The following is a 72,089-nucleotide window of genomic DNA, read 5'->3' as shown; positions in this document are numbered from 1 at the left end:
GTATTTTGATGGTGAGTACTTAAAACTAGGAGCCAGAGAAATTCAAGTCCCTGACTTGAACAAGAAATAGAGAAATCCCCAGGAGAAAAGTTTGGGAAGGAGAGAAGCTGGGAGTCACAACCAAGGTGATACTGCAGTTTTCTGGAACTCCCCAAAGGATTCAGACCCAATGGCCTAATTCCTGGAGAGTGGGAGGACTGTGGTTGACAGCAAAGTGCGATTGGCAGACTCTTGTAAGTGCAAAACACCTCATGAACACGTGCCTTTGTTTGAGGACTGCTTGTACTTTAACCAGATACTCCAATTTTACAGCAGAACTTGCCCTGTTACAGGAAGCATGACTGTTTTCTGAGAGTGGAACAGGCACCAGTCTTGGGACTTGGCCCTGGACTTGCTCCTGTAGGAAGGGGGTGGGAGAGTGTGACTCAGCTAACAACAGAAATGCAGCCAGAAGAGCAGAGGACAAGGTCCCCGGGGGGAGGCCACCAGTGTTAGAGAGGGCTCTTGCTTGATGTTGACCTCTACTCACCAAAAAGCCTGGGTTTCTGGGACAGGTTCTCAGTCCCCACAGAGTGAATAGGCAAATGTGAGGCAAAGTTCTCATACCAGTTCTTGTATCCAGTATTGGTAGATGGCATGGAACTGTACTGGGTGGCACTTGTCTTGATATAAATATCTTCCCCTTTCATCTTCAACCAGGTCCTGCTTAGGACAATAAATCATGTCATTTTTGGCATGGAACACTTGGAAGGATACCAGACAAACAACTTTTGTAACAGGAACCAAGGCAAAGGCCAGCTTTATAAACTGGGGCAAGAGGGGATCAAGGTGAGAACAATGGCCCAGGACACTGGATGGGATAAGCCTGCTACCCTTGTAGTTACTGGAAATCTCGAAGACAGTTCTAACCATATCCCACGAATAGAAACAGGAGTTTATCTTTATTCACAATGACCCTTGCAACCCTCTGAAATAGAGAGGGTTATGGTCTTCTTAAATGGGTATTTCTTTTTTTTTTCTCTCTACTTTCTTTTTTTGTATTGGAGATTGAACCCAGGGGTGCTTAACCACTGAACCACATCACATTCACAACCCTTTTATTAGTATTTTATTTTGAGACATGTTCTCATCAAGTTGCTTAGGATCTCGATAAATTGCTGAGGCTGGCTTTGAACTTGCGATTCTCCTGCCTTAGCCTCCCGGGAGCTGCTGGGATTACAGGCATGTACCGCCACACCTGGCCTTTTTTTTTTTTTTTTTTTTTTTTAATATTGCTAATTGAACCCAAGGGCGCTACATCTCCCTGGGTTCCTCTCAGTACCACTGAGCTACATCTCTAGTTCTTATTTTTTTATTTTGAAGCAGGATCTCACTAAGTTGCCTAGGTTGGCCTTAAACTTGCCATGCTCCTTCCTCCGCCTCCTGAGCAGCTGGGATTACAGACTGCACAACCATGCCTGGTTTACAACTATTTTTGTATTTGCAGCGTTGTAGTTGAGAGTGACTGTGATTTACCTAACAGTTAACATAGTATTAAGTATCCTTGAAGAAGACAAAGGCTTTCATGGCGTATTCTTTTCAAATGTATGAACACTGTGCCACATAATGCATAGGTTATAAATTATTTCTAATCTAATTGGAAAGCTAAATAGTTACAAAAATTTTTAACAGTCCAAGACTCCAACAGAAGAAATATCAAAAATTGGTGTCTGGCTAGGCGCAGAGGTACATGCCTATCATTAGGAGGTTGAGGCAGGAGGACTGCAAGTTCAAGACCAGAACTTAATAAGACCTTGACTCAAAATTACATCCCTACCCCCCTTTTGATTTTGACACAGGGTCTCACTAAGTTGCTCAGGGCCTCCTTAAATTGTTAAGACTGGCTTTAACTGGAGATTCTCTACCTCAACCTCCTGAATAACTGCTATTACAGTTAGTGCCTCCTGGCTAATTGTAATATTTATGGGAGTTTAAAGGGGAAGAATAACCACTTTAGGTTGGGAAGATTAAAGAAATCTCATGTAGAAAATGGGACTTTAGGTCTTGAAGGATTCCCCATTTATTAAGTACTTATTACTTGTGAGGCATTTTCACATGTGGATTCTTTTATTTTTTAACTTTTTTTTTTTTAGTTGTAGATGGACACAATATCTTTATTTATTTATTTTTATGTGGTACTAAGGATTGAACCCAGTGCCTCACATGTGCAAGGCAGGCGCTCTACCACTGAGTTATGAAACTAGTATTCATTTCCATAGTCTTCAAAGAAGGAAAACAAGGCTGAGAGAGTTTAAACAATCTGTCCTCTATCACTCAGCCAGTAAACAGCAGAGAGGGCTAAGACCCATATGTATCTTCCAAGTTTCTATTTTTTCTAAGGGGGAAAAAAATTCACACACACACATACACACACAAAAAAAAAAATCAGTGGTCTTCAGAAAGACAGAAGAGTGAGAACAAATGCAGGAAGGTCTCTTAATGGAAGGTGTGTTTAGAGTTCCCTGGCAGTCCTATTTAACAAGAGTAGAGGTTTCAGGAAAATGAAAAAGTGGAATTCCACCTAAAATATTAAGTAGGGAAAAGTTTGTGAAAGGCTGGAAATAGCTTGGTGCAGTGGTGCACATCTGTAATCCCGGTGACTCTGGAGGCTGAGGCAGGAGGATCACAGTTTGAGACCAGCCTGAGCAAGTTAGCTAAACTCTGTCTCAAAATAGAGGGATGTAGCTTAGTGGTAGAGTGCCCTTGGGTGCAATCTTCAGTACCAAAAAAGAAAAAGAATGAAGTGTTGAAAGTCTTGAAATAACAGTGCCAAGAGCAGTGGGGTGACTGTTACTGTTTGGGCCTGGACCATGAATGCCTGGTGCCCAGAATGGACTGCACCTCTGGGTCCTGGGTTGTGCCCACTCAGGTTGCAAGGGCAAGTATTTGGAGGAAGGAGCTGGGTGAGGCAAGGAGGGAGAGGAAGGAGAGGAGGAAGAGATGGAGGAAGAGGAGGAGTTGGAAAGGAAAAAACTTAACCAAGATTTGACAGATAAATCACAAACTAGAAAAGAAAACAAGAGATGTTGGAGTCATGTAGCACATGCATGAAAAGCTTTATAATTAGTTGAGTTTAAATGTTGGCCTTCCCATCTATTATGTGTGAACTTGGACTGGTCACTTAACGTCTCCTTATTCATGAAATATGTCGACTTTATGGTGCAGTTTGCATTGACCCCCCCAAATCTTTATACCTCCACTGATCCAGCAAAGCTAATCGTGGGAATCCCATTCTCTTCTGCTAATGATTGGCTTGGGGATGGCTAATGACATATGCTATGGACTGAACTGTGATTCTACAAAACTCGTATGTTGATGGTAATTTGGAAATAAGACCTTTTGGAGTTAATTAGGTTTAGGTGGGTTCATGGAGCTGGGCCTTCTTGCCAGGATTAACGCTCTTATGAGAACAGATATAAAGAATTTGTTCTCTGTCCTCTCCCCCTCCTTTTTTCTGCCCCCCCCCCATACAGTAAACAGTGTTATTTTAATACCAAGGAGAGAGTCCTCACTAGAACTCTACTGTGGTGGCACCTGCTCTTGGACATCCAGGTTCCAGAACAGTGAGAAAATAAATATCTGTTGTTGAAGCCACCCAATCTATGGTATTTTGTTATGGAGCTTCAGCTTAGTAATAGAAAGAGCTTAATGGAGGCTTTGGAAAGTTTTTCCTTGTCCTACCAAAGGAGAATCACAAAGTTTTATTCTTTTATCTCTTTCTTTTTTTCTTTTGTGGCATGGGAGATTGAACCCAGAGGTGCTCTACCATTGAGTTATAATCCCTATTTTTTTAAAATATATTTTTGTTTTGAAACAGGATCTTGGTATGTTTCCATGTTTGGCCTCAAACTCCTCCTGCCTCAGCATCCCAAGTCACTGGGATTGGAGGCATATACCATCATGCTGCAATTAGAAGTTTCTTAGTCATACTTCAAAAAATATATAAATAGTCCCAACTGTCACCAGAACCCATTCCATACCACCAAAGAAATCAGCTTCAGAAGAAGAGTGACATATAGCACTAAAATCACAGGGAAATGGAGAGAGAATCCTGAGCAAACCAAGCCTGAAATTAATATACTATTGTACTTCCTGTTCGATGAGTCAATACAGTCTCCTTTAAAAAAAAAAAAAAAGGGCAAGCTTGGATCAAGTTTCTTTTACTTTCAGATTATGGCAAATTAGTGTTATTGTAAAGATAAAATCAAGTAACTGAAGACTTGGTCCAGTGCATGGTATACACAAACGGTCACTATTATTATTTTAGGCAGGTGGCTATTTTTGGTGTGTGGGGGGGTGGTCCTGGGGATAAAACCCAGGGCCTCACACTTAGCTCAGGCTAATCAAAAACTGTCCTTACTGAGCCCAGCTGTCTAATTTGTAAGTCAATCCCGGTAGTAATTGTGACTGGGAGACCTATCTATTAGAAACTTCAGGGCTGAGAATATAGCTCAGTGGCAGAGTGCTTACCTAGCCGGTATGTGGCCCTGGGTTCCATCTCCAGCACCACAAAAAGGAGAAAGAGAAGGAGAAATTTCCAGCTAGCCCAGGGGGATGCACCTGTGTAGTCTCTGGTGGACAGGGAGAAGACCAGCAGAGGAAACCAAGCAGAACTGACATAAATGTCAATGACTGTAGAACAGAATATACACTGGACTCTCTCTTCTTATTCCCAGTTTGCATCTAGGTGTTTTCCTATCATCCTAATGAGTCAAACAGTCAGCTATGCTTTAGGAACTTCCTTAAGTTCTTTCTTTGCTCTTGTTAGAGCTCCCATTACTAGTTTCTCTGGAATGTACTCTTACATAAACTCTACTTCTATTTAAATATCTGGACTATATAAATAGGTGAAAAGTAGTAAAATTGAAGTAGCTTATTTAGTTCTTATTTAATTGTACTCTTAAAAAATAAAAATGGCTTAATTACATATCTAAAGCAAAACAACAAAAATTTCTGAAAATTGTCCCCAAACCACATTGTTTACTTAATGTTGAGCAGCTCCTAAACAAAACCAATGTAGCCAGGAAGATGGTTGCTCTAGGCCCTTGCTCGGCTCTTCCTTGAATTGTTGTAGCTGGTAATTAAGCTAGTATTCATAATATGATTGTTAATGTTTTCTATTTTTATCAAGTTGCTTTTCTAAATTCTGAAAACTATTTAGTCCTTGAATACTTATGAAATCATTTCCTTGTTATTAAGAAGTATGTAAAATAGATTAAATTAGCAATTATGACCCCAAAGCAAATATCAAGGAAATGTGCAAGGTTTGCCTACAAGGATATTCCTTGCAGTATCATTCATAATAACAACAAAGAAAAATAACCAAATATTCAATAATAGGAAATTGGTGAAGTCAATGATGATTATTGCATACAATGTCATTTAATATATATGATAGGGCGGGGCTGTACCTCAGTGGCAAAGCGCTTGCCTAGCATGCGTGAGGCACTGGGTTCAATCCTCAGCACCATATAAAAATTAACAAATAAAATAAAGTCATTCTGTCCAACTACAACTACTACAAAAAAAATCTTTAAAAATATAAAATTCTACAGATTCTGACATGTTAAAATAATTAATAATATGAGCTAACAGATATTTAATTATATATATTTGTTCATATACATTATATTTTGGAATCTGGTATTGAATCTAGGGGTACTTAATCACTGAGCCATATCCCCAGCCCTATTTATTTATTTATTTTTGGACTGGGAATTGAACTTAGGGGCACTCACCACTGAGCCACATCCCCAGCCCTATTTTGTATTTTATTTAGCAACATGGTCTCATTGAGTTACTAAATGCCTCATTGAGTTGCTTAGTGCCTCACTGAGTTGCTTAGTGCCTCTCTAAGTTGCTAAAGCTGATTTTGAACTCAAGATCCTCTTGTCTCAGCCTCCGGAGCCTCTGGGATTATAGGTGTGCACCAATGCTTTATTTTTTATTTTGAGACAGTCTCTCTAAATTTCTTGGTCTCCCTCAGTTGCAGAGGCTGACCTTGAACTTGTGATCCTCCTGCCTCAGCCTCTGGGATCATAGGGATTACAGTTACGTTCCACCATGCCTGGAGTCTATAATCATATTTATTAATATGGAAAGAATATCTTGTCAGTGACTAACAGAGACAGTAATGACTATCAAAACTGTAGATAACAGCATCATGAAGACAACCCCATGTTAGAAAACCAAGGGAGCTCTGTAAAGTTATACTAGAGCACCCAGAAAAGTATAGAGTTACTGTGCCTCAATACTGGTGCCCAGTGAGAAGAAATTCTTACAACCATATATGGGATGCCTCATGATAACCCCCAGTAATACTGTGGTTAAACTGGAGATGGGTAGAAGAGATCTTGCATCAGTGTTTGAGGAGCTGCGAATCAGTGAAATTTAAATGATGATTATTGATATGTTTGTGTGTATATACACTTTTTTTTGGGGGGGGGGCTACTGGGGATTGAACCCAGGGGCACTTTAATCACTGAGCTATGTTCCTTCAGTACTTTTTATTCGGAGACAGGGTCTTGCTAAATTTCTGAGACTGGCCTCAAATTTGGAATGCTCCTGCCACAGCCTCTGAGTTTTGCTGGGATTAGAAGAGGTTGCCACCTGCCTGGCTCAGCTTGGGCTTCTTGAGTTAAAGTCTGAAATTTTCCAAATTCATTCATATTTTATATTTATTCCCTATAAAACCAATTGATCTAGTTGAATTACTAATGGAGCAATGTATGATTTGTTCTCCCATGTCCATTACTTCATTTACCATTGGTTTAGTCAAATGGTTGAGAAACGATTAACAGCTATGGGGTATCCCCCAGCACAATAGACCCATTCCATCCCCAGTGATTACTTTAGGATCTCAGGCCTAAGCTATCTGGATCATTCTAATTTCCAGAGTGGATATGACCCATTTAGGCCGATAAGGGAAGTTTGTGGAGGATCTTTCTTTCTTTCTTTTTCTGGTACTGGGGATCAAACCTAGGCACTTGACCATAGAGCTATATTCTCCACCCCCTACTGAGGATTCTATAAAATGTATTCTCTGCTTAGTGTTATGGTGCACAGCTATAATCCCAGCAAGTAGGGAAACTGAAGCAGGAAGATTGCAGTTTTGAGGCCAGCCTCAGCAACTTAGCGAATCTCAAAATAAAAAATAAGAACTGCTAATGTAGCTCGATGGTAAAGTACTTTGAATTCAATCCCCTGTACTGTCCCCCAAAACCCCCGCAAAAAAAAAATTTGAGAAGGAGAAGAAGGGGGAAGAGGATAGGGAGGAATAGGAAGAAAAATAAGAGGAGGGAGGGAGGGAGGGAGGGAGGGAGGGAGGGAGGGAGGGAGGGAGGAAAGAAGGAAGGAAGGAAAGAAGAAAGCTATGCATTGGATATCTTGTGACCATTCAATCCCTAGATGATCCTCATGACCTAGAAAGTCTAGCGTCAGGAAATGGACTGCTTAATAGATACACACAACCCTTAGGAGAGGACTGTATGCTGATGCTCACCCCAGATATGGCCAAGGAGAACATAGGGTAAAGGAGATCCTCCATGAAAACAGAACCAGGGCTTTCTGAGGAGATCAGAAAGGACAATCCTCAATGAGAATTGCATGGAAGAGGGAAGGAGACCCTCTTTGTTATACAGAATACAGGTATGAAGATGTGAGGGGGGAAAAATAGAGAGAAGTGGGTCACATTAGATTGGGTAGAGAGAAGCGATGGGAGGGGAGGGGAAGCAGGGAATGGAAGGACAGCAGAAAAAAATAGACATTATTATTGCTGTGGGTATATACATGACTGCATGACCAATGTAATTCTGCAACCTGTGCACTCAGAAAAATAAGAATTTATATCCCATCTTATTAAAATGTATGATATGTCAAGATCATTGTACTGTCATGTGTAACTAATTAAAACAAATTAAAAAAAATATTAAAAAAAAGAAAGGACAATCCTCAGCTGGCCCATGGGTGCATGCCTATAATCCCAGTAACAAGTGGGGAGCTGAGACAGGAGGATTACAAATTCAAGGCCAGTCTCAGCAATTTAGCAAGACCCTAAGCCTGCAAGACCCTGTCTCAAAAAATTAAAAGGGCTGGGCATGGTGTCACATGCCTGTAATCCCAGCAGGTCGGAGGCTGAAACAGAAGGATTATGAGTTCAAAACCAGCCTCAGCAACAGTGAGCAACTAAGCAACTCAGTGAGACCCTGTCTCTAAATAAAATACAAAATAGGGCTGGGAATGTGGCTCAGTGGTCAAGTGCCCCTGAGTTCAATCCCTGGTACTCTTCCCCCACAAAAAAGAGATTGGTCCAGGAGCTTGGGACTCACTTAGCATGTGCCTGTCCCCTGCCACTGGTATTGCAACAAGGATTAGAGCCAGTGTAAATTTGCTGGGGGAACATTACAGAAGTGTCCTTGCTTTGGATATGGCACTGATCTTACCACTTGCCTACGGAGGAAGTTGAAGGAAGTTGACCCGGAGGCAGCAAGGAAGTGAAGAGAAAGCAGGACCTTGTGCTGGGGCCTCTGGAGCATGTACCCAGAAGCCTGTACTGCCTCTGGACTGGTAGCCACCTGAGCCAGTAATTTTCATGGTCTATGTGAGTTGGATTGTCTTCGCTTTAAGCTGAGGGCTGGAGCAGCTCCAGGTGTCACTTAAACCATCTCCCCCTCCAGACCTATCCACGTTTTCATGAGACCAACAATTGGGAATACCGAGGGCTTTTATTTCTTCAAGTATGAATTTGGAATCTAGTGGTTGCAAGTAACAAGCGCTAATGTTAGTAATCGTAAGCAAAGGAAAAAAAATACTGTTTTGGAAAATTGGGACATTTCACAGAATCCAAGCACAGAATCACAGCTTGGCCTCAGAATAAGCCAAAGCCTGAAACTTTGTGGGGGATCTCAGGATCCTCACTCTCCATCCTTCTCCAGGCCTCCTGCCTTTTTCTCACTGCCAGAATAGAGTCTTTTATTCAGTTCACAATGGACATTAAGTGCACAAAGCTTTTGAATTCTACATGTTACAGCTAATGTGGAGAGAAGCTCATTTATTTTTCCCTCCCTCCCACTTTCCCTCACTTCTTCTCTGTCTTATGAAATCCATCTTCCTGAATTTCAAAATTCCTACAAAATAGCCTTAGGCCAGCAGGGGTCAGGTAGCCACCCTGAGCCAGTAAACAGAGCTGGTGGCTGGGGGAGGGAAGCTGGTTGGGTTCAAGGCCATTTCTAGGCAAGTGATTACTCTTACTGAACCCAAAGGATAGAGTGGGTGAGGGGAACAATAAACAGAAAAGAAGTTCCCAGCAACATGCATATGAACAACAATGAAAGGGAATATGAGAAAAATGAAAGCATTTATCAAAGCTATGAGTTTATGAAGTTATGCTTTAAATTTTGTACTTTAGAACAGAAAATATAGTACAACACTTACAAACTGAAATTTTGTTGTTAACAGACCCCTGTCTGCATTCTACACTGTTTACAAGCTGCAGGGCTTCATACTGCTTATAACTTCAAATGGAGAAAATAATACCTCCAAGAGTTTAGAATGAAATGAGTTAACCTATGTAATATACTTAGCATTATATTGGTACATAATAAGTGCCTTATGAGAAATAGTTGATAATCTTTATGAATTTTCCTTAATTGACTGAAACACCATTTAGAAATTGAAAAATAAAAGTTCTTAGCATGCATAAGATCCTGGGTTCAATTCTCAGCATCTCCCCACCCCCTAAAATTAAAATACCACTTTAACAACAAATAAAAATTGGAAAATAAGTACATTTCTGCTGCTTTGTCTGAAACAAGGCGTAAACCATTGGACTGTGACAGTCTTTACTCAGGATTGTGCGGTAAGACTGGGTCAGGTGATTTGCTATGACAGAGGTCTGTGGTCCCTGAGATACAAAATCTGAAAAGCAGCATTGCTATATTGATTAACTGTGAAGGAAGGTTCTTCACAGGAGATTTGACAATAGCAGAAGCATTAGCAGCGTCTCCTTGAGAGCCATCTAGCATTGATTTTTCCACTAAACTTCCTGAGGGAGGATGTGCAGGGCCTCAGAGTAAAGAAAACAATGATTCTCCTCTTACTTCTGCAACTGCTGACTTAGAAGAAACTGTTGTATCTATATTCACTTTGAAAACACAGAGATAAGCTAAAAATAAATAAATAAATAAATAAATAAGGGCGGTGGGGGGGCAACCCATGGGCATCTCATGACAATATACTCTTTACTTTACTTTTCTATTCTATTCTATTTGTGGTGCTAGGAATCAAACCCAGATCCCTGTGCATGTTAGGCAAGTGCTCTATCATTGAGCTATATCCCAGTCCCAAACATTTTAACTTTTCTTCCCCAATACTGGGGATTGAACACTGGGCCTCACATATACTAGACACGTACTCTATCACTGAGCTACATTCCTAGCCCCTTTTATATACTCTTCAATATTGTGCTTTTAATACATTTTAATTACTAGTGATGAAATATTTTGTACATTGCACTAAAGAAGAGAAAGGCTGCACTTTGCTTTTGATAGTTCCAGTTGAAGCTTAACTTCAGTCCCCTTTGATCTACAGCTCTTCCTTCAACATCTGCTGTCAATTGCAAAGGGGCAGGGAATGACCACACATCCAGCTATCATGCCACCTAACCTGGCAAAGCACCAGTGGTCAGATGGCTGTGTGTAACTAGCATGGTATCTAGAGAATTGCCACAGCCTGTCTTCATCCTCTGTGTCCCAAGAGCATGTACCTACTTTTATTCGTGGCCCACAATCTCCAAGTAGACTGTGTCTCTCCACTTCCTCCTTTCTGTCCCACTTTTCCTATTGCTTATACAAAGAACCAAAAGATTGAATGTTAACAGGAGGGGAAAAAAAACAAAACAAAACACAAACAAGCAATAAAAGAGGAATAGAAGCACTCCATAAAATGTACTTTCTCTATCACTGTCATATAGGCAATTCTTGTTTAACATCTGAGAATAAACAGCTCTTTCACATGGTGGATTTTTTTTTCCTGTTGGATGGGGCAGGGGGAGCGGGGGACAGGGCTGGGATTGAACCCAGAGTATTATGCACGCTAGGTAAGCTCTCTACCATTGAGCTACATCCCTAGTTCTATTATTTGAAAATTTGATATATCAAACAATGGATATCCAGAACTCTTAAAACTAAGCTATTTTTAAGAGAAGTTGTTCTTTTTGAGGCACAGCAGAATGGCCCTTACCATTAGTCTTCCCAGAAATTTTTCTATAAAATCCATACATTGGTTGCTGTCACCATTTTTAGATCATTAAAATTTACCTGCTACCACAATTTCTATATATTATTTTTTTTATCACCTTTTTCATTTCAAGTTATAGGGGCATAGGTTAGAAATAAAAGGTGTGTTAGGACTATTCATATACTTAAGTTTTCCATTTGTGACATAGAAATAGTAAAGCTTATATCTGCTTTTATTCTAGGGACATCTATAATACCATGAGTTATTTTTTTGTTGTTGTTGTTGTTTTGTTTTTCCAGTGCTGGAGATTAAATACAGCAAGTTATACATGCTAAGTGTGCGCTGTACCATTGAACTACACCCCAAGCCTTGCTATATTTTAACTTACATATATAGTGCCTTAAAAAAATAAAAACTTCCACTGGCATGGTGGTAGAAGCCTATAATCCCAGATACTCCCAGATACTCAGGAGGCTGAGGCAGGATGATTGAAAGTTTAAGACTGACCTGGGCACCTTAGCAAGATCTTGTCTAAAAATAGAATAAAAAAGGCTAAGGAATGTAGCTCAGTGACAAAGTGCTCACTAGACCTTAGGTTCAATCCCCGTACTGCTAAGTAAATAAATAAATACTTCCTGTTTTCCCCATATTCTATATTATTTTCTGAATTTGAGAATTCAGAGAGCTAAACTTTTTTTTTTTTTGTACCAGGGATTGAACTGAGGAGTGCCTAACCACTGAACCACATCCCCAGATCTTTTTTACTTTTTATTTTGAAACAGGGTCTTTTTTTTTTTTTTTTTTTTTTTTGTACCGGGGTTTGAACTCAGGGATACTCAACCACTGAGCCACTTTTCAGCCCTATTTTGTATTTTATTTAGAGACAGGATTTCACTGAGTTGCTTAGCGCCTTGCTTTTGCTGAGGCTGTCTTTGAACTCGCAATCCTCCTGTCTCAGCCTCCCCAGCCACTGGGATTACAGGCATACGACACCTGTCCAGCCAGACAGGGTCTTTTTAAGTTGCTCAGGGCCTTGCTAAATTGCTGAGGCTACTTTTGAACTTCTGATCTTTCTGCCTCAGCCTCCTGAGATTATAGGTGTGTGTCATGGTGCCCAGCTCAAAAACACTAAGCTTTTGATTCATTAAAGGAAACAAGCCACATAAACAGAATAGAGTCAGTCCTAACTTTATATTTGATGATATAATGGGGAAAATAATACTAGGACCTATATGTTTGCGTAAGTGTCAGAAATATAGACTTAAGAGCCTGAAACATATGTTACAGACTCTGCTCTAGGTTTCGGGATGTAGAACAGTAGAAAAGTGCATGCTTAGTATGTGTGAGGCCCTGAATTCAATATCTAGCTTGTGTGTGAGCACACACACAGAACAGAACAAAACAAAACCCTTCTATTACAAGGGGATTGCATGGGCAAATTATTTAAACTTTCTGAGCCTCAATTTTGAAAAAGAAGTAAAAAAGAAATAGGTGTTTTCAATATAAACTATACATATATATGTATATACATAATATAATTGTGCATGTAGGTATGTGTGTGAATATATATATATACACACAATGCTTTACTTGTTATAACACTAACATATATATGCACATACATATATACACATAATGTAATGCAAGCATTACATTAACATTGCACATGGCCCAATAATAATCATGTACTATTTTGTATTTTTATTTTATTTTTTAAAAATTTTTCTTAGTTATACATGGGCACAATATCTTTATTTTGTTTATTTGTTTTTATATGGTACTGAGGATAGAATCCAGTGCCTCACATGTTTGCTCTGCCACTGAGCCACAACCCCAGCTCAATTTTTATTGTTATCTGTTACTTAAACCTTCCAAAATGGGAGCATATTAAATACACTTATATGTACCAACAAAATATATTTTAATTTACCTAGGCAAAAGATAGAATTTATCTAGGTTGTTCATTTGTTTCTTTGCAGAACTGTAATTTATTTATTTGAACCAGGGGTGCTCTACCTCTGAGCTACATCCCCAGCCCTTTTTAATTTTATCTTTTTAAACTTTGAGACAAAGTCTCCCTAAGTTGCTGATACTGGCCTCAAATTTGCAAACTTGCCTCAGCCTCCCAAGTAGCTGGGACTATAGGTATGTGCCACCAAGCCCAGCTTCTAATTTATAGATAATGCGAGCACAGGAAACAATAGCATTTTTATTTTTATTAATATTTTTATCCTTTGTGATCTTGCTTCCCCAAATATTTATATCTCTTAAAAATAGAACACTACTTGGACTATTGATATGTACCTCAGTGGTAGTACTTGTCTAGCATACATATAGCCCTGGATTCAGTACCCCCACACCACACACACACACACACACACACACAAACAGGCTAGTATTTTTCAAGTGATACTTAATAACTTAATTTTTATTTCAAATAAATTAATCTGAAATGTTGAAGAATGTGATGGGAATGTTTTTGCCTCATTGGAAATCAGTTTATCTGTAAAATGACAGAATTAGGTTAAAAGAACATTCTTCCCATGCTGACATGTCATGTTTCCATGCTTATTGACTTGGAATACCCAAATGGACAGTCCATTCAAATGTTACCCAGTGACGGATACTGAGATATTCACTGAGTTATTCCTGGAGTAAAACAGTATGCTTGGAAGATAGGCTGTAATGTATTGACTATCTATAGTTGAAGTAAACTGCAATGCTCAGAAAGTAATGGGGATGACTGCCTCCATCTTGCTATTTGTCAAACCTCGCCACAGGGAGCAATAAGACTGGCTAGCAGAAAAACTCTGGGCAATATTCAAAATTGAAAAAAAATGTTATGCTGAAATCAAGGCAGAAGATCCAGGTCCTTAGATGGCTTATCTGGATAAATTCTTAAGCCCTTCACTTCATTTGTGATAGTGTCCTTCTTGCTTTAAGAAGCAAGGTGTACTGGCTCAGTGGTAGAGCACTTACTTGCCCAGCACGTGTGAGGCACTGGGTTCAATCATCAGCACCACATAAAAAATAAACAAATAAAATAAAGGTATTGTATCCATTTATTAAAAGGAGGAGGAGGAGGAGGAAGAGGAAGGGGAGGAGGAGGAGGAGGAGAGGTGGGGAATGGTGACTGGGCACAGTGGTGCACACCTGTAATCCCAGTGTTTGGGAGGCCGAGATAGGAGGATAGTGAGTTCAAAGCCAGCCTCAGCAACTTAGCAAGGCCCTAAGCAAATCAGTGAAATCCTGTCTCTAAATAAAAAGAGCTGAGGATGTGGTTAAGTTCAATCCTCGGTACCAAAAAAGAGAGAGAGAGAGAGAGACAGACAGAGAGTGAAGGAGAGTGAAGATAATGGTCTCTCATTTTTGTCTTCAAATAGTGCTTCAGATAGTGGAGCTGTGCTAAATAATATTCAGGATTCCATCTCGTATGTTTGTATTTCTGTGGAATACTAAAAATCTTTATTACCATCAATACACGAATAGATAAAAAAATTTAAATTATCTTTGTCATTCAGAAATGTCTATGTGTCAGTGTCAAGTTATTTGACCAGTGTAATGTCATTCCATAGTGAGGATGAAATCATGGATAGATTATGACACAATCAAAATAAGGGATTCTCTCCTGGCACTTGACATCTCTGCTGTTGTCAAAGCAACTTGAAAAGCCTGTTGCTGCCCATAACATAGAACTGTATTTCTCATAAAATGGTCCTTTGACACCTGCATCAGAACTAGCTGGGGGACAGTTAAAAATGCAGCTTTCATAGTTCACCCCAGCTATTACATTGAAATATCTCAGAATGGGGTCATTTTAATAAGCTCTTCAGGTGACTCTGATGAAAGATAGGGTTTGAGAACCCTTGACACAGAGAGAGTATGACTTGTCAAAATTGCACTTATGGCCATGTCACCCTCCTATCTGTACTCATAATTGGCTCCTCAAAACAGAGAGCAATTGAAAATGTCCAACCTGTCAAATGCCATCTTCCTGGCCTTGTTTCTGGCTGGGTCTCTAGTTTTTTTTTTTTTCCCTCTCCCTACTGATCACTGTGTGCTGAAAATTCCAGCTACAAGGATTGTTTACAAATTGTCCAACTAGAGCAAGGTGTTTCCAGGCTAAGTTAGCACCATTGCTCTTTCTTTATGTAGATTCCTATCACTGATCCTATCATATTGAATTATAAATGTGTTCTTTTCCTATTCATCTTATTAACTAGACCATGAAAGCCTGAAGACAAGGTAAGTGTGTCGGTTTGGTTGTAGACAATAGAACTCAAATCTAAATAAATTATGCAAGAAACAAGGTGTTCTATAGCTCAAAGATAAAACAAAAGTTTAAACTGGGCCTGGTGACACATGCTTGTAATCCAATAGACTTGGGAGGCTGATCCTAGAGAATCACAAGTTTGAGGTCAGCCTGGAAAACTCAGGAAGACCCTGTCTCAAAATAAAAAAAAATTAAAGGGGCTGAGGATGTGGTTCAGTGGTAGAGCACTGCTGGACTCAAACTCTAGTATTAAAAAAGAAGAAGAAGAACAAGGCGAAAAAGATTTAGCAACTATACTTCAGAGGGGCAGATTTCAGATTTCAGTGACAAGAACTTCTATGTATGAAAGGAAAGGGCCTTGAGAATAAAAAGTTGAGACTATAGGTGACAGTCCCATCAAAGTCATTGTTATAACAGTAAAACATATACACATACATAAATATACAATTGCATTTAATATTATGCATGATTCATAGTAATCAATCAACTTAGTTAAATTCTGGGACAATTCCTCCAACAGAAGTGTATGTGTAGTTACAGAAGAACAAGATGAAGAGATAGTTGCTCAGCAGCGTAAAAATAAAGTAAAATAAATAGATGGCCATTCAGCTGGTCATTTGGGGCCTTGCTCCTGATTGTGCCCCTAACATCTATTGAGGTACTTAACACAAAGTAGGTTCTTATTGAATGCTTGCAGAGTGAATGAAGTCAGAGAGAGAACAAATGCTTATTTAATACCACCTGCCAGGCAATAAGTCAAGGGTTTCATTGTTCTTGCATTTAACCTCAGACAATAATTCTGCAGGTAAACATTATCTGTTGTTTTTCATATGAAGAAACTAATGACCAAGAAGAAAACTGCCAAGGTCATTCAGGTTGCAAGAAAAGGAGTTGTGACTTTGAACATGTCCACACTAGTTTCCCCCATTAGTAAATATATAATGCTTTTTGCCCATAAAATATATATCTTATATTGATTTTTTTATTCTTTGGTAACATCCCTTTTTATTTATTTATTTTTTTTAGTGTCTTTGAAACACTTCCATGCTAACCCAAATGAAGGAAAGCCAATATTTCATAGTGGTTAAGCACACTGATAAGAAGAGCCAGATTTCACGAGCTCAACTTCCAGCTTTACTTTTTTTTTTTTTTAATATTTTTTAGTTGTCAATGGACCTTTATTTTATTTATTTATATGTGGTGCTGAGAATCAAACATGCTGGGCAAGGGTTCTACCACTGAGCCACAACTCCAGCCCGCTTCCAGCTTTACTTTTTACCATAAATGTGATCTTAGTCAAATTTGAACCTGTCTTCACCTCTATTTTCTGGAAATCAGTATGATAATGTTAATTTCCTATCTCATAGGGTTATTATGAAGATTAAATGAGTTAACATCCCCATCCCTTTTATTTTATTTTTATTTAAGACAGTGTCTTGCTAAGTTGCTAAGGGTCTTGCTAAATTACTAAGGCTGACCTTGAATTGGTGATCCTCCTGTCTCAGCCTCCCAAGTCACTGGGAATACAGGCACAGGCCATAATGCCTATATACTTCTAAAATTTTATGAAATACTGCCAAATGGACCTATAAATGATAAGCCGCTATTTTTAACATTACTTTATCTATTTGTTGAGTCAATTTATCACACTTTACCAAACTTATCAAACTTTACATTTTCCTATGATAGACATTCAGCTTCCTCTGATTTTGCTAATAAAAATAAGCTCCAATGAATCTAGAAATGTCTTTCTCGTTCCCTCAATGCTTCTTTTTTTTTTTTTTTAAAGAGAGAGTGAGAGAGATAGAGGTAGAGAGAGAGAGAATTTTTTAATATTTATTTTTTAGTATTTGGCGGACACAACATCTTTGTTTGTATGTGGTGCTGAGGATCGAACCCGGGCCGCACGCATGCCAGGCGAGCGCGCTACCGCTTGAGCCACATCCCAGCCTCCCTCAATGCTTCTTGAAGTTACAAATTCACTTCATCTTTTCTGCAAAGAAATAAGTCTACTTGAGTTAGCTACATGAAAGCCACCAGTGACATTGATGATGGAACCATTTGGGGACATATAGAGGTAGAGAGGTCCTTACAGAACCCAGACTGGACAGGACAAAGAGGGGAAAATTAAGAAATGGAGACATAAAAGTAGAAAATTAGCTCTAGAGATTTGATTTTGAAAAGATTTAGGGGACAAGCTGAGGGACAAGTAGAATCAGGAAGGGTTTTTTTTTCTTTTCTTTTAGAGATAAGAGTAACTCTTTATTTTTCATCTACCAATCTTCCTCTGCTGGTCCAGCTCCACACATCTTCTCTGGTCTTTGTTCCTATCCCACTCACAGTTCCCAGTGCTTTTCCAGTGCTTCTCTAAATTTGTGAATGGCTGACTCCTTTTTATTATTCATGACTGCTCAATTGTTACTTAATTCAAAAAGTTTTCTCTTTCTTATTCTTCCTTTTTTTTTTTTTTTTTTTTGCCATGATAAAGGTTAAACCCAGGGCCTCACACAGGCACTCTATCCCTGAGCTACATCCCTAGTCCTTTTCTTATTTTATGTGAGACAATAAGTTGCTCATTGCTGGTCTGAAACTTACGATTTTACTGCCTTGCCCTCAGGAGTAGCTGGGATTATAGGTGTGTACCATCATGCCTGACCTTATTTTTTTCCCCATCCTTATTCTTTGTGTTTATCTTCTTTATTTTTGTTGTTGTAGTTTTTTGTTTGTTTGTTTGTTTGTTTGATACTAGGGATTGAACCCACAGGCTTTTTACCACTGACTTATACCTCTAGTCTATGTATTTTTTATTTTGAGACAGAGTCTCACTAAAATGCTTAGGGCCTACCTAAATTTCTGAGGCTGGCCCAAAACTCGTGATCCTCCTGCCTCAGCCTCCAGAGTTGCTGGGATCACAGGCCCAGGCCACAATGCCCTATTTCTTGCTGGTTCTTGTTTGAGATGATTTATTCATTTATGTGATCATCACTTATATTTTCTTGGGGAAACAAGATGAAGCTTAAGGGATCATTATGTATTAGAGGTATGATATACCTTATATGTGTGTTTTGAATGTTGTTCTGTAAAACTACATGAGAATTTAAAACTTGCTCAAGATTTTTGTCTTTTTAAACTAAATTATGTGATTCTGTGAGATTTGACTTTTTGTTTGTTGAAAACTTATCACAGATAGTGTCTGGCATGCAGTAAGCACTAAATACCTTTTTTTGAAAATGCATTAAGTCAGTGAGTGATATCCAGTCTTGGTCATGTTAAAAAATGATAGGTGGGGTGGGGAGAGTATACAAACAGTAGAAAGAAATCCTTAGTTGAGGAAACCAGAATCCCTGTCCTAGAACCAAGATTTGAATTCAGATCTCTTTCAAAACCCCATCCCACTTCTCCATTTATGGAGCACTGAGTAGATGACTAATCTACTAGTGATCATCTGTGATAGTCTGTGTCTTAAGAGACACTCAACCTTGAGGGTTTATATTTTTGTTTTTGGTACTGGAGATTAATCTCAGGAGTACTTAATCACAGAGTCATATCCCCAGGCCTTTTTAGTTTTTATTTTGAGACTAGGTCTTTGCCAAATTGCTTGAGGGTCTTACTAAATTGCTGAGGCTGGTTTCGAGTTTGTGATCCTAGGGTCTCAGCCTCCTGAGACCCTGGAATTACTAGCCTAAGCCACCACAACCAGCTGTTTTAGGTCATCTTTGCAGTTTATTATGATTTCAATGTGGAGGACTGATAGGATCATCATCTCTCAGGTAGGTGTTTTCTAATTACCATAAAGCATGACCAGGATATCACTCTCCTTAATTTGTGACCAGAGAGAAGAAGGCGTGTGCCTTAGCCTGGCAGGTTCACTGTCTGCCCAAGTCTTCTCTGCGAAAGAGGTTTCAGGTTTCAATTCTCCCAGGACCTCAAGACATCGCAGCTTGTGAGGTGCGGCTGTCGACTCCGCCTCTGCACCCCAATCAAGGCAGCTAGCGAAAGACAATTTCAAACCCAGGGCTGCGCACTTCGCCTGCCCTCGACCGAGGTTGAACGCGGCGGCGGAGACGGCTTCCAGGCTGTGCTAGCTGGGCGAGCTAGGAGGCGGCGATCACAGCTGGGCTGGGACTTCCTTCCTCCACCGCAGGACAACAAAACAACCAAGAGCCGGCACTGAGCTCTTGGCAGCTGTCTGAGCGAGACGCGCAGCGATGGGCTCCCTGCTGAGCAGCGACAGCAGCAAATCCTCGCCAGCCTCTGCCACCCCACGGGCCGTGGAGCGCAAGGGGGACCCCGAACTGCCCGTTACGTCCTTCGACTGCTCCGTGTGCCTTGAGGTGTTGCACCAACCCGTCCGGACCCGCTGTGGACACGTGTAAGTGTCTGGGGAGCTCGGCTTGCACGCCTACCCTCTGGGGAGGACGATGTTGGGGAAGCCGAAGGCATGGTATGTGTGTGTGTGTGTGTGTGTGTGTGTGTGTGTGTGTGTGTATGTGTGTGAGTGTGTGTTTTAAAAGAAGCCAGCGCGTTAGAAAACTGCTGCAAGGATAAACCTCAAACCGCTGGGGGCGGGCCACGGGGAAAATGCCTCATCGGAGGGTTGCACAGAATTTCGGTAGGGGAAAACAAACAATCGGGCTACGCAGCACCCTAAAGCTGCCTCCCCCTGAAACCCAGGTGCCTGCTCCAGAGATAGGGATCCAGGCGCTGGCCAGCGGAGAGCCAGGGCTTGCCAGCTGGTGAAGAACCAGCGCACGTCCTGGCACAGAAAGGAAACAAGCGCTGGCCACAAGGCTCCCACAAAGCAGTTTTCCCGCTGGACTTGGTTGAACCGGCTGTAGCTTCTCTCTCCCCACGAGAACTCGAGTGATTTTGTTTTGCTCTATGTGTGCACGTGCTGCAGAACCCTCACGGAAGCTGGGTGTCTTGAGCAATCGGGGGTCTGTGAAAACTGCCCTTCCATCCCAATCCCGCGTCCGTTTACACACACACACACACACACACACACACACCCCTCAAAGATCTTCAAGTCCAGCTGGAGCATCTGAGTGACTTTTCTGAAGTCGTTGGACAACAACGTGGGGCATGAGACTTGAAGTTAGAACCAAACCAATGATTGTAAGCCATTTAAAACCCAGCCACAAAGTGACAGGAGGCTGCAGATTACCTGCTTTATGCTCGCCTCTCCAAACTGAAAGTATGATTAAAATAACTTTCTTAAAAGCCACGGTACTATTTACTTAAAACTCAGTTGGTGCAAAGCACAGTAGTTTTTAAGAAGGGTTTAAAAGTTCCTATATAAAATCTGCGGGTCTTTAGCGAGAGCTTGAGTAGTAATGTGGTGGAAATTGGATCTGTAATTCGTGTTCACTGTTCACTTAGGAGAACTGCCCCCTTATATGGGTGTGAGTGTGGTTGTTGTTGTTGTTGTGTGTACATGATGCACAGATCAGGAGTGAAGCCACTTAATGTCACCTGGTAGATGAAGCACAGGAGCAAAACCTCAGTTGCTTAAATGGGCTTTTGGCTTACCAAGAAAGAAGAAAAGGCATATTAAAAATGCAAACGTACAAAGTGCTTTTGAAAGGATTTAAGTGGTCCTTGAGAAGCAGTTTGCACCATTGCTCATCAGTGAGCCAGGGAGAAAAGTGTGCTGCCCACACATATTTAAGTAGAGGGCTCTGGGCATTATTTTGTGACTGTATTTTCAGGGCCTTTTTTTTTTTTTTTTTTTTTTTAGCTTTGTACTTTAAACTCATGGCTTAAATTTACCCCCTTTCTACTTATTGATGTTTCCCAGTCATCCAGACATAGCTCATTGACACAATATCCAAAGGCCAGTATGAAAGCAAAAAATGCTGTTGTGTAACAGGATAAAGTATGTTGATGAGTTCAGGATAATAATAACCTGAAGATAACTACATTAAATTTAATCTTTATTAGCATTAAGACTAAAGTTGTGCCAAAGATGAACAGTGAGTCTTTAGTTCCTTCTGTAAAACTGGAATGGGCATCTGGAGGTTGTTTTTTGAGTTTGGAATTTGGACACTATAATTTATTGTTTACAGTGTTCTGGCTTCTACTAAAGGGTAATATAAATTTGCAAAATGTCAAATTTTTAGTTTAATCTTTTTCTTTGTTAAAGTGAACAGGAAGCCAGGGACTGGAAAAATAGTCATAAAATAGCATAACAAAGGCTGGACAAACTGTCTTCCCTAACTTTACTGTTCTTTGTTTGGACAAATCTATGTCCATTGTTCTGGCTGTGGGCAGAATTTCCATATTCCTCCTTTTGGCAAATTTACTTGGGCTCCTTCCACTTTATAAATGTTAACCAGAGTCCCTTTTACACTGGAGACTGTGTGTTAACACCATTTGTGCACACTAAATGAATTAATATTTTCCAATGAATATAGAAAATAAAGAAATGCAAACGGAATCTCTATTTTATTATTCCATATTGAAATTAGATTTCCAAACTTATTGAACTAAGTCTTTTTATTCTGGTTTCTGTTTACAAACCTATTTCAAGTCAAACAAGTATAATAATGAAATGATACTCTGAATATGTATAGAGTACTTTATAAATTGTATTGTAACAGTAGAAACTGGGCATTACAGAGCACTAGACTTAATTCAACTCTGCCACTAGCCAGCTATGCAACCATTAAACTGTTGAATCTTTTTGAATCTGTTTCTTTTCTTTTTCTTGTACCAGGGATTGAAATCAGAGGTGCTCAATCACTGAATCACATCCCTAGTCCATTATTGTATTTGGAGACATGGTCTCATTAAGTTGCTTAGGGCCTCACTAAGTTGCTGAGACTGGCTTTGAATTTATAATCCTCCTGCCTCAGCCTCCCAAGCTTCTGGGATTACAGGTGTGCACCACCATACCCTGCTCTCAGTTGTTTTTTATTTGTAAAGTGAGGTGAACAGTGCAATTTTGTAAACATTTAGAATATAAAGAAATTCCATATTAAAGTTTAAGGGCTGGGGCTATAGCTCTGTGGTAGAGCACCAGCTTCTTTTGCACGAGGCCCTAGATTTGATTTCCAGCACAGAAAAAAGAAAGTTCAAAATATGGTTTCTATTTCCTTCAGTCATTCAATGAGCAAAACACCCATGAACAGTTATTGTTTGTTATTTCTGAATTTTTTTGTTTTTTGGAAGCAAACTGGGCCGCAAAACATAAATCTATAACATTTCCAAGATGTCTCAGATAGTCTTACTTTTAGCTTTTTTCTTTTTCCTGTAGCAGACTTGAAGAAGCTTTTTTTTTATATATTTTTAAATTGGCTTTGTTCATATTACTATATTAGTCATAAAAACATTTGGGGGAAAGGGCTTCTTAACTCTGAATCTTCTATTATCAGAGCTGGGAAAAGAGGATAGATAAATTGAAGTTGTATGAATTGAGCTCAAAAGGAATTTGATTTACAGATAAAAGAAATATTCAAAATATTCAATTGCTGTCAGATTGGATATACAGAGAAATATATCAAAGACAACTCCCAGATTTTAAGCCCAGTGATAAAGAGAGGAGGAGAGTTTGATTCAGGAGGAAGTTAATGAACTTCCAAATGGGCCTGTTGAAGATAGAGTAGTCCCATATGAAAATATCTAAGTGGAAATAGTCCAAAGATCCTGGGAGAGTAGGATTAGAGAAAGAACTGGAGGGAGTTATCTGAGTAGAATATAGAGATTGAGAATGAGCCCAAGACGGCTGAGCACTAACTGGGCATATGGTAAGGTTGAAAGAGCCACATCTCCAGTGAACTCAATGGATATGACTGGTCTGTGTCACAGAAGGTGACTAATTTTGCTTCAGTGAAACTGTCAAGGATAATTCTGAAGTGCTTTCAGGTATGTGGATTAAAACATTCCATTTGTGGTCAAGTATGAGCAGAAAATCCTGCCCCAAATTGCTGGTTCTCTAAGTAGAGTCTGAGTGTCTTCCTGGTGAGTTCTAGACTGATCTAGAAATATACATCAGTGCTTTCATTCCATTTCATTTCTTTTTTTTTTTTTTTTTTTTTTTGCAGTGCTAGGGATCAAACCCAGGACCCCAAGCATGCTAGGCAAGTGCTCTACCAACCCCACCCAGTGCTTTCATTCTTACAGGAGATATTAATCCCAAAGACTTCTTGTTTAATCTGAGATTAAAGATTTTATCCTATTATTTATTATAGATTTTTTAAAATCTACTTATGTAGTACCTGTTAGTGGAGTTTCTCTAGAGAAACAGCCAATAAGGGTGTACATGTTAATTTCCTGGCAGTATCATTGAATCTGTTGGAAAAAAGTGACAGTAAATTAACAGGAGAAAAGGCACACAGTTCATTAAAGATCCAAAGGTGCTGGGCACTGTGGAGCACACCTATAATCCCAGAGGCTGAGGCAGAGGGATGGCAAATTCACAGCCAGCCTCAACAATTTAGTGAGGCCCTAAGTAACTCAGCGAGACCATGTCTCTAAATAAAATATTTGAAAGGGCTGGGGATGAGGCTCAGTGGTTAAGCGTCCCTGGATTCAATCCCTAGTACCAAAAATAATAAATAAATAAATAAAGGCCCAGAGACATCACAGAGTGAACACCCAACAACCCAGTGAGATTCAGAAACTTACACACTTTCTTCATAGGGGAGAGAGAAGGGAGACCTGTAAGCATATCTGGAAGGCTATAAAATATTTTTAGAGGAGATGAATGAGCTTAAAGAACAAAGTTTTTCTCATTTCTGGGTATGGTGTCAACTCTAGGTTTCCTTTTTTTTGTGTGTGGGGGGACGGGTAACAGCGATTGAACTCAGGGGCATTCAACCATTGAGCAACATCCCCAGCCCTATTTTTTATTTTATTTAGAGACAGGGTCCCAGTGAGTTGCTTAGCACCTCGCTTTTGCTGAGGCTGGCTTTGAACCCTCCTGTCTCAGCCTCCCCAGCCACTGGGATTACAGGTGTGTGCCACCACCCAGCCAACTCTAGGTTTCTTTCTAATGAGTTAATCTAGAGGATCTGGCCTTTAGGTAGATAAGAGGACTTCAGAGAAAGTCCCTCTCTGTTTCAGAAGGAAAAGAAGAGTGGGGAGTCAGACTAGTTTTCAGACTGCTTCTTCAGTTCAAAGAACTCAGTATATCAAAGAATTATACTTTGGGGCATACAGATATTTTTATTCAAATATATATTTTTATAGTTATATGTATTTGTATTTATATATTTCATATGTAGTTGAAGCTCAAACTAAAAAATATTTACATATTCTATATTATTACATATATTCATTTATATATAGAGAAAAATATATATAAATATGTAAGTATAAATAGACACTGATTCCTTAAAATCTTATATATACGTGGGAGAAGGAAAGGAAGGATATTTTTAAGGAACTGATATATATTATCAAGGGTAATCTCTTACAGTCAACTGATTATAGATGTTAAGCCACATCTACAAAATACCTTTAGAGCAACATCCAGGTAAATGTTTGACTAAACAGAGTACTATTATGAAGTTAACATATACGATTGACCATCACATTTATTAAATGAGTTGTGTGTGTGCGCGCACACATGATTATGGTACTGGGGAATTGAACCCAGGGGTATCTACCACTGAGCCATGTCCCCAGCCCTTTTTAAATTTATTTATTTATTGGTACTAGAGATTGAACCCAGAAGTGCTCTACATCACCAGTCCCTTTTATTTTTTATTTTGAGACAGGATCTCTCTGAGTTACTGAGGGTCTTGCTAAGTTGCTGAGCCTGGCCTCAAACTTGAAATACTCCTGCCTCAGCCTCACTAGTAGCTGGAATTACAGATGTGCACCACTTTGTCCAGGTATTAAGTTTTCCAGGGTTAGTAAAATCTGGTTACTAAAAACAAAAATTAGATCATTATTGGTCTTTACCTGAGTACATTTCAGCATGCTACCAGGCAACTTGGCTGTCTGTTAACAATGCACAGCAATGCACATAACCCTGTGTGGCTGGTAGGAACTTACACACTGTTCTTTTTTTTTTTTTTTTTTTTTTTAATATTTATTTTTTAGTTCTTGGCGGACACAACATCTTTGTTTGTATGTGGTGCTGAGGATCGAACCCAGGCCGCACGCATGCCAGGCGAGCGGGCTACCGCTTGAGCCACATCCCCAGCCCCCTTACACACTGTTCTTTAAATTTAAAAATCTTTGTTTATAGCTGGTGAGTGGTGGTGCACACCTGTAATCCCAGCACTCTGGAGACTGAGACAGGAACATCTGGAGCTGAACAGTTGCACATCAGTCTTAGCAACATAGTGAGATCCCATCTCAAAAAATAAGTGTTCATCAGCCGGGTACTATGGCACATGCCTGTAATCTTGGTGGCTTGGGAGGCCGAGGCAGGAGAATTACTAGTTCAAAGTCAGCCTCAGCAAAAAGTGAAACCCTGTCTGTAAATAAAATACAAAAAAATAGGCCTGGGGATGTGGCTCAGTTGTCAATTGCCCCTGAGTTCAATCCCTGGTACCCTCCAAAAAATAATAATAAGGGTTCATCGAGTTTTATCATTATCACTTTGGTTTGCCATGGGTTATTTAGTTAGATCTGTAATTGTATGGAGTAGATTAATTTATTGATCCAGTAGATGTTCTTCCAGGGAAAATGGACAACAAATAAGATAATAGTGTTAAGCATGCAGTACACAGTTGGCCCTCCTTATCCACAGATTTTGCATCCTGGGTTTCAAAACAACTGTTATTTCTGAAAATGCTGAGAGCCATAGCCGAATTGGAATGACGCATGGCATTTTTGCCAGAAGTAGTGGTTGAGAGGTGACGCCAGCGAGCCATTAATATGATGACTTTTGAGTTCTCGCGGAGTTCCCATTGAGTTCCGGTTGAGCTCTCGCGGGGATTCCTGGAGACTTCACGTTGGTTGGTGAAGTTCCGGTGAAGGGAGTTCCGGTTGGTGTGTGGTGTGTTCCTGGAGGAGCCGCATGGCGAACATGTGTGGAGTGTGCTGTTGGAGTTCAGGCAATAAAATTTCCTGTTTGTAGATACAAGTGCTTTGTGGCGGCTCGGTGATTTGTGCCCAGCCAGACTGCGGCATGAAAATATTCAGAAAAAATTGTTTGTACTGAATACATATGGGCTTTTTTTTCCCTTGTCCTCATTCTCTAAACAATATATTATTTGTGTGTAGCATTTTATTGTATTAGGTATTATAATTCATCAAGAGATGATTTCTTTCTTTCTTTTTGGTGGTGCTGGGGATTGAACCCAGGGCCTTGTGCCTGTGAGGCAAGAACTCTACCAACTGAGCTATATCCCCAGCCCCAGTGATGATTTCTTTATTTTGAGATAGGGTCTCACTATGTTGTCCCTCCTAGCCTCAAAATCATGGTCTTCCTGCCTCATCCTGGAATTTAGTGCTGGAATTATAGGGGTGTGTACCACCACACCTAGTTTAGAGATGATTTAACATATACAACAGGATGGGCCTAGGTTATAGGCAAATACCACATACCATTTTATTTATTTATTTTTTGCAGTGCTGGGAATCTAACACAGGGCCTCATGCATGTTGAGACTACCACTATACCACTGAGCCACATCCCCAACCTGATGTGAATTTTGTTCCCCAATAGATACGAAGAGATGACTGTATATTGATGGATGTTAAGGGTTGGGGAGGAAAAAAAGAAGGAGAGAGAGAAGGCAAAGAAACAAAATGGAAAGTACAGGGAGAGTTGCAATTTTAGGATATAAAGAAGTGTTTCTCAAATTGTTTACTGTAAAGACTAGGAGCGAGTGGTTCAATTCCCAGCACACACACATACACACAAAGTGTTTTTTTTTTGTTGTTGTTGTTAATTTCCAGCCCATCACTAATTTTGTAAAATAAATACAAGTCTTATAGGAAAGTGAAAATCTAAGCCAGGTGTGATGGTGCATCTATACTCCCAGATACTCACTAGGTTGAGACAAAGGATCATTTGAGTCCAGCAGTTTGAGGCCAGCTGGGGCAACATATCAAGATTCTGTCTAAAAAAAAAGTTAAATAAATAAAAAAAAGAAAGAAAAAGAAAAATTAAATCTTAAAACACGAATTGTGTGTGTGTGTGTGTGTGTATTTTATATATATATATATATATATATATATATATATATATATATATATATATATAAAATACAAGCGCTCATTTTAAAAATTGTTAGGTTCTGGCTCAGGACTGAAATCTCAGAAACTCAAGAGGCAGAGGCAGGATGACCACAAATTTGAGGTCAGCCTCAGCAACTTAGACCCTTTCTCAAAAGTAAAAGAGGATTGGGGATGTTGCTCAGTGCCGCTGGGTTCCATCTCCAATACTAAAAAAAAGTTTTTAATCAAAAAAACTTTAATAATCTTTAGATTCAACACAAGTAAAATTATCAGATTGCCAGATGAGTTTTTAAGTACCTCTCTTAATTTCCATACTTAATTAAACATGAACTATTTAAAAAATGGGGCCTCATTTTGTACAGGCGTGGTCTAGAGGAAGGAAGGAGGTGAGGAAGCTAGTTTGGCTGCAGCTAAGTGAATGAGGGGAGCGGTAGGGTGGAGTGGGGTTGGGGGCATTTATAAAAAGCTGGCCTTTTTCTCTGAATATTTTTTTTTCCTTGACCAAACCACTCGAGTCTGTAATTTTAATGTACAGCATGAAGTCTGCAATTTCTCAAAATTCTCATCTGGCAATTAGAGCTGAATCTGCACTTTCAGTCTTTATCATTAGGGAAGGGACCTCATTCATCCTCTGTCCGTCCACTGGGAAAAGTCTGGATATGGAAATTGACCCAACATAGAATCTGAGTCATGGGAAAAGCCTCAGAGAACACAGAACTACATGGTTGCCCTGGAGACCTCAGCCTGGATCACCTGGGATCTGGTCTGGTCAACTGGGGAAAGTGGCTACACAGGAGATTAGCGTGCACATTAACACCAGGATGAGAACTCCTGTCTCCAGCCACCTGTGTGGCAGCCTCTGAACAAGTGACCTCTGACATCAATCAGTAAAAGGCACCAGCTAGGTCAGAGCCAAAATGCTAAAGCCAGGTCCAGGCCAGGCCACCCTGTGCCTGCTTATGTCACTTCACCCAAGTAAGGGTTTTGGCCAGAAATGTGGCATGAATTGACTTAATAGAATAGAATCGACTATAGGGAGGTGGCTAGGACCAGGAGAGCGAGTTAGGAGGCCACTGTGATAATCCAAGGGAGAGACTAGAACCAGATGTGAAGAGTGGATGGGGTGAGAATGGTGGAATTTTATGAGTATTTAAAGGTGCTGCTACAAGATGGATTTAATGTGGTGTGTCAGGGAAAGTGAGGAAGCAAGATGACGTCAAAGTTGGGGATAACCAAGTGGAGACAGTGAGCAGTAGATTGAATCTCTGAGTCTGAAGTTCAGAGGAAGACATGGATTATAGATAAATAAAATTTTTGGTCATGGCATATACTTGATCTAATCCATGAGACAGGGTGAATTTATCAAGGAGTAGACGTGGTTAGTAAAGCATAGAGGTCTAAGCCTGCATAGTGGTGCTCACCAACGTTCAGAGACAGACATGGAAACTACAAAGGACCAGTCAAGAGTTAGGAGGAAACCAGATTGGATTCTGGAGGCCAAGTGAGTGATAAAAATATTCCAGAAGGAAAGAAAGATTCACTATCTACTGCTGCTTAAAGGTCAAGAAGATGAAGATAGACTTGACCTTTCATTGGATTAGCAACATGGAGACCACTGTCATCTTGAGCAGTTTTGGTGAATAGCGGGCTCTAAAGCCTAACTAGAGTGAATTCATGAGTGCCCAGAGGACAGAATCAGAGACAGGGGATACAGAAAGTCTTCATGAGTTGGGCACCCTGGCACATGCTTGTAATTCCAGCAGCTTGGGAAGCTGAGACAGGAGGATCACGAGTTTAAAGCCAACCTCAACAAAAGAGAGGTGCTAAGCAACTCAGTGAGACCCTGTCTCTAAATAAAATACAAAATAGGGCTGGGGATGTGGCTCAGTGGTCAAGTGCCTCTGAGTTCAATCCCCAGTAACCTCCTCCCTCCCCACCCACACACAAAAAATTCCTTTCATGGAGTTGGAAGGTAAAGGGAAGGAGAAAAAATGGGATAATCGCTCAAAATATTTGATCTATGATTTTCCAATAAATGACTTTAAGATGAAACTGCAGCTTAAACATAAAACATCCATGTCCTGATGCTAGAACAAAAAAGTGCATAGAACACCCTTTCCTCCCAATGTACTGGGATGTTACTTAAAATTAGATGAGCGAGGTCTTTTCTACTATAGTGATCTAAAAACTCTTCAGAGCCATTGTTCTAATAAAAGAATGTTACTTTCCACATTGCCACTTCTTGAAGATCTGGCAACTTATTGCTGAATTAGTGAGTGACTCCAAAACAAAAGATGGTTGGTATAATTTGGGTGAATGCCCCTTAAGAGGGGACCATCACTCCCCAGGTGTCAGTCACCATATGCCATGTAGTTATGTATGTATTTTAGGCTTGCAGTTTGGGTAATAGTAGTCTTGTGATAGTTTTGAACCTCATCCACCACTCCTATAGGGTTATTCATCTGTGCCTGTAGTGATGAGAATTTCAGAAAGATGTAATTAAGCTGGTCCACAATTTGCCTCCCCCTGGTAGTTAGACTGCTCTGTGTTTACTTAGCAGCATTAGTATTGTCATAGATGAATTAAATATTACTGACCTATTGAATTATGTATGTTCTCACAAACAGAACCTAAATAACGTGGCAGATTGAGTTTTACACAGAGATTCCTCTTAGGTTCTGGTTTCTGGTCTTTAAACCAGCAGTACTGCAGAATTTGGGGCTTATATCAGATCTACTGAATAGGAACATGCATTTAAAAAAAGATCCCCAGGTGGTTTTATCTTCTTTAATGTTTGAGAAACGCAGCCTACGTAATCTTAATTTCATTTACAGTAAGATGAGACAGTGTTTGAGGGTTATGAAGGGGCCTCCTCTAAGATTTTAGGGTAAAGAATAAAATTTAAATTTAAATGAAATTTAAAATCAATACACAGTGATATGCAGAGAACTGCAGAGGCAAATTTTGGAGACTGAAAGACCAATTCCCAGCCTGGACTTTGACTATGACCTACTCAAATATAACAACACATCAGAGGGAATCTGGAGGCCGTTCAAGGTCAGGGGGGCTCAGCTCCAAGAATTGCTGTACTTGGGCCTGTCCAGTGTCATCCATTAATGAAGAGGGAGTGAAGTGTTTATTCCCCGGGTGTTTATTGCCCTAGAATGGAATATTCTAGCCGAGACTTCGTCACTTTGAATAACAATAACAACTCCCTTTATTGTATTTCCATGTTCATGTTTACCAAGATAGGCCAAGATTTTAATTCAGCTTCACATTAGCATACCCACAGTGAGAAAGCTTTATATAGAAGATTAGACCTGCCACCGGTTGCCAACAATGTCTTCCAGAAACACATTCGAAATCAGCTCTGGGTCCTTATTTTGTTTTTCTTGCTCTAGACTCCAGGGACTCCCTAATGGCATCCCTTTCCTTTTAAAATCCATTTAGGATTTAGTTTTACCTCATCAGATGGAGCCCATAAATCTACCCAGCATCCTCAGCTGTCTTTTCCTGTTTCCTTCCAATGCTTTACTGACCTCTTGGTTGTAGGGGATTTTTGGCCAACCATTTAATTTAGGGAAACAGAAAAGGGTTCATAAAATAACAAATAGGAATGAGGTAATTAACTTTCCATCTGGTTTCTGAGTTGAGTCGTTATCTAGTTCCTCATTGATTTCCTCATGGATAGCTAGCTACAGTTTCACAGGGGTGAGATTCGTGCTGCAAATGAGTGGCAAGGGCCAATAGTACCCTCTGGAAGGGGCACCAACCCATGTGGCTTCCCAGGGATGAGATTCCAGAGTCACAGAGTCTAGTGAGACTAGCTTAGCAAGAGCAGCCAGAAAATTGGCTTTGTGTGAAATCTGATGAACCACCACCACAAACAAGATCAGGAACATTTTGTTTCTTGACTCTAAAAAATTCCCTCCTAGCCTTTGTAGTCGATTCCTTCTACCAACCACCAGCCCCAAAGAACCCCATCTGCTTCTGTCATCCAGTTTTAGAATCGTGCAGTCAGTAGTCTTTTGTGTTTGACGTCTTTCACTTTGCATAAAAGTATTTTATGTCATTTGATGTTGGAACCCGTTTGCCTATGCTTCCAAATTAAATCCTAAATCTGCCGATTTACTACTGTCAACTGCTACTTTGCTGGCATAAACCACCATCCTCTCTAGAACTGCCTCTTAAAACAGACCTAAAACACCACTCCTTGCTATGCTCTTGTAAATCTGTAATCCATCTTTTTTTTTTTTTTTTGCAGAGGGCGGAGTGTACCAAGGATTGAACTCAGGTACACTGCCACTGAGCCATATACCCAGCCCTTTTTATTTATTTACATCCCCAGCCCTTTTGTATTTTATTTACAGACAGGATCTCCCTGAGTTGCTTAGCACCTTGCTGTTGCTGAGGCTGGCTTTGAACTCAAGATCCTCCTGCCTGAGCCTCCCAAGCCACTGGGATTAGGGCGCTTGCCACCACACCAGGCCTCTTCCTTTTTTATCTTTCTTCTTTACATCTTTCCTTTTTTTAAAAAATTATTTTTTAGGAGGACTGAAGATGAAACTCAGGGTCTTGCACATACTAGGCAAGCACTTTATCACTGACCTATAGCACCAGCTCTTTTTATTTTATTTTTTCATTGTTTTAGATTTTATTTTATTTTGCTATTCAAAGTATTGCTAAATTGCCCAGGCTGATCCCAAAGTTGCTATGCTGGTGCCTTAGCCTCCTGAGTAGCTGGGATTACAGGTGTATATCATCACACCTGGCTTTTAAAATTTTACACCTGTACACTTTTTTGTTGTTGTTGTTCAGGGGATTGAACCCAACACTGCTTTATCAATGAGCTACATCCTCAGCCCTTTTTCTTTTTTATTTTGAGGAAGAGTCTCACTAAGTTGCTCAGGGCCTTGCTAAATTGCTGAGGCTGGTCTTGAACTTGTGATCCTGCTGCCTCAGTCTCTTGAGTTGATGGGAATGTAGGCTAGTGTCACTGTGCCTGACTACACCTGTACATTAGGGTGAGGATGTTGAATTCAATTCTCTAGCTCTCATAAGCTGAATTTGATTACTATACTAATTTTAAGGAGAAAAAAAAATTGTGTGCTTTTAAAAAAAAATTTGTTCTTGTCAGATATACATGACAATAGAGTATATTTTGAGTATATATACATGGAATATAACTTCTTGTGGTTGTCCATGATGTGGAGTTACAAATAGCTGTGTATTCCTATGTGAACATAGGAAAGTTATCTCTGATTCATTCTACTATCTTTCTTATTCCCATTTCCCCTCCTTTCCCTTTATTCACCTTTAATCCAATGAACTTCTATTCTCCCCCTGCTTCTGTAATGTGTGTTAGCATCTGTAGGTCAGAGGGAACATTCAGGCTTTGTTTTTTGGGGATTGGCTTATCTCAGTAGGATCGCCTCCAGTTCTATCCATTTATCAGCAAATGACATAATTTCATTCTTCTTTATGGCTGAGTAATATTGCATTGTGCATATATATCACATTTTTTTTATCCATTCATCTGTTGAAGGGCATCTAGGTTGGTTCCACAGCTTAGCTATTGTGAATTAAGCTGCTATAAACATTGATGTGGCCGCATCACTATAATATACTAATTTTAAGTTCTCTGGGAACTTGCTGAGGAGTGAGATAACTGGATCAAATGATGGTCCACTTCAAGTTTTCTGAGGAAACTCCATACTGCTTTCCAGAGTGGTTGCACAAATTTGCAATCCCACCAGCAATGTAGGAGTGACTCTTCCCCCACATCTTCACCAACATTTATTGTTACTTATATTCTTGATAATTGCCATTCTGACTAGAGTGAGATGAAATCTCAGTCTAGTTTTAATTTGTATTTCTCTAATTGCTAAAATGTTGAACTTTTTCACATATATTTATTGACCAATGGTATTTCTTCTTCCATGAAGTACCTATTCAATCCCTTTGCCCATTTATTGATTGGCTTATTTATTTGTTGTGGTGTTAAGCTTTTTGAATTCTCTCTAAATACTGGAGATTAATGCTCTATCTGAGGTGAAGGTGGCAATGATTTTTCTCTCATTCTGTAGGCTCTCTCTTTATGTTCTTGATTGTTTTTAAGGAGAAAATTTTAACCTCAAGTCTTTTTGAACTAAGTAGTTCTGCATGTAGTCTTGTTTCTACATGCCACAAAGGAGGACAGAGCTGCGGGCATTCCATGGCTTTTCATAGCAATATTTTTAAGAATTAATACCTGTGGTCTCTTCTTAAACTCCATGGCTTTCTGGGTTTTTTGTTTGTTTGTTTGTTTGTTTTGTTTTGTTTTGTTTTTTGGTATTGGAGATTGAACTCAGGAGCACTCAACCACTGAGCCACATCCCCAGCCCTTTTTTATATTTTATTTAGAGACCAGGTCTCCCTGAGTTGCTTAGTGCATTGCTAAGTTGCTGAGGCTGGCTTTGAACTCTAGATCCTTCTGCCTCAGCCTCTCGAACTGTGGGGATTACAGGCGTGCACCACTGCGCCTGGCTGTTTTCTCCATTTAATAGCCACTTTTATTGAGTGATTATTTGCAACTAAATTTTCATATGATGCAGTAGCATCTATATAATGCACATGTGTGTTTCATCCTACAGATAACACCCTTGTATAGAGGTTACGGTGTTACTATTAGGAACTCTAAGGAAAAAAATGCCTCAAGGTTACTATTTTGCACTAACATCCCCACTTTCATAAACATCAGCAAAATGAGAAAGCCCAGCATCCGTTTACAATTATTATAGGAGAAATGGGTAAAGTGTACAAGTGCCTGCCACAGGGTTGCACCGGTATTTGTCTTCTGCTTGGATTGGCCTAAAACTTAAATCAGTTGAGAAAAAAAAGGTGGACACTTGTAGTTGAGAAAACCGAAATGTTATCTGCTTGCTCCTAAATAATTCATGTCAGACTTATAGGTCTTGAATTTGAAATATTAATGTTGAGTTGAAGGGTTGGGGATGTAGCTCAGTGGTAGAGCCCTTGCCTAGCATGCATGAGGCTCTGGGTTCCATGCCCAGCACTGCCAAAAAACCCCAAAACCAAAAACATATACAGCTCAGTGGTACAGTGTTTGCCTAGCATGCTCAAGGCTCTGGGTTCTATCCTTAGCACCTCAGAAGAAAAAATATATCTGAGTTAACATTTAAACCATTTGTGTGTGTGTGTGTGTATTTTTTTTTTTTTTTTTTTTGTGCTGGGACTTGTGCATGCAAGACAAGCCCTCTACCAGCTGAGCTATATCCTCAGCCCTGTATTAAATACCCTTTAAGACTACATTTTTGAGAACCAATTCTTAGAGACCCAGAAATATGCAAGGGCAGACTGTTCTTTAGAGTTTACAATTAGCTAATGTTGAGAGAAGTAAAAGGTGGTAGAGACTCAGGTCTCATGATTCCCAACTGGAGCAGCTGTTGTGGTGGAATGAATGATTACTGTTCTTTGGATCAGAAAACCCCAGCTCACGACCAGTTGAAGCCAGGTACTTTCTATTTACATGATCTTACAGAAGTAACTCTGTGTACCTCAGTTTCTTTGTCTATAAATGGAAATTGTGATCTTTCTCAGGATTTTCTTATGGTTAAATGAATTAAAGTATGTGAATGTGTTAACGTTTTGAAAAGGAGTCAGTGAATCCAGTTTGAAATGATATCAAAATTGTTACCAAACAAGAATTAAAAACAGAAAGAAGAGTAGAAACCTAGGCTGATCTGGGATTCTAGGTAAAGAGCAGGGCAGTCCCATTAATTTGCTGCTGCTGAGACTTTGTGTCACTGTCCAGTACTCAACTTCCAGAAAGGGTTAATGCAGCCTGGCCTGCATCCAGTGCTCACATCTTCAGCAGGCTGCAGTTGGCACCTTGATTAAGGTTCCACTGAGGTTGCATCTAATGGAAGTGGGATTGCTTCTGCAGCACAAGACGCTATTGGAAGAAAAATAAGACACTATTGGAAGGGAGTGGATGCGGGGTTGACAGAAGTATCAGGATCATTCAAGCACTAAGCAACTTTAAGTATCCCTTGTGTGTTTAAAATAATTTAACAACAGACTCAGAAGAGAGTACTTTTAAGAATCACTAATGGCTAATATAACTGGGAGTTCAAGGGAAACCAAAGAGCAAGAAGAGTTTAGAAGCTATCTGTGCTTGTCCATTACTAAAATTGATCATCAGAACACATTGAAATGTTACCCAAATGCCCATTGGCAATACAATGGGAAAGAAATTTTGTTACATTCACACAACAGTCTTTACCAAATTAGAATGGACAATCTCAAGTATGCACAGCATATGGATTGCCGCAGTCTGGCTGGGCACAAAATCACGAGCCACTCAAGCAGGAACAAAGTTTATTTTTTGAAACTGCCGCCAATGTCCGGTACCGCCCGGGAAGATTTTTTCCACCCACGCGGCCTCCTCTCGGACCGCCGAGCGAGCTCCTCCCCCGGAACTCCCTCCTACTGTACTTCCCCAACCAATGGGAACTCTCCAGGAGTCCCGTAGCTGGCCTAGGTGAACAGCAGGAGTCCAATATCCATATGAATGCAAATCTTAACATAATCATATCATCTCAATGGCTAGCTGGCGTCACCTTTCAACCAAAAATGCCATGCATCATATACTTGGCTCTTAGCATCTCCCCCCTTCTGTTTAAGTAACAAGCAATCTGGCTAGGGACCGTGCCTGTTAGGTTTGTCCAATTCAACATATGGTTCTTACCCGTCATCGGAAAACTGACTTTTAGGCGTCAGCCTCCTGTCTTAGGTTGATACCACTGCAATTGGATCATACCCGTCACTGACTACCGGTCCAGCATATAGCCATACTTGTGGATAGGCCTATGTACCAGTGGGGGGGTGAGGTTCTTTGCCTCACCTCTGTTGGCCCCCAAAATTGGCCTTGGTGCTGGTGGGGGGATGAGGTTCTTTACCTCACCTCTGTTGGCCCCCAAAATTAGACCATCACTAGTAGAAGGGAGGAGGATACAGAAATGTCATGACACCAAGTCAATTAACGGCTCCTAGGAAAAATTACATCACTGGTGACACATCAGCAAAAATACGCTAGCACTACCATAATTCGCTGCATCAACAAATAGATCACAAAGCATACAAGTGATACATAGTCCAGGCAAGTTCTGTAAGCAGTTCAAAGTAGAGGAATCTATCAATATGTCCATATCCTCCCAAAATAAAGCATACAAGTGATACATAGTCCAGGCAAGTTCTGTAAGCAGTTCAAAGCAGAGGAATCTATCAATATGTCCATATCCTTCCAAAATAAATCGACTCATTGATTGAGCATTACTTGTTGAGTTATAAATCATTGATGTATCAGCTTACACGGTTTGTTGTGATAACTCTTAAAGAAGTTGTAGTTTGGTTTTATCTTTGTCTTCACCGGCACTGGGATGAAAATAGGAATTTTGACAATGATGCTAAAAAAAAAAAATATGTAACATTTCAACAGGTACTAAGAAAACAATATTTAGAACAATTTACATTATCCTGAACAGAATTATTAAATATAATGAAAAGGAAAGGTGAAAGTAAACAAACAGATTTGTTAACCTTCTATTTGTTCATATATTAGAACAATCCTCAACAGCTGTTTACCCAAATTAAATTAAACTATTAAAATCACGTGAATAATAAAAAAAAAATTTTTTTTTTTTTGGATCCATGTGCATGAGCGCCCCTCATATGTGAAATATGGACATACGCACACACAGACATACAACACAAAACAGAAGTGTGCACACGTAACATATAACACATAAGACAATAGTAAAGGCCTTGTAGCTTTACCTAGGTGAAATCTCCATTGCAATGTTCAAAAACTCCACAGTCAAAAAAACTGATCAGAAAAAACATTAACCTAGGTCTGTATGAGCTCAAAAATAAAATAGAACTTTATGATGTGGGAAAAAGCAATAATAAAATAGATATTGAAAAAAACATCCTGGTTAATCACTGTCACAGATGTAAGAATAGCCAAGCTGGAGATCTGGATATCAGCTGTTATGGATTTGAGTGGAATCATCTTCCTTTTGTTCTGTAGGAGCTGTTTTAGTTAGTCTTTCTGGAATCCAAATCGGCTGCTGTTCTTCCTGTGGAAAAACACAAACAGAGCCCCGACTCCAGACTATCACTGGGTCAGGACCTTTCCATTGTCCTGTTAGAATATCTTTCCAAAGTACCTTAGGCTTATGTACATTTTTTGGATACAAATGTCTTTCCGCAGCACTAAGCCCTGATGAATCCAAATTTAAAAAGTTTAGAGTAAAAAGGGTTATTTTAAGTTTATCTTTGGGGGATATATACCCCTTTCCAATTCCCTCCTTTTGTTTTAATAAGTACATTTTAATAGTTTGATGAGCTCTTTCTACTATGCCTTGTCCTTGTGGATTGTATGGAATTCCTGTTATGTGAGTAATGCCAAATGATGAGCAAAATTGTTTAAAAGAGGTGGACGTATAACCAGGACCATTATCGGTTTTTAACTGTTTTGGAACGCCCACAGTGGCAAAATTTTGTAAGCAATGAGCTATAACATCTTTAGTTTTTTCTCCAGCATGAAGGGAGCCCATCAGAAATCCGGAAGAAGTATCAACTGTAACATGTAAATATTTTAATTTTCCAAATTCTGGCAAGTGTGTGACGTCCATCTGCCAAATATGGTTAGGTATCAGTCCTCTAGGATTGACTCCAAGATTAACTTGTGGTAAAAATGTCACACAATTTTGACATTGTTTTATTATATGTCGGGCTTGTTCTTTAGTTATTTTAAAACGCTTTTGTAAAGTATTAGCATTGACATGGAACCTTTTATGAAAATTTATAGCTTCTTCTATTGTGGAGAAAATATGTATGTCATGTGTAGTTTTATCTGCTAACTCATTGCCCAAACTAAGGGCTCCAGGCAATCCTGTATGTGCCCTGATATGTCCTATAAAGAATGGATCTTTTCTGTCCCAGATTAGACTTTGTATAGTAGAAAACAAAGAGAAAACAGTAGAAGAAGGGGAAATCCTACCAGCATCTTCAAGGGATACTATAGCATTAACTACATACTGACTATCAGAAAATAAATTAAATACAGAATTTTTAAACATCATAAAAGCTTGTAATACTGCATTAAGCTCTACCTTTTGAGCTGATTGTTTGGGTACTAAAAATGTAAAAGTTTGATCAGGGGTAACTACTGCTGCTGTACCATTATTTGACCCATCAGTGAATATATTTGGAGCATTCATGATAGGGGTTTTTTTTGTCATCTTTGGAAAAACTACAGGATGTTTAGACCAAAAAGACAACAAAGGATTAGACGGTAAGTGATTATCAAATGAAACATTAGATTTACACATGATTATTGCCCAAGTATTTAACTCATTAGCTAACTCATCAATTTGATCTATAGTATATGGAGTAATAATTTTATTGGGAGAAATCCCAAACACTCCCTTGGCTGCTTTTATTCCTTTGAGTATTAATTGTCCTACAGCCTCAGGATACCTAGTAAGAATAGTATTAGGAGAATAAGATAAATGTATCCACAATAATGGACCTTCTTGCCAGAATACTCCTGTAGGTATATTTTTTGTTGGCAGTACAATAAATAATAAAGGCAAACTTATATCAATTCTATCCAAATGCATATTTTCCATATATGTTTCAATGATTTTTAATGCCTTTCTTGCTTCAGGCGTCAACATGCGGGGTGAATTTGGATCTGATGGACCTTTTAGAATATCAAATAAAGGTCCCAACTCTCCTGTTGGTATGCCTAGATAAGGCCTTATCCAATTTATGTCTCCTAATAACTTTTGAAAGTCGTTAAGTGATTTGAGTTGATCTACTCGTATTTGAATTTTGGGTGGACGGACCATGGTTGAGGATAATAAAACCCCTAAATAATTAATTGGAAGATTTAATTGTACTTTATCTATTGCTATCTCTAGATTATAATTTTTTAATAAATTTGTAAGTGTGGCATAACATTCTAGCAATGTGTTTTTATCTTTATGTGCCAATAACACATCATCCATATAGTGAAATATTTGTAGTTCAGGATTTTGATTTCTAAGTGGCTGGATTGCTTTGTTAACATAAATTTGACACATAGTTGGACTATTAGCCATCCCTTGAGGGAGTACTTTCCATTCATATCTCTGATCAGGACCTTCATGATTTAGTGCAGGGATAGTAAATGCAAAATGTGGACTATCCTCGGGATGAATTGGAATTGAAAAAAAACAATCTTTAATATCTATAGCTAAAACATACCAGGTTTTTGGTAAAGCAGACAATTGGGGAATCCCTGATTGAGCAGGTCCCATAATAACCATCTCATTATTAATGGCTCTTAAATCTTGCAATAATCTCCATTTACCAGATTTCTTTTTAATGACAAAAATGGGAGTATTATGGGGAGATATGGAAGGTTGTATATGTCCCTCCGCTAATTGTTGTTTGACCAGGTCATGGGCTATTTGTATCTTTTCTTTAGTCAGGGGCCACTGAGGAACCCACACTGGTCTTTCTGATTTCCAAGTAATTTTGATTGTCTCAGTGGCCCTTTCTGAAAACCCAATCCATGTCTATTTGTTTCTTGATTTATTTGAATTGGTGCTGTCATACCTTGTTCTTGTTCTCTTAATCTTTCTTCTTTCCTAAAGCCTTGTCTAGCCCTAGTAGTGGGCGCATTAGGATTGATGTTATTTGTTAATGTCAAACCTAATTGATCTAGGACATCTCGTCCCCATAAATTTATAGGAAGATGATCCAATACATAGGGCTGTATAGTTCCTTCACATCCTTCAGGATCCTTCCAATCTAATACCATTGCACTTCTATGGGGATTAGTTGCCACTCCTAGGCCTCGAAGCGTTTGAGTGGCTTGTTGTAATGGCCAGTGTTTTGGCCATTCTTGACGAGATATTATGCTAAGGTCTGCACCTGTATCAAGTAGCCCATTAAAGTCATGTCCTTGAATATTTAGTTTTAGCATTGGGCGAGAATCTAGATTTAAAGACAGCATAGCCCAATCTACACCTGTGGAGCCTAATCCCCTGGAACCTCTTTCTACAGTACGACTGGAAAATTTATCATGTAGGCTGGGTATTATTAATAACTGTGCTATTCTATCTCCTGGTGAAATTACTGATATACCTCTTGGAGAACTAGCTATAATTTTTATTTCACCTTCATAATCGGGATCAATTACCCCAGGACTTATCATAAGTCCTTTTAGTGTTGAAGAACTGCGTCCCAATAATAAGCCTACTGTTCCTTGGGGAAGAGGTCCTTTTACTCCTGTGGGAATGATTTGAACTCCCATCTCTGGAGTTAGTACTGCTCTGGCAGAGGCGCAGATGTCCAACCCTGCGCTCCCTCTAGTTTGTCTGATGAGGGATTTAATGGATAATGCGTCCTGGGCACTACCTTGATGGTGTTGCTGGGTTCCTCCACTGCCCCGTATATTTGTGGTTTTGGGCCCCGGAGCATTGGGCCCTCCAGTCCGTTTTTTGGCAATGGAGCCTGATGCCTTTCTCCACGATATCGTGGGTAAACACTTGGTCCTTGTCTGTTTTTTGATAACGGAATACCTTCTATGGTGGTTTGAGAATGGCATTCATTAGCCCAATGTTTCCCTCTACGGCATCGTGGGCAAATACCCGGTATTCTATTCCTTTGATACCTAGCCTTGTTAAACCCTCCTCCTATGGGGCAACTCCTTTTAAAATGTCCTGTTTGATCACAATTATAGCATGTTTTTGGCCTGGCATCTAAAGCCTGTTGTACTGCTGCTAAGACTTGCCCTTGTTCATTAATGTCTCTACATAATTTAATATATGTGTTTAAATCTTCATGTTTCCATGGTCTGATGACCTCTCTGCAGCAACGATTTGCTTGGTCATAAGCCAGTTGTTTTATAAATGGCATTGCCTGTTCTGTATCTCCAAATACTCTAGATGCTGTCTGAATAAGCCTATCTACAAATTCAGCGTAAGGTTCATTAGCTCCTTGTATTACCTTAGATAATTGTCCTTGTAAATCTCCATGCCCCTGTAAAGTTTTCCATGCCCTAACTGCGTCTGCAGCAATTTGTGCGTATACGCCAGGATCATATTCAATTTGTTGCCGTTGACCCTCATAAGGTCCTTTTCCTAATAACATCTCTAGATTTCTTTGAGGGTAACCGGCTGTTGCATTTCGCCTAGCTGTCTCCATGCAAAATTCCTCATTGGCAACCTTCCATAACAAATATTGTCCTCCATTTAGCACAGATCGACACATGTTAGCCCAATCTGCTGGCGTCATGTCTAAGTTGGTAATGGATTCGACCATGCTCACAGTGAAGGGTGCTTGCGGCCCGTAGGTTGTTACAGCCTCTTTTAATTGCTTCACTGTTTTGAAATCTAAAGCACGGTGAATTCGTTGCCCTCCTGCCTGCTCAAGTACAGGGCATGCTAATCTTTGGGGTCCTGCCTCAGGATTCCGTCCATCAACTACGGGAGTTGAGGGCCGCTCAGCTGTAGATGGAGCTATTGGTTGAATTACGCCCTCTGGTGATAGAACGGGGTTAGTAGCAGCCTCCTGTTGTAATTCCCCGCCTGATGGTTGTTTTTCCTCTAAGCTTTCTTTCTTCAAATCTTCCTCTGTCTGACTAGCTTGAGAGACCTTCTCTTTCGCTTGACCTAACATGTTTTCTACCATAGTCTGGACTTCTAACAATTTACTTAACAGTCTTTCGGTTTGTTTTTTACTAGTTTCTAATCTACTATACAGGTAACGCAACCCAATAAGATAGCATAAAACAAAACCGAAACAGAATGAAACAAAAACCGAACAAAGAATAGTTGTATCAATTTTCTCTTTCTCAGGGCCGAACAACTTCAAACCTTGAGCCAACCAATTTTCCCAGTTTGCCTGAGAAAATTCTAGGGATAGGCAGCTTGAAACAAAAACAAGATAAATCAAAACGAGAACACATTGTTTTTTGAAATGGTCACCCATTTTGTTGCCTTCCCTCAGGGGCGAGCAATTTTACTCACCTCCAAACTTCAGGCGTTCCCCGTGCGGGCCACCAGTTGCCGCAGTCTGGCTGGGCACAAAATCACGAGCCACTCAAGCAGGAACAAAGTTTATTTTTTGAAACTGCCGCCAATGTCCGGTACCGCCCGGGAAGATTTTTTCCACCCACGCGGCCTCCTCTCGGACCGCCGAGCGAGCTCCTCCCCCGGAACTCCCTCCTACTGTACTTCCCCAACCAATGGGAACTCTCCAGGAGTCCCGTAGCTGGCCTAGGTGAACAGCAGGAGTCCAATATCCATATGAATGCAAATCTTAACATAATCATATCATCTCAATGGCTAGCTGGCGTCACCTTTCAACCAAAAATGCCATGCATCATATACTTGGCTCTTAGCAATGGATACATCCCTTAATCACAGTATCGAATTGAAGAAGGCAGATCGGAAGACTACATACCAAATGATTCCATTCATACAAGGTACAAAATAGCAAAAATAAGTTTTGCTGTTAGGATTCAGTGATTATAGCCACAAAGGATCATAAGCAAGAATGGCAAAGCTATTAAGTCTGAAGATTAGTACATTTAATAAATATATTATAACATTTTGAATATTAAAGTATAGATACTGTTTTTTATTGTTGTTGTTGTTTGGTACCAGAGTGCTTTACCACTGAGCCACATCCCCAAAGTCTTTTTATTTTTTTATTTTAAGACAGGGTCTCACTAAGTTGCTTAGGGTCTTGCTAAGTTGCTAAGGCTGGCCTTGAACTTGGGATCCTCCTGCCTCAGCCTCCTCAGATACTGGGATTACAGGCTTGGGCCACTGTGCCCTGCTTAATTTTTTTTTTTTTTAAACTCAGTGATTACATGGGAAAGATCAGAATTGTGACTGTAAAGTAGCAAGAGGGGAGATTCTGGGGTGTGGTCATGCTCTACTTGTATGGATATGTTCTATTGGTGGGTCACATTTCATTGAACTATATAGCTACAATATGTAAACTTTTCAATATGTATGATATATTAACCTTTTGTATTTGGTGGTGTTGGAGATCAAACTCAGGGCTTTGGGCATGGTAGGTAGAACCCCACCAGTGAGCTACACCCTTGAAAAGTTTTAAGTTTTTTTTTTTGTTGTTGTTACCGGGGATTGAACTCAGGGGCGCTTGACCACTGAGCCACATCCCCTAAATAAGATACAAAACAGGGCTTGTATCTTATTTAGAGACACAAGCCCTGTTATGTATCTTATTTAGAGACACAAGCCCTGTTATGTATCTTATTTAGAGACAGAGTCTCACTGAGTTGCTAAGGGCCTTGCTTTTGCTGAGGCTGGCTTTGAACTCTCAATCTTCCTGCCCCAGTCTCCCAAACTGCTGGGATTACTGGTGTGCAACACCGGGCTCGGCAAGTTAAAATTTTAATATGTACTAATACTCCCAGATAGATATTAAGTACTGAATAGTTTAAGAGGTACCTGATCATGCTAATGTATATAACTATTCTAAAATATTCATTTCAATTTCATGTACACTTAGCCTTCAACAGCTCCTATAAATAAGTCAGGATTTTCTGTGAATTCTATTACGATTTTATTAGAATACCTCTAAATAAGTCAGAGAATATATTTCTTGACTCAGAGGTCATTCCTAAAGTGGTGACTTTGATTAGTTAATTTTCAATATCAAGGAATGACATTAAAATTATTTTCAAAAGAATTATAGTCAGCTAGTGGCACCTGCTTGTAGTCCTTGCTAATTGGGAGGCTAAGGCAGAAGGATTTTTATTTCAAGGCTATCCTTGACAACATAGTGAGACCCTGTCTCAAACAAACAAACAAACAAACAAAAAACCCATGCCTGGTATTTTTACTTCTTTGACTTGCTGCTATTTCTTTTTCTTTTTTTTTTTTTTTGGTGCTGGGAATTACACCCAAGTCCTGGCACATACTAGATAAAGTCTTCAAGTACTGAGCTACATCCCTCCAACCCTCTGCTATTTTCTTATCCAATGCACACACACACACAAAAAAACCAAAGACCAATTTTCCAACAATTTGAGGTAAAGTAAGATTAGGGAAAAGGAAAAACAATAGTTATTTTTTAGTTAGTTTTTAAAAATCACTTATTTTTCAATTTTTAAAATTCATTAAATAGTTAATTAATTTGGGTAACAGGGATTGAGCCCAGGGATTCTTAACCACTGAGCCATATCTCCAGTCTTTTTTTAATTTTTAATTTTAAGATAGAATCTCATTAAGTTGCTTAGGGCCTCACTAAATTGCTGAGACTGGCCTTGAACTTATGCTCCTCCTGCCTTAGCCTCCCAAGTTGGTAGGATTACAGGTATATGCTACCAGCCCCTTTCTTTGGGTTAGTGGGGTTTTTTGTTTGTTTGTTTTTTGTTGTTGTTGTTTGTTTGTTTTTTTGTTTTTGCTACTGGGGATTGAACTTGGGGGCACTCGACCACTGAGCCACATCCCCAGCCCTATTTTGTATTTGATTTAGAAACAAGGTCCCAGGGAGTTGCTTAGCACCTTGCTTTTGCTGAGGTTGGCTTTGAGCTTGCAAACTTCCTGCTTTAGCCTCCTGAGGTGCTGGGATTATAGGCTTGCACAACTGCATCCAGCCTTGAGTTAGTTTTAATGCTCTTTCGCTCACTCTGTACTCTTACTTTTGTTTACATAAATGCAAGTACTTGCGGTGAGAGCATGTGATCTCAAAGAAGTCTCACCAGGAAGGTGAGCCATTCTCTGGGAAGTGTAGGATGCAAGTGGACATATATTTTGGGGTAGCATGGTTGATAGTGCACATTAAATTACAATTTACACAAACACATGGTGGTGGCTCTTTTATGTCATTCAAGGAAAGTGACATATTCTTGGTTTGTTTTGGGTAGATTCTGCCGTTCCTGTATTGCTACCAGTTTAAAGAACAACAAGTGGACCTGTCCATATTGCCGGGCATATCTTCCTTCAGAAGGAGTTCCAGCAACTGATGTGGCCAAAAGAATGAAATCAGAGTACCAGAATTGCACTGAGTGTGACACCCTGGTATGTGACATGCACATGTTCACGGTTACTGGCTTAGGTGACTGAAAAAATTACCACTTTTCCTGTGCTTTTCTTTTCAAATATTTTTTAGTCATAGATGGACACATTATCTTCATTTTGTTTATTTATTTTTGTGTAGTGCTGAGGATTGAACCCAGTGCCTGACATGTTTGAGGTAGGTGCTCTGCCACTGAACCACAGCCCCAGCCCACCTGTGCTTTTTTGTGGTTGTTTTGTTTTGGTACCAGAGATTGAACCCCCAGGAGTGATTAACCACTGAGTCACATCCCCAGCTCTTTTTATTTTTTATTTTGAGACAGGGTCTCAAAATGTTACTTAGGATCTTGATAAATTGTTGACTTTGAAGTTGCGATCCTCCTGCCTCAGCCTCCTGAGCTGCTGGGATTATAGGCAGGCACCACTGTGCCTGACTTTGCCTTTGCTTTTTTTTTTTTTTTTTTTTTTTTAAATTTTTATTGTGGGTTGTTCAAAACATTACAAATTTCTTGACATATCATATTCCACACTTTGATTCAAGTGGGTTATGAACTCCCACCTTCACCCCATACACAGATTGCAGAATCACATAAGTTACACATCCATTGATTTACAAATTGCCATACTAGTGTCTGTTGTGCTCTGCTGCCTTTCCCATCCTCCACCCTCCCCCCTCCCCACCTCTCCCCTCCCCTCCCCTCCTCTCTCTCTACCTCCTCCACTGTATAACCCTGAGGGTCTCCTTCCATTACCATGCAATTTCCCTTCTCTCTCCCTTTCCCTCCCACCTCTCATCCCTGTTAAATGTTAATCTTCTTCTCCTGTTTTTCGTCCCTACACTGTTCTTAGTTACTCTCCTTATATCAAAGAAGACATTTGGCATTTGTTTTTTAGGGATTGGCTAGCTTCACTTAGAATAATCTGCTCTAATGCCATCCATTTCCCTGTAAATTCTATGATTTTGTCATTTTTTAATGCAGAGTAATACTCCATTGTGTATAAATGCCACATTTTTTTTATCCATTCGTCTATTGAAGGGCATCTAGGTTGGTTCCACAGTCTTGCTATTGTGAACTGTGCTGCTATGAACATCGATGTAGCAGTGTCCCTGTAGCATGCTCTTTTTAGGTCTTTAGGGAATAGACCAAGAAGGGGAATAGCTGGGTCAAATGGTGGCTCCATTCCCAGCTTTCCAAGAAATCTCCATACTGCTTTCCAAATTGGCTGCACCAATCTGCAGTCCCACCAGCAATGTACAAGTGTACCCTTTTCCCCACATCCTCGCCAGCACTTGTTGTTGTTTGACTTCCTAATGGCTGCCAATCTTACTGGAGTGAGATGGTATCTTAGGGTGGTTTTGATTTGCATTTCTCTGACAGCTAGAGATGTTGAGCATTTTTTCATGTACTTGTTGATTGACTGTATGTCCTCCTCTGAGAAGTGTCTGTTCAGGTCCTTGGCCCATTTGTTGATTGGGTTGTTTGTTTTCTTATTGTCTAATTTTTTGAGTTCTTTGTATACTCTGGATATTAGGGCTCTATCTGAAGTGTGAGGAGTAAAGATTTGTTCCCAGGGTGTAGGCTCCCTATTTACCTCTCTTATTGTTTCTTTTGCTGAGAAAAAACTTTTTAGTTTGAGTAAGTCCCATTTGTTGATTCTAGTTATTAACTTTTGTGCTATGGGTGTCCTATTGAGGAATTTGGAGCCCGACCCCACCGACTGTAGATCGTAGCCAACTTTTTCTTCTATCAGACGCCGTGTCTCTGATTTGATATCAAGCTCCTTGATCCATTTTGAATTCACTTTTGTGCATGGCGAGAGAAAGGGATTCAGTTTCATTTTGTTGCATATGGATTTCCAGTTTTCCCAGCACCATTTGTTGAAGATGCTATCCTTCCTCCATTGCATGCTTTTAGCCCCTTTATCAAATATAAGATAGTTGTAGTTTTGTGGATTGGTTTCTGTGTCCTCTATTCTGTACCATTGGTCCACCCGCCTGTTTTGGTACCAGTACCATGCTGTTTTTGTTACTATTGCTCTGTAGTATAGTTTGAAGTCTGGTATCGCTATACTGCCTGATTCACACTTCCTGCTTAGCATTGTTTTTGCTATTCTGGGTCTTTTATTATTCCATATGAATTTCATGATTGCTTTCTCTATTTCTACAAGAAATGCCATTGGGATTTTGATTGGCATTGCATTAAACCTATAGAGAACTTTTGGTAATATCGCCATTTTGATGATGTTAGTTCTGCCTATCCATGAACAGGGTATATTTTTCCATCTTCTAAGATCTTCTTCTATTTCTCTCTTTAGGGTTCTGTAGTTTTCATTGTATAAGTCTTTCACCTCTTTTGTTAGGTTGATTCCCAAGTATTTTATTTTTTTTGAAGATATTTTGAATGGAGTGGTTGTCCTCATTTCCATTTCAGAGGATTTGTCGCTGATATACAGGAATGCCTTTGATTTATGCGTGTTGATTTTATATCCTGCCACTTTGCTGAATTCATTTATTAGCTCTAATAGTTTCTTTGTAGAGCCTTTTGGGTCTGCTAGGTATAGAATCATATCATCTGCAAATAGTGATAATTTAAGTTCTTCTTTTCCTATTTTTATGCCTTTAATTTCTTTCGTCTGTCTAATTGCTCTGGCCAGTGTTTCGAGAACTATGTTGAACAGAAGTGGAGAGAGAGGGCATCCCTGTCTAGTTCCAGATTTTAGAGGGAATGCCTTCAGTTTTTCTCCATTCAGAATGATGCTAGCCTGAGGCTTAGCATAGATTGCTTTTACAATATTGAGGTATGTTCCTGTTATCCCTAGTTTTTCTAGAGTTTTGAACATAAAGGGATGCTGTACTTTGTCAAATGCTTTTTCCGCATCTATCGAGATGATCATATGGTTCTTATTTTTAAGTCTATTGATGTGGTGAATAACATTTATTGATTTCCGTATATTGAACCAGCCTTGCATCCCAGGGATGAATCCTACTTGATCATGGTGTACAATTTTTTTGATATGTTTTTGTATCCGATTCGCCAGAATTTTATTGAGGATTTTTGCATCTAGGTTCATTAGAGATATTGGTCTGTAGTTTTCTTTCTTTGAAGTGTCTTTGTCTGGTTTAGGTATCAGGGTGATGTTGGCCTCGTAGAATGAATTTGGAAGTTCTCCCTCCTTTTCTATTTCCTGAAGTAGCTTGAAAAGTATTGGTATTAGTTCTTCTTTAAAGGTTTTGTAAAATTCTGCTGTATACCCATCTGGACCTGGGCTTTTCTTAGTTGGAAGTCTTTTTATGGTTTCTTCTATTTCCTCAATTGATATTGGTCTGTTTAGGTTTTCTATATCCTCCTGACTCAATCTGGGCAGATCATATGACTTAAGAAATTTATCTATGCCTTCACTATCTTCTAATTTGTTGGAGTATAAGGATTCAAAATAGTTTTTGATTATCTTCTGTATTTCTGAAGTGTCTGTTGTGATATTGCCTTTTTCATCCCGTATGCTAGTAATTTGAGTTCTCTCTCTTCTTCTCTTCGCTAGCATCGCTAAGGGTCTGTCGATTTTGTTTATTTTTTCAAAGAACCAACTTTTAGTTTTGTCAATTTTTTCAATTGTTTCTTTTGTTTCGATTTCATTAATTTCAGCTCTGATTTTAATTATTTCTTGCCTTCTACTTCTTTTGCTGTTGTTTTGCCTTTGCTTTTGATCCCATTCTACTCAGCTTTTCTAAGTGCTTTATCTCAGCCTTTTTACTGGCATCTCTCCAATTTCATATGTATAGGCGGCAGATGAAACAGACCCCTGTACTATGTTTGCCTAACTTTTCAAATAATTTTTTTTTCACCAAAAACTACTGGGGGTTGAATCCAGGGACATTCTACCACTGAACTACATCCCCAGCCCGTTTTTTTTTTTTTTTTTTGGTGGTGCTGGGGATTGAACCCAGGGTCTTGCACATGCCAGGCAGGCTCTCTACCACTGAGCTATATCCCCATCCTCAGCCTTTTTTATTTTTCATTTTGAGACAGGGTCTTGCAAAGTTGCCCAGACTGACCTTGAATTTGCTATCCTCCAGCCCAACCTCCTGAGTAGCTGGGCATATTTCCACCTATATTATTCTGATCCTTTAGTCTTTATTGATCACTTCCTCCTGGTTGTAATTCTCCACCGTTGGCACTATACTAGTCTGATCAGATAACATGGAGTCTTGGAGTTCATGTAAAAGATTCTAGATTTTGCTCTAAAGGCAATAGTAAGCCATAGAAAGAATGTGAGCATTTGAATGCCAAAATGGAGCTTATATTTTAAAGATAGTCCTCTAGTATGTGCATAAGGAATGAGTTTGGAGAGGATGAAAAGGGAACCTTGGAATCAGTTAGGTGGCTATTATGCTAGGTCAGGTAAGGAAGCTGGATCAGGATGATGCATTCAGGTATGGAAAAAGAGATTGTTTCAAGGTATAGTTAGGAGATAGAATTGAAGGAAAATGGTATTTGACTGGTGTCATTAAATGAGAGAGGTGACATTAATAATTAAATAATTAAATGACATGAATAAATGAAGGTGCTAATAAGGTAGCAAATTTGAAGAGGAATCCACAGAGATATGTTTGGATATGTTAAGCTTGAGCTGCCCAGGGGAGATGCTGGGAGGGTGTATAGACATCCCAGTCCAGAGATCAAGAGATTTCTTTAGGGAACCTCTCTTGATGGTTAAATCTTTTTTTTTTTTTTTTTGTACTAGAGATTGAACCCAGTGGTGTTTTACCACTGAGCTGTATTCCAGACCTTTTTATTTTTTACTTTGAGACAGAGTTTCACTAATTGCTGGCCTCAAACTTGAGATCTTCCTGCATCAGCCTCCCCGAGTCCTGGGATTATAGGTGTGTGCCATTGCACCCAGCTCTTGACTGCTAAATGTAAACTGGAGCCCTGTCCCACTTTTCCTTAGAACCCTGTGCTCTCCCTTTATACTACTTACCACTCTTTTGTGGGTTTTTTTTTTTTTTTTTTTTGAGTTCCATTAGGGTAAAGATGTTGGCTATTTTGCTGATGGTACCTGTGCCCAGTCCTTGAAACTGGAATTTTGCCCCCATCATCCAGAATAGGAAGATAAAATTATCAAAATGGAATTTTAGAAAAACATAAAGCAAATGAAATCTAATTTCAGGAGTCTATATACAGGACTGTTCCTTGCTTCTCTGACTCAGACAGATTGGGGGCCAGCTGAGGGGTTAATAGAGATGGAGCACATTTCTTCAGCCACGAGCTTCTGACAAATTAATTCTTTCTTTTAAAAAATATTTATTTATTTTTTAGTTGTAGTTGGACATAATACCTTTATTTTATTTATTTAGTTTTATGTGGCACTGAGAATCAAACCCAGGACCTCGAACGTGCTAGGCAAGTACTCTACTGCTGAGCCACAACCCCAGCCCCAAATTAATTCTTACTGTGGAGGCAGGAAGCCCCCGGAGCCAGAGTGCTGGCATCTTAGCTCTTTAGCTCTTGAGGAGGACAGACCCCCTGATTCTTTCTGCTTGGCCTTCCTGTTGGGTGGGGCCCTCATCCTCTTCGATTAGGCCATTTCCTTCTGCCTTGTTGCCCCAGAAACCTAGGTGGCTTACCTTCATGTGTCAGCCACAGCTGGGGCCTGGGTAGCATAGCACCTCCTCCAACACTGTACCACCACCTGCAAATTGGCTCATAGTCAGGGAAATGCATTTTATATGTTAATATAAAGCTTTTTGACTATTTATGTAATCTGTTCATGGCTACCTGACTAGAATTTATGCATGGTCTTTGGGGTTCAGACACCCTGAGATCAAACACTTAATTCTCTCAATGCACTCAGTATGATTTTGGGCAAGTTATGAGTCTAAGTTTTAGTTTACCTTTTTGTAAAATAAGGGGGAAGATAATGTTGCTACAGAGTTGTTGTGAAGGTATATTATATATGTCTTTTGGCATAATATCTGGAATATAGTAAAGTAAAAATCAAAAGCTTTTTACATTTTGGAGAAGAGATTATCGCTTATTTTCACTTATTTTGTCATCATATAAAATTTAGCATGTACAAAGTCAAGCTCATGGTATTCCATCACCCACTTCCTTCCCTCACCATTGACATCTGTCAGGAACAACAGCATTCTCTGCATTATCCTGGTAGAAATCTTCTTCCTTTTTTCATCCACCACCCCCATATATGATTAGTCACACGGATTTTGATTTATCTTTGAGGAACTTATTGCATATATCTCTTCTTTTCTATGCTATTCCTGTTGCCAGGTATGCTGCATCTTTCTATGGCCATTTTAGACTTGGCTTATTCTTCAGAGTCTGGGTCAGACTGCCACTTCTCAAGGCCTGGCCATGGTATCTCACTGTGCCCTATTAATTTCCTGTGTATCTGTGCAGCCTTCTTCCTCTGTTAGATTACCAGCACCTTTAGAGCAGGCATGTGATTTATGTTTCTTTTGCCATCGCAATGTACAGTGTCTTAGATAATTTTGCATGTAGACCACGAGCTTATCAATTCATCTATTCATATACAGTTCCCAGATCAGCAATTTTCCTGAGGAATGCTTATCTTTTTGAACAAAGAGTTCAAAGAAAAAGACATGTTTGTTAACAGAAGTAGTAAGGAGATTAGAGGACTTTAATGTGTAAAGCTGGATGTTAAAGGTTGTAAACACATCTGTAAAACAACCAACTATGTCAGCCCTTGTTTTTATGTTTTAAACAGATATTGTAAAGCAAGGCTTATGGTTTTACTTTTTTACTACCTTTTATTTTGCCTTTTGTTCAACAATGATAACTGTTTCCTTGACACAGTAAATTTCACATTTGAGGCTGAACTTCCGCAGCTTGGGTAAAATGAAGCACAGTGGGTTGACTACTGTACCACAGCTGTACAAAGCTTCCTTTAGTACAAGATCTTATCAGAGTTCTAATGAAACCTTTGGTAGAATGTGTGTTATGTTAGCAACAGATGCCTCATGGTTAGCATCTCTGAATGTATGTCTGTAGGAACAAGGGCTCTTTATTCTGCATTAATAAAAATGCGCTACAAGAGCTGTTTTTTATGTTTGCTCTTCATGGGACCATTAAGTATGCTATGCATTGTGAATTCATATAGTGCTACTGGGTATGTTATAAATCCATGGTATTTATATCTTTACTAAGGCACAGGGTTTCTTACCATTTTTTTTTCCCTTTGGGTACCAGGGATTGAACTCAGGGAGACTTGACTACTGAGCCACATCCCCAGTCCTGTTTTGTATTTTACTTAGAGACAGGATCTCACTGAGTTGCTTAGCGCCTCGCTTTTGCTGAGGCTGGCTTTGAACTCTTGCGATTCTCCTGTCTCAGCCTCCTAAACCTGGGGACATCTCTAAAATTCATACATTTCTTTTTCTCGCCTCTCTTTACTTCTTTTCTGTTTCTTCTTCCTTCTTAATTTTTTTCCTTCCTTCCTCCTTTCTCTTTTTCTTTACCAGTTTTCTTTCTCTTCTTCCCCCCCCCCAATCTATTTATATAATGGCATGCAAAAAACAATTTTAAGTTACTATACTTCTTTTCACTTTAAAAGAATAATGCTTTTTACTAAATATGTAAGTCCTCTAAGTATTGGAGAGACTTAAAAATAGCATTATTCTTCATCATGCCTCACTCTGTGGTACTGTTTCATGAATGCATCCATTTATTCAGCTGACCCCCTGGTATGGTTTAACTTGAAAGTTATAAAGTTGGGTCACACAAAACTCCTTTTCATCAATGAGCTTATTTTGAATTTGCTTTTCCATAGGTTTGCCTCAGTGAAATGAGGGCTCACATAAGGACTTGTCAGAAGTACATCGATAAGTATGGACCACTACAAGAACTTGGAGAGACAGCAACAAGGTTTGTTTTAATACAGCATAATTTAGGGCTAAATTTGATATATCTATAAAGAATTTATGATCTGCAAAGTTTGACATTTTTTATTATGAAAATATGGGGTTATTATTAGGTTCGTCACTGTAATACCTGGTGCAGGTGATTGTTTGTTTATAGTGATCATTTTCAAAGAATTTTGCTCTATTTTAAAAGTTGCATAGGGGAAACCAACTGGAGACATTGGGGTAACTTCCTCAAATGAGTTTGTATTAAGGAAGACCAAAAATAGAATGCAGAACTTAAATTTCTGCTAGGCTCTGTTCTCTAATAGATTCCTGAAGTAGTTTGTGATGAAAAGATTATTCACCTTTACTCTTTTCTTTTTCTTTTTTTTGGGGGGGGAGGTGGGTACCAGGAATTGAACTCAGGGGCACTCAACCACTGAGCCACATCCCCAGCCCTATTTTGTATTTAATTTACAGACAGGGTTTCACTGAGATGCTTATTAGCACCTCGCCATTGCTGAGGCTGGCTTTGAACTTGGGATCCTCCTATCTCAGCCTCCTGAGCTGCTTGGGATTACAGCTGTGCACCACTGCACCCGGCTCATCTTTAATCTTTCTTAAAATACTATTTTATTTCTTTACATGTGAGTTGTAACTCTTTTTTTTTTTTTTGCACCAGGGATTGAACACAGGTGTGCTTCACCATTGAACCACATCCCAAGGCCTTTTATTTTTTGAGACAAGATCTCACGAAGTTGCTTAGGGCCTTGCTAAGTTGCTAAGGCTGGTCTTGAAATTGCAATTCTCCTGCCTTAGCCTCCCAAGTCACTGGGATTCAGGCCTGCATCACCATGCCCAACTCATCTTTATTCTTTTTTTCTTTTGTGGTACTAAGGAGTTAACCTAGGGGAGTTCTATTACTGACCTATATCTCCAGCCTTTTTATTTTTTATTTTGAGACAGGGTCTCACTAAGTTGCACTGGCGGCCTCAAACTTGCAATCCTCCTGCTCCAGCCTCCCGAGCTGCTCAGATTATAGGTGTGTACCACCACACCTGGCTCATCACCTTTCCATCACCACTGCTTGGTTTCCCAGCTCCTTCTCTCTCATTTTGCTAGTTTCCTTTAGAAGGAAGTGGCATCTCAGTGTATCTTCTAACAAGGGAAGAACAGGCCTGGGACAGGTATCATGATTCCTTTGCCTTTTTGGTTGGGTGATCCCTATGTGGGGCTGAGGAAGGGTGGAGGTGGTAGTCAGTGTAACGGAGGACATTGATTATTAACTGTTTTTTTTCTTTAAAAAGGAGAAAGAAACAAATCCCTGATGGGAAGGATAGTTTAGTTGTATCAGAGTAATTAGAAAATTTGACATATGTCCCTGTTAACAAAATTAAGAAGTGATTTGTAATCTCTTGCTTAGGTCATGGCTTTGAAACCATTAAATCTACTTATGCACAGTTATACTGGTATTCAGTATAAGTATAATTTCTTTCTCTTTCCTGAAATTTTAGTTCTACGTATTTTAAGAAATATACTCAAAATAGTAAACATTGTAACCTAAAGTCTAAGTGATCACCCCTTTCCTTTTGTTCTACTAGACACTGCCTTGCAGATGTACCTGCTCTTACAGATTAGTTTTACACTATGATGTTATACATCTTAAATGAGCACTGTAGCTATAAGCAGACTTTGGCTTCTGCAGGACTGACCACAAGGACCCTTGAGAAAGAAGGATAATAAGTGGGTTAAGAAAGTGTGTGGGTTTGATTGCAAGGTAGATGGGCTTTGTGAAAATTTAAAAATATATGAAAGCTAATTTAAATCCTAATTTCTTTTGCTGGTTATAATTACATAGTAAAGAATTTTAAAAATAGATGGAAGTGGAGTCGTAGCTCATCAGTGGAGTGTCTGGGAGGCCGTGAGTTTTATCCCCAGCACTGAAAAAAAAAAAAAAAGAAAAGAAAATGAGGAGCTTGTCAATCAGTTTTATAGGCCAGATTTATATTTTCATTTATGATCGAAATCTTTGCTTTATAGAAGAATTAACTGCATGATTCAAATATTGACAGCTCTTATACAGGAAATTTTTCCAGAGTAACAGTCTCGGGAAACAGGAAATGACATGTATAATGGAAAAGGAGCAAAAGCTTCAAGCTTCCGTACTGTTGCTAAGAAATTAAGGCAATGTTGTCTAATAGAAATGATGTTGATCACATTTAATTTAAAAATTTTCTAGTAGCCACATTCAAAAGATTAAAAGAAACTAGTGAAACCCTGTGTGGTGGGGCATGCCTACAATCCCAGCCACTTGGGAGGCTGAGGCAGGAGGACCGCCAAGTTTAAGGCCAATCTCAACAGCTTAGTGAGACCCTATCTCAAAATGACACATATTAAGGGCTGAGGAGTTTGGTAGAACACCCCTGGGTTCAATCCCCAGATACCCCCCCCCCAAAAAAAAATAATAGAAAAGAAACTAACTTTTAATATATTTTCTTTTAATATAATATAGTCAAAGTATCATTCAGACATGTAATCAGTATAAAAATTATTGAGATAGTTCACATACCCTTTATTACATTAGGCTTTGAAATTTCAATACGTAAACTCAGTGGATGAGCACTTGCTCAACGTGCTCAGCACGTAAGCCTTGGATTGATCAGTGTGTATTTTATACTTCCAGCATATGACAACTTGGACTAACCGGATTTCATATGCTTAATAGACATATTGGACAGCACAGATGTAAGGGATAGTTACTAAGAACTCCTGAGGACAGCTGCAGATGAATTTTCATTCTTCATTGGAAACTAAGAATGTGTAATGGATACCCCTTAGTGATGCTCGTGGAATTGGAGAACAAATAACACTCATATCATATGGTACTTGAATTAGGAAAGAAAAGAAGAAAAAGGTAACTGAGAGCTGGGTGCTGTGATCATCAGTTTCTCAGTTAATGGGTGCTGGATTGCACTTCTCTCCCAAAAGGAATAAAGAGCTTCTATATAACTCTCTGCCCTGTCCCTGTTAGCACACACATTTACATTTCTCACAGGGAAAAACCTAGGCACCAGCAACATTATCAGGAGAGGAAAAATAGTATTAAATCAGAAAAGAACTAGAATTAGATAATCTACCTAACTTCTCCTCCTTCATTTCCACCTAAGTGATTGATTACTCTCTAGCTGCCCACGGTTTTAGTAATGTTTGGAATTCTACTCATGTTTGCAATTTCCAGGTGTGTATGTCCGTTTTGTCAGAGGGAACTGGATGAAGACAGTTTGTTGGATCATTGTATTACTCATCACAGATCAGAAAGGAGACCGGTGGTAAGGACTTTTATGACCATGTCTTTTAGCAGTGTTTTAATTTAAGATGCATTAGAAAATCCATTTAATAGATTTAGTTTCTTCTTTTAACTTCTCCCTCTCCCTCTCTTTCTTGTTTTTATGTGTATGTATGTGTTTGAAGACTGAACCCAGGGCCTAATGCAGGCTAGGCAACTACTGTACCACTGAGCTACATCTTCAGCCCTAGAATTTTAGACTCATTCGTTCTTACTCTGCTTTCACTGTTCTCACACATGGTTCCCTAGTAAGGGAAGTCTAGCAATAAACAAATAATATTGAATCCTTTTAAGAAAACAATTAAAATTCCTCCAGGAAGAAAAAACTTGCCCATTTTGAAGCACAATACCCCCATCATAAATGTAAGTTTTTAAGTGTCTTACAAAGTTAAGAGCAGGGGTAAGAATTTTTTTTTCATTTAAGAAACGTTGTTAATTTTAAGAAGCCTAAGACATTCTGTTATTCTGTCTTTCTCTCTGAAGTACTTTTATTTTTTATATCAGACAGGGATATTTTCTCCTGACATTTCCAAGGACTCTCACTCTCTTTGACATTCCAGAAAAGGAGACCAAGTGGACCACAAAAGAAGAAGCGTTTTTTAATAGGCTCTCTGTAAAGCATACAGTCCTTGAGTACTAATTCCTTGTGAATCTAGACTGTTCTAAAGATGGTAACTGCTTTATAAAGTTTTCCAAAATGAAAAAAGTCTTTGTTTTTAGACCTCTCAACATCTTAACTTTCCATCTGTATCTATTGATGTTTCTCTTACCCAACAGTTAAAATAAAATACAGTGCTCCAAGAATGTTTAGGTTCAGGGAAGGATCAAGCAATGGTGCACATCTGTAACTCAGGAGGCTGAGGTAGGAGGGTTGCAAGTTGGAGGTCAGTCTGGGCAACATAGCAAAAGTGTGTTTCAAAAAAAAAAAAAAACAGTTTAAAAGGGTGGGGATATAGTTCAATGGTAAAGCACCCCTGGGTTCAATCCCCATTACTGGGGGAAAAAAATTAACAATTATTTTAGATAATTGAATGCTATCAGAGCTATTCATTATTTAGCATTTTACTAGTTTTTTTAAAAAAAAGATTAAGACATACTCTGGTTTGATAATGATTCTCAGTAAAATAAAATCCTTGAGAGACTTTTCTCTGTAGGTACTGGAATTAAGAAAGGTGATCCTCGGGCTGGGATGTGGCTCAAGCGGTAGTGCGCTCGCCTGGCATGCGTGCGGCCTGGGTTCGATCCTCAGCACCACATACAAACAAAGATGTTGTGACCGCCGAAAACTAAAAAATAAATATTAAAATTCTCTCTTAAAAAAAAAAAAAGAAAGAAAGAAAGGTGATCCTAACCACAACCTAGGTATTACAGCCAGAATTTCAAACTTATTTCCTTCTATTTCATCTTTTTTTTTTTTTTTTTTTTTAAAGGAAATCACATTTTCTTTAAGGCAATGTTTCTCAACCATTCTGCATCAGAATCACCCAGAGGGCTTGCTTAGGCAGAGATACCTGGGTCCTGCCCACTAGAGTGTCTGATTTAGTCAGTCTGGGCTGGTGTCAAAGAATAAACAATTTGCATTTCTTTCTTTCTTTCTACTTATTTTTTTTCCCAAAGCTGGACATTAAACCCAGGGCCTCATACTAGCGATCTACCATAGAGCTACACCCCCAGCCCCCACATTTGCATTTCTAATAAGTTCTCTCAGGTGATGTGGATGCTGGTTATTTTGGGCATTTTAGTTTCTCAAGAGAAGAGAACAAATAATGAAGATTTATTACATGCAAAGGGACAATTTGTAATCAACAGGCCCAGGACCAGAAAATATAAACCCCAGGGCTATGAGAGGTCAACTGAAGGCACCAGTAGGAAAGGATGAGGCTCTTCCCTAAACTATCAGCTCACTATTCTGTCCACAGCTGTCCTCATCTGCTGTGGGTTGGCCTACGTGGCAAATGGACTGTGAGCTCATCTACTGAGGACCTGCCCTCTGGGGTAATTTTAGAAATAATTCTCAAACCCCTTTGCTTAAAGTTCCAGGTTTTCATTATCTCTGTCCTCCACCAGATTCTAACAAGCTCCTTCATGGTTGGGACCAGGGCTCGGTAGTCATTTCTGACTTCTGGCTCTTGGCACAGGGAATACAGAAACCATGTTAGCTGCTCAAGTAAATATTTTTTTTTATATTTATTTTTTAGTTTTTGGTGGATACAACATCTTTATTTTATTTTTATGTGGTGCTGAGGATCGAACCCAGTGCCCTGCGCATGCAAGGTGAGCCCCTTACTGCTTGAGCCACATCCCCAGCCCTGCTCAAGTAAATATTGAGCAAAACTGGTCCCAACTTATTCTCCCAAAGTCATCTCCAACCATTTCCACCAACATACCCTACCTTCAGCTACGTTGAGTTTTTGCCATTGCTTAAGTTGGCCCTGTCCTTTTAGGAGTTCCTGCTTTGTCTACATCCTTTCCTCTGCCTGTGATGGTTTCCCCCACTGGCCTGGTTAGCTTATTCTTTAAAACTCACCTCTGTGACCAGCAGTTCTGGTGAGCCTGTCCCAACTGCCTAGGCAAAATCAGTGATTCCCTTTTCAGGTCCCTTGTCCAAGGTCTTGAGTTGTTGTCTGTTCATATCTTGAATGTAGTACCTGCTGTGCTGTATTGAAAGTATCTGCTTAACCCATAATGGCAAACTTTTATTACTATGCCAAGGACTGGACTTCATAATATTACACAATATATTATTTTAAACTTATCAATAGCCCTGGAGCATAGGAATATACTCATTTGCAGATTAAGATTAATTATTTGCCAAGGATATTTTAGTGGGAAGTTGAGATGAAATTGGAAACTATCTTCTGGATACTGGAAATACTGGGGTCAATACAACAAATGTGGTTTCTTTCTGCAGGGAGCCCCAACTCATTGAGGACAGGAATCATATAGAAGTAAATGTATGACAATTGTTGAGTTCCTAGTACAGATATGGTTCATTAAGGACATTGTCTCTAAATACAACAGCTACCCTGCAAGGTGTGTAGTAGTTTCCCCATCTCATAGAAGAGGAAATAATATGCCCAAGGTCACACATCCAGTATGGTTTGAATCTAAAGTTGTCTGGACTTCAGAAAACTATGTTGTAAGCCAAGGGTGGTATAATTATATTGCACCAATTTTAAAAATAAATAGATAGGAGGTGAGAGTAGAGGAAGGGGATCCTAGGTAGGGAAAGGGGAAGTACTAGTGAATGAAATGGACCAAACTATGTTTTGTGCATGTATGAATATGTCACAGTGAACCCCACTATCATGTATAGTTATTATGCACTAATAAAAACAAAAGAGTTATTTTATTTTTTTTTCAAAAGAGTTATTTTAGTCATTAGGGAAATGCAAATTAAAACCATAGCGAGACACCACTACACACCTATCAAAATGGCTAAAAAATTTTGACAACATCAAATACTGGTGAGAATGAGGAAAAACTGAGTAATTCACACATTGCTGCCATGATGTAAGACAGTATAGCCACTCTGGAAAACAGTTTGGCAGTGGGTTTTTGTTGTTGTTGTTATTTTTTTTTTTAAGTTAGACATACACTTACCATATGACCAAGATTTCAAACTTCTAGAAATTTATCTTAGAGAAATGAAAACTTACTTTTATACAAACATCTGTATACAAATATCCGTTGCATTTTCACTAGTAACAATCCCAAATTGGAAATGATCCATATGTCCTCTAAAAGGTAAGTGGATAAATAAATTGGGATGTCCATACCATGGGCTATTTCTTAGAAATGACAAGGAAGGAACAACTTAGACGGCCCTCATGGTCGTTGTACTCAGTGGAAGAAGACAATCTCAAACAGTTAAATGCTGTCTAGTTCTATTCATACAGCATTCTCAAAACGATGAGATTATAGAGGTGGAGGACAGATCAGTGGGTGGCGGGACTTATGGAGGGAAGAGGAAGTAAAAAGATAGCAGCACAGTGCAGTTCCTTTGTAGTGGCAGGAAGATTTTGTGTTTTGATGTGACAGTGGTTATACGAATCTCTACATGTGATACGATTTCATAAAACTGCACATATACATTTAAAAATTGAATATGTGCAAAAACTGGCAGAATGTAAGGTCTGACCAGTTTAATTTCACATCATGTACAACCACAAGAATGGGAAGTTATACTCCATGTATGTGTAATATGTCAAAATACATTCTACTGTCATGCATAATTAAAAAGAAAAAATAAAAAAATTAAAAGATAAAAATAATGTAAGGTCTGAGCCTAGTTAATTGCCAGTTTCCTAGTTTCAACAATGCACTATGCTGATGTCAGATGTTACTATTTGGGGAAGCTGGATGATAAGGACATGGGACCTCTGCACTACTTTTATAATTTCTTGCAAGTTTATAAATATGTCAAAATGAAAAAAAAATGATACTGGGGTTTGAATCCAGGGTTACTTTACCACTGAGCTACAGCTTAGTCTTTTATTTATTTATTTATTTATTTTGGTATAGGGTTTTCCTAAGTTACTGAGGCTGATCTTGAACTTATAATCCTCCTCCTCAACCTCCTGAGTCCTGGGGTTACAGGCATGTATCATGGTGCCCACAGAAACATATTTCTTTAAGAGCCCTAAATGGCTATTAAATTAGAAAAATATGTGTAAATATTAATAACTAATTCTGGTATTTTGTAACCTGTATTGCTATTGGCAATACAAAAAACTACAGAGCAATAGATATTATAAACTGTAAATGTTCAGCAGTTCTGTCGTAAGTATCTCCATTTCTGGCCTAAATAATCCCCTAAAAGGTGCACACCATAGAAAATGTCATTTGTAACATCAACTTATCCACATACCAAAAAAACTAAGTATTTCAAGAGGTAGGCAACTAATTCAGTAAGTTATGGTCCATCTACTAACTAATATTGTTTAAATAAAAAAAATTATGCCTATGGCCAGGCATAGTGGTACACACCTGTAATCCTAGCAACTTGGGAGGCCAAGGCAGGAGGATTGCACATTAAAGGCCAGCTGGACAACGTAGCAAGAACATGTCTCAAAATGAAATTTAGAAAGGGCTGAGGATGTACCATAGTTGTAGAGCACTTGCCTAGCACATGCAAAGACCTGGGTTCAATCCCCAGCACTGCCAAAAAAAAAAAAAAGATTGATTAAATTATGAAGCAGTTTAACTTTATATATGCAAACAGACAGGGAATAATTTGAAGAAATGAATGCAATTTTATTTGTTTAATATTGTTTTTAATAGTTATGCAGTTTAACCCTACAATATTAAGATAGAGTGAATGGAATTATAAAAGTTAAAATTTACTTTGAATAGTTACTTATTTTTTTTTTAATTATATTGCTATTAATTAAAATTCTTTCTTGAACTCTTGGTGTTGGTTCTTTCCAGTTCTGTCCACTTTGCCGTTTGATACCCAATGAGAATCCAAGCAGCTTCAATGGCAGTTTAATAAGACACCTGCAAGTTAGCCACACTTTGTTCTATGACGATTTCATAGTAAGTATATTTTCTAACTTTCACATGATATTTTTATGCTGTGTATGTTAAACTTACCTTTTAAATCCAAGTGAATAAAATTATAGAAGGAAAAATGTGTTTGTAGCTAACGGGTTAAGTATCAGCATTAAGAATGAAATCATGAAATTCAAGTATTTTATAAATTTGACTATTGATATTAAAGTGGTTTTCTATCCTGGACAAAATTATTTTCTTTGTGATCTAGGTAATCATGCATTGTAAATATATTCAGATTTAATTTTTAAATTATTTTAATTTTTATTGTAGTCCCTCCTTTTACATAGTTTTTATTTTTGTGACATTGTGGACTTACATAGCAGAGATGCTCAGAGTTCTATATCCAATTACTTTTCTGAGTACATTGAATATCTATAACAGATATGATATTATCAGGCTAGTAACACTAGCCTTCTCATTTTTTATTTAAATTTGATAAAACATAAAACTATTGTTTATTTTAAACATTTTTGGGGCTGGGGATATAGCTCAATTGCCTCACATGCACAAAGCCCTGGGTTCAATCCCTAGCACCATAAAAAAAAAAAAATTGTACTCAGAATTGGACCCAATTACCACTGAGTCACATCCCAGCCCCCTTTATTTTTTTTATTTTGAGACAGGATCTTGCTAACGTGCTGAGGCTGGCTTTGAACTTGCAATCCTCCTGTGTCAAGCTTCCCGGCTGAAATTTTTAAACTTAAAATTTATTACAAAAAATTTTAAACATGAAATTAGACAGAAAAATATAATGAAACTTGATATACTCATCACCTAGCCTCAATTACCAAACCATGGCCAATCCTGTCATGTTGAATATTTTTGAAGATGGAGGTATAGTTACATGTAGTATGAATAGTTTTAATATTTTTAAATATATTTCTCATTATCAGAAATGATAATAGCAAGCAAATGGTTTTACTTTGGTCCATGTGTTGTCATGTGTGGAGAATGCATTGTCTCCTAAGTTTCAGCAAAAAAGTGTTAACATTTATTAATGTAGTGGGGGGAGTTATTACTAGTATTTTATTCTGAAATAAAATATTTTTATTGTAATGGAGTCAAGTTTGGATTTGCACATAATTTTCGCATGTTTTTGATTGTTTTCTTTTTATACAATTTCAAGATACCATTTAATCATTGTTGAGGACTATTGTTTGAAAATTTTCTCCCTGCTTTCTTATTCATTGTGGTTATCCACATTGGACCCAAGGAGCTAGGTTCTGAGTTAGGTCTAAGTAATAACTCTCAGGCTGAGCAACCTTGGGGAATGTATTTAACCTCTGAATTTCAGTTTGTTTATTTGCAAAGTAGAAGAGTAAAAGCACCTACTCTAAAAAGCTCTTGTGAGGATTAAATGAGAGTGCATAGAAAGTTATTTATTTGCACAGTTCAGGCACAGATGATAGGCAAGTTGAAGACTGGCAAGGAATAAGTGGGATTATTAGGACCACTTAAAGAATTGCACAAGGCACGTGACAGAGGCTAAATATTCTCTGCTCAGCTTCTCTAATAGTCTTTACTGGCCTCATGTGGTACACAAGTCCTCAGCATAACCTGGTTCTGGTCCTGTGTTCTTGTCAGTAATACAAAGGGATTCCTCTTTATCTAAGCTCTTTAAGATGTTCTAAAAGCCAGATTGGTTGTATGCCTTTCTGGCCAGTAATGTTCAGTCCATCTTTATCAAGATCTTTAGAGAAAGTATGACTGGTCACTTTGAGAATACTTTCTCACTACTCAAAACCATCTTTATGGGTATGGAAGTGAACTTGAATTGATGTTATTTTGATTTCTGTTTTTTAAGCTACTAGATAAACCATGTATGTACTTTATGCATATTATTTTACTGCTTCCAGAAACTCTCTTAAGGTGAAATTGTATTTTTATCCTCATTTAACTGTGAAATATCTGAAGCTCAAAGGCTGAGAAAATTGCCTAAGAGTAAGCCAGTAATGAGACCAGACTGGTGCTCCACTGTGCTTTGGATTTTGCTTCTGTGTTTTAAAGTGGTCTTCCAGGAGATTTCACTTTTTGTTGGTTGTTTATTGTAGAAGAGGAGAGAGATTGCAGAGGATGGGGCTCATAATACTTTATATTTTATTAACAGAATGTGTTAGTATCAAGTTTTGAATTCCATTTGACTCATGGAGAGACAATAAAAGACATTTTTGGGTTTTTTTTTTTGAGAATTTTAATATTTATTTTTTAGTTTTCGGCAGACACAACATCTTTGTTTGTATGTGGTGCTCAGGATCCAACCTGGGCTGCACGCATGTCAGGCGAGCGTGCTACCGCTTGAGCCACATCCCCAGCCCCTGGTTTTGTTTTTTTTTAATAAATAGATATTTAGTAGTACTGTTGGCATTGTGAATACTAGGGGGAGATATATCTACATCTCTATATATCTATCTGCTTGTTTCCCTGCAGCACTAGGGATAGAACCCAGGGTCTTGCACATGCTAGGCAGGTGTTCTACCATTGAGCTATGCCCCCAGTCCCTTAAGGGATGTTTTAATTTACTCCATTTATGTGTTATATGTTATGTGAAATATAGAAGTCTGCCCAGAATTTTTAGCATTGTCTGTAAAACTGTTAATTAGGTCAGATAAAACTTGAAATTCCAAATCAAGACTATTTTATTATGACAGGAACTAGTTAATTGCTAGTCCAGTAAAGGGAAATAGAAAATGTTCTAGCTCTAAAGCTAAAGTCCTGGGCTTAGTGCCAGGCTTTGTGAAACCTTGAACAAGTCAGGTAGCTCAGGATTTTAATTTCCTGAAAAATGAGGTCTTTGCATTGACCAACATTGTCCATTTCTCTTTTTGGTACCAGGATTGAATCCGGGGATACTTAACCACGGAGCCACATTCCCAGACCTTTTTATATTTTATTTAGAGGGAGGGTCTCCTTAAGTTGTTTAGGGGCTCACTAAGTTGCTGAGGCTAGCTTTGAACTTGTGATCCTCCTGCCTTAGCCTTCCAAATTGCTAAGATTACAGGCATGCGCCACTGCAATATCCTCCAATTTCTGATACACTGTTAATTCTGCATATTTCTAATTATTTTTCTTTATTGTAGGATTTTAATATAATTGAGGAAGCTCTTATCCGAAGAGTCTTAGACCGGTCACTTCTTGAATATGTGAATCACTCGAACACCACATAATTTTATTAAGAGGAAGGGGAAAGGGACCACTCAATAGCAACATTTAAAATGCTGCTTGAACAATTGGAGGGAAGTTGTCAAGGTTTGATGGAGAAAAATGTATAACCCAGTTATATGTTTGTCCATTCTTATTGTTATAGTGCATTCAAAAACTGCTTTCATTTTGATGGTTTAAGTCTGTTTTTCATTCTTGAGTTTCTCAGACATTTAACAAGAAATAGTCTCTGTCCGTCATTAATTATGGAAGAAATACAGGCTGAGTATGTAGGTGGAGGATCTCTATTTGTGAAAGGGATGACATCATTTGGAATGCGACATTCATAGTTAGGCAAGACAACTGATCTTTGTTCTATGTAAAAAGAGGAAGAGTGGAACAAAGTGTAGACACTCAAGAAATAGGAAATCTGTTCCAATGATTTTTTTTCTAATCTTTAATAAAATAACATGATAATCTTGTATGGGAGTAGGAAAGGAAATTTTGATGTCAGCAGTCCATTTAACAGATATTCTATAACAGATATTACATAATACTATAACAATAAATTCTGTGTTAGAAACGTATGTAATTCCTTGACTTGTTATAACTGAACACATAAGAATTTATTATTATATTTTTAAAATATTTGTAGCTTATTATTTAGAAATTTCTATAATATAGATAATTTCTTAAGAATCATCAGTTGATATTTACAGTAAAAGGATTTATACCCATCATTTTTAATAGAAACCTTAAGGGCTTTATTTTAAATTTTAACCTTTTAAAATTATAAAATAAAACACCAATGCTGAAAAACAGACACAAAATTTATAGCTAATGCATTATTGTAAGAAATATTCTTTTAGAACTCTGCTAGTCAACCCATTTGTCCTCTTGTATCACAATTGCAATCCCGTAAAAGCAGCCACTACACTGATTTTTACAATAATGACTTTCCTGCATTTTGAATAATTTAATCACCTAGGGCATATCTTTCTATTTTAATCTTATTCATTTAAAATTGTTTCATTTGATTTATATTTCACAGGGACTGGAGCCATAGCTCAGCAGTGGAACACTTGCCTAGCTTGCTAAAGGCCCTGAATTCAATCCTCAGCACTGTAAACAAACAAACAAAAACAAGATATATGTTTCATACTTCTCTTTGATCTGTAGGTTCCTCCTTCGTTCCTTTTTTTTTTTCCTTAAAGTTTCCTTGATGAAGAACCTGACTTAGAGAGATTCCCACAATTTGTATTTTACTGATTGAATATTCATGACACAACTCAATAGATGCCTCTGAATATTGGCACATGGATCCAGAGTTTTGATTAGACTCAAGTTTGCTCTTTTTTGCAAGATTTTGAGTCATGGTACGTTCTTTCATCAGACGGCACCTGCTTTTCCCCCCTTTATTTATTCATATATGTTGCAGACTGAGGATTGAACCCAGGGCCTCATGAATGCTATTCAAGTGTTCTACCACTGAACTATATCCCCAGATCTATTTTTAGATCTTATTTCAAGTCAGGGTCTTGCTAAGTTGCCCAGCTGACCTCAAGCTTGCAATCCTCCTGCCTCAAACTCCCAAGTAGCTTGGATTACAGGCATGCACCACATACTTGGCTTTTTTTCCCCTTTTATGTACCAGTTTTCGAGATGATAAAGGTGTTTATTATCTTCCAGAAATCACTTTTTAAAAAAAGTATTATGGAGTAATATATTTAAACATATTTGATGGGCTTCATTGCATTACAAATATAACTGTATAGAGACTCTGGTTGTTTAATTTTTGGCCATTAAGAGCCTAGTCAAGACAGTTCTGAGACCTTTTGACACTTTAATGGATTCTTTGCTATCCTATATGACAAGATACTTCAGGGTGAACATGTATGTGAACTTGTATGTTTCCTGCTCCAGACTTTGAATCAGTCATTTCTTTAAGGGCCTGTTTTTTTGCTGTGAGAAATGGTATTTCAAACCATACTGTGGACTCTAAGGATGCTCCTTGCTACTAGATTGGTCATTGTTTCAAGGAGAGAGCTAGGAATTATCTGTATGTTTTTAAAGATAAAACACTTGATAAGTTTCTTTGCTACTTCCAAATAAAATTTGGTAGTATAGGGTTTTTACCTAAATTTTCTATTCCAAGAATATTCTGTACTTCCCTACTAAAAATCTTGTTTTTCTGGGCTGGGGTTGTGGCTCAAATGGTAGAGTACTCACCTAGCACACATGAGGCACTGGGTTTGATCCTCAGCACCACATAAAAAAAATAAAGTTGTTGTGTCCACCTAAAACTAAAAAATAAATATTAAAAAAATCTTGGTTTTCAAGGACACAGAACATGATAGAATAAACCATGATTACCTACTTCTTTATTTACCTTTTACATGCAACTGTGTCAGAATAACAATACTAATACAATCATAACCAATATCATAACCACAACAACAAAAAATGTATTTGCTCTCCCCATTTTCCCTCTTAAAAAGTTGTATTATGTCAACATTTTTAGAACATTGGTATATATATTTTAGTTTCTCCCTTTTATCTCCAATTTAGTCTTGCCTCTTCAAGTAATGATATATTTAACATTTGCTACCATTTTTCATTCAATGTTCTATTTTTCATATCTGGCTCTTTTAGTGACACTTCTAGGACGTAGATTAATATTCCAATCTTGAAAGGAAGAAAAGATGCAAATAAAGATTAGTGGTATCAACTCCTGAAGATAAAATGTTATTTGACTTAGAGTTAGCTTGTAATTATAATCACTTAATTTAATTGTAGTCACTGATAAATTTACTTTTCTCCTTGGACATAAATATAATCATACTCATGGTACCCCAAATTTTCTATAGCAAGTTACCCCTAACTCACTAAGTCTTGCTACTGTTTTTCCAATTAGTACAAGGTAATTGGAAAAATGTAAAGCCAAATAAAGTCTATAGGGCTTCATGTCCTCATTTTACTTTTTATTTTTTTGATAGTGCTATGGGTCAAACCCAGGGCCTCATGCACCTAATCACGTGCTCTGCCACTGGAACTGTACCCCCAGCCACATCCTGCATTTTAGATAATGATTTCAAACTTTCTTTCACAGTTGCTAGCAAGTAACAACAGATTTTTAGTTTCACAACCTCTCTTCCTCTAATTTGGATGGTTCACATAATAAAGCAAAACCTGTTGGACAACAAGAACAAGAAGAGAGGAATTACTTAGAAATAATCATTGAACTGAAAATCTAGCCCTTGAAAAGTAGAACATATTTCTGAGCATTAGTAACTAATATCCAGACAATAACTTTGTTAATTCAGAGCAGTACAAAAGTCATATTTATATCTGTAAAATTTGATTTTAAAAAACATAAACTTTAAAAAATCTGTCTTTTAAGTAAAGCTTTAAGTCCTCTCCCACTATTAACCTCAGTGCAATTCTGAATCCTGACCCTGAATTCCTCTATTGATTCTCTTGCCACCTACAGGACAGATTAGGTGCTGGCCACCTGCATTATTCTGTGTTCTGAATTATTTTGAGTTTTAAAATGTTGAAGTGCAAATATTCATTGTTTCACTGTGCCTTTGGTCTTTTGTAAGAGGAGTGCATCATTCATTGTTTTAAAATAACTAATATTTGAAGTTGCTGACTACCAACAAAATTTCACTTGCTTTTTAAAAGTGCCTCAGGCTACAGCTTTTTCAAGGTTGTATAAGGGAAAAACTGATTCACATGTTATTCTTCCAGAGCTAAATTCTAACCTATGAAAGCCTATGGGATTTCTTTTTCATATGTTTTTTTCACTCAGATTTCTAAAATGTAGGTGGAACACCTGGACTAATTGTACATACATGGTAAAGACAGAGCTCCATGTCAGATCTTCTAGGAGATTCTATCTCCAATGATGTTGTTTGGTTATTGTTACGGGGTGCTAAATGTCTTCCATTATGAAGTGAGCTTATTCCAGTTTTTAAATGTTTATCATGTCATAATTGTATTCTCAAACACTGATGGTATTTTAAAAAGTACTAAGGAATTCATTCTTTTATTATTCAACTGTAAAAAACATCTGTATAATGGTCAGAATTTAAAATGTATAATTCTTTTTCTTTTGAAAATTGTATTATTATGGGAAATAAAGAATGGCAGGACCATTGTTTTCATTAAAATATCTACTGTGTCTATTCTTTCTTTCTTTCTTTTTTTTTTTTTTTTTTTTTGTACAGGGGATTGAACCATTGAGCCATATCCTCAGCCCTACTGTGTCCATTCTTAAATATTGATCTTGATAATTTTTTTAGACAAATCTAATATGCATTTTTCTTCTTCCCTGTCTCTTCCTTCTCCTTCTCCTCTTCCTTCTTTTTCCTTTTTTTTTTTTTTTGTGTGTGTGTGTGTGTGCTGGGGATTAAACCCAGGACCTCATGAACACTAGGTGAGTGCTCTGCATTGAGCTTCACCCCCAGCCTTCACAGGTTTGTTTGTTTGTTTGTTTTGGATTTTTTGTTTTTGGTACCAGGGATTCAACTCAGGGTCACTCGACCACTGAGCCACATCCCCAGCCTTATTTTGTATTTTATTTAGAGACAGGATCTCACTTAGTTGCTTAGTGCCTTGCTTTTGCTGAGGCTGGCTTTGAACTTGCAGTCCTCCTGCTTCCGTCTCCCAAGCCTCTGGGAGAATTACAAGGGTGAACCACCATGCCCGGCTTTCAGAGGCTTTTTAAATTATCAACATTCGGCAATATCAATCCCAAGAATATACATTCATTTATGCCATTAGTTATCAACTGCAGCTATTTTTTTGTCCCAGCAGACATTGGCAATGTCTAGAGACATGTTTGGTTGTCATAACTGGGGCAGATGTTCTATTGGCCTGAGATGTGGATACTGTTGGGTATGTGTGAGACTCCCTGCTGAAGTTAAGTTTCCCACTCGTGAGAACATCACGGCATCCCTTAGCCCTCCCAAATTCAAAGGTTTTCTCAACTAATCCCTGCAGGACACAGTGTCCGCTCGCTGGTCCTGAGTCACCCTGCCAATTAGCACCTGCCACGTCAATTACGCACCCCTTCTTAAGCCCAAGGTTGCAAGCTCTCTCCCTCTGCCTTCTTCCCCTCTTCCTCTCTTCTTCTTTCTCTCCTCTCTCTGCTCTCTTTCTCTTTCTCTCTGCCCTCCTCCTCTCCTCTCTCTGCCCTCTGCCTCTCCTTTTCGGGCAGCCCTCCAATAAATCTCTTGGTTGAATCTCCATCTCAGGTGAGTCACTCGCCTTTCAGATACAGCTCAACATTACAGTTTACAGGTTAGCCTCTCCCAACAAAGAATCTGCCCAAAATATCAACAATGCCAAGGCTTAAAAACCCAGACTTGGCTAAGGTGATGCTGAGCACCATGCAGTTACTATTGGTTCTGCTAGCCAAGGACTTCATTGAAATTTAAAAGGTAAGATAGAAGGGCTGGGGATTGAGCTTTGTGGTAGAGCACTTGCCAGCATGCATGAGACCTTGGGCTGTGTTCCAAACTCCTTGTGCATACATACACAAATACTACTAATAATAGTAACAAGAAAATGCAAATATTACACTACCTGCTAAATAAATACTAAGCTTTAGTTGGCTCTAGTTGTTATGTTACATTTGTTTCATGATACATGGAAACTTTTTAGATTTTGAGAGTACACACCAGAACAAACGTGTTATTCATATAACCTGTAGTAACTTTTATTATTAATTATTATTTTAAATAATAAATTTATTTTTTTAGTTGACACAATACCTTTATTTTATTTATTTATTTTATGTGGTGCTGAGGCTTGAGCCCAGGGCCTCACAAGTGCGAGGCGAGTGCTCTACTGCTGAGCCACAACCCCAGCCCCTAACCAGTGGTAACTTTTTGCTGACATCCTAAAAGGTAGAGAACCCAGGATCACTTGACAAGACTTAACTAATATCACTTAGATGATGATGATGATGATGATGATGATTTGATGATGATTTTTGGTGGTACTAGGAATAAAACCCAGTTCTCACCCCCCACACACACACACACACCTTTTTTATACAGGGTCTTGCTCAGTTGTTCAGGCTGACCTCAAACTTGTGAACTTTCTGCCTCAGCCTCCTAAGTCACTGATATTACAGGTGTATGCCATTAAACCAGGCAGATTATCTTTATTGACAAAAACCTTACAGAGGAATACCTGTGTCTGAGGTACTTAGTAAAGAAACAAAATATTAAAAAGAAATATTTACTACTTAAAAAAAAGTAAGCTGGGAGCAGTGGCACATGCCTGTAATCCCAGTGACTGGGGGTGGGGGGCACGGAGGCAGGAGGATTGCAAGTTCAAAGCCAGTCTCAGCAATTTAGTAAG

The 72,089-nt window shown here is 38.7% G+C and overlaps 1 protein-coding gene across 1 annotated transcript; it reads left to right on the top strand.

Moving 5' to 3' along the window:
* The first annotated feature begins 19,505 nt into the window (after positions 1 to 19,505).
* Rnf125 (ring finger protein 125) lies at positions 19,506 to 69,891 on the top strand. Its single transcript, XM_027935714.2, has 6 exons — positions 19,506 to 19,919; positions 45,648 to 45,801; positions 53,605 to 53,699; positions 56,916 to 57,006; positions 62,454 to 62,561; positions 65,657 to 69,891. Exons 1-6 carry the CDS (start codon positions 19,756 to 19,758, stop codon positions 65,741 to 65,743), a joined length of 699 nt encoding a protein of 232 aa, XP_027791515.1. The 5' UTR covers positions 19,506 to 19,755; the 3' UTR covers positions 65,744 to 69,891.
* Positions 69,892 to 72,089: the final 2,198 nt, after the last annotated feature.

This window comes from Marmota flaviventris, chromosome 16, assembly GCF_047511675.1.
Source record: "Marmota flaviventris isolate mMarFla1 chromosome 16, mMarFla1.hap1, whole genome shotgun sequence".
Lineage (NCBI taxonomy): Eukaryota > Metazoa > Chordata > Mammalia > Rodentia > Sciuridae > Marmota > Marmota flaviventris.
Note: the sequence above shows the minus strand (reverse complement) of the source record. Positions and strands in the feature narration are given on the sequence as shown.

Excerpts from the sequence above, each read along its gene's own strand:
- Rnf125 (XM_027935714.2), top strand. The coding sequence starts at position 19,756 with ATGGGCTCCCTGCTGAGCAGCGACAGCAGCAAATCCTCGCCAGCCTCT. Across the intron at positions 19,920-45,647 it reads CGGACCCGCTGTGGACACGT|ATTCTGCCGTTCCTGTATTG; the intron begins GTAAGTGTCTGG and ends TGTTTTGGGTAG. Across the intron at positions 45,802-53,604 it reads GCACTGAGTGTGACACCCTG|GTTTGCCTCAGTGAAATGAG; the intron begins GTATGTGACATG and ends GCTTTTCCATAG.